General features: G+C 46.5%; 2 protein-coding genes across 2 annotated transcripts in view; both read right to left on the reverse strand.

Annotated features, from left to right (window-relative positions):
• Positions 1-12,010: 12,010 nt before the first annotated feature.
• LOC130838691 (cytochrome P450 2B11-like) lies at positions 12,011-32,960 on the reverse strand. Its single transcript, XM_057712144.1, has 9 exons — positions 32,782-32,960; positions 21,199-21,361; positions 20,910-21,059; positions 19,461-19,621; positions 17,823-17,999; positions 17,191-17,332; positions 15,597-15,784; positions 15,280-15,421; positions 12,011-12,201 (listed from the first exon to the last, which is right to left on the reverse strand). Exons 1-9 carry the CDS (start codon positions 32,950-32,952, stop codon positions 12,020-12,022), a joined length of 1,476 nt encoding a protein of 491 aa, XP_057568127.1. The 5' UTR covers positions 32,953-32,960; the 3' UTR covers positions 12,011-12,019.
• Positions 32,961-65,587: 32,627 nt separating this feature from the next.
• Positions 65,588-71,675, reverse strand: part of LOC130838626 (cytochrome P450 2B11-like) — a 21,113-nt gene continuing 15,025 nt past the window's right edge. The window contains exons 5-9 of the mRNA XM_057712009.1: positions 71,546-71,675; positions 70,914-71,055; positions 69,316-69,503; positions 68,999-69,140; positions 65,588-65,920 (exon numbers count right to left, since the gene is read on the reverse strand). The exon at positions 71,546-71,675 is cut by the window's right edge and continues 47 nt beyond it. Of these exons, the coding sequence (XP_057567992.1) occupies positions 65,739-65,920; positions 68,999-69,140; positions 69,316-69,503; positions 70,914-71,055; positions 71,546-71,675 (784 nt within the window). The 3' untranslated portion in view covers positions 65,588-65,738. The remainder of the gene's footprint in view (positions 65,921-68,998; positions 69,141-69,315; positions 69,504-70,913; positions 71,056-71,545) is intronic.

A 71,675-nucleotide genomic window follows, 5' to 3' on the forward strand; every position in this document is an offset into this window, starting at 1 on the left:
CTTTGGCCTCAATGTCTCCTGCCCCCCCCCCGCCCCCCATGGTTAAGAGTGCTGAAGGCATCTGTATTACTCAGCTCTGGCTGCCATAACACAATGCCATAGAGGTGGCTTAAACAATGGAAATTTATTTTCGCTCAGTTCTGAGATCAGGGTGTTAGCAGCTCCAGTCCTGGTGAGAGATGTCTCCAGATGGCTGCTTTCCCAGTGTCCATGCAGGATGGGGATAGAGAAGAAGCTTTCTGTGTCTCCTTTATAAGGGCACTCATCTCACTGTGGGTGCCCCACCCTCATGTCCTCACAGAACCTTACTTACCACCCAAAGGCCCCTTCTCCAAATACCACCACACTGCAGGTTAGGCATCCAATAAGTGGATTTGGGAGCAGGGGGGCAATTCAGTCCACAGCCAACCCAATCAGAATCACCCCTGCTTCCTCACAGCATCCCTTCCAGAGCAACACCTCCACTTCCGAAAGCCTCCCTCAAATCACCCAACACAAACCCAAAGCTTAGCATGCATCCTTCCTAACACCCGCTTATTGAGACTCCCACAGTTCCCCATGGTGTGAGTTTTCTCTCACTGCAACAAGGCATATAGCCAACTTATTCAAATGTATGTGTTCCTGGTGTTCTATGACTGGAAGGCATTGGCACACTGCCTTAGAGTCAAATCACACGCAAAAAAAAAAAATTCAGTGAAAAGATAGCAAGAGACTTCATGGACCCCATCTTGAGAAATAGAGCCATATCTCAGCCTGCCTTTCTCAGGCGATTCACGGCCCATTTGATGCCTCCCTCAACAAGCCTACTTACTTCCCTCTCTGTAGATCAACTGCTTTTAGAAGGTTTTTAATTTGTGAACCACAAAGTAGGCTTGAATATGTTCCTGGATCCCCTGCTATGTGACTTATTCAAGCAAAGTGACTTTGGGTTCACAGGGTAAAAGGGAAGAATGTGATGGCTCTAACCCATTCCATGTCCCCTTGCCATGCCAAGAGTATGTTGTTATTCCAAATCACTGTGGCCCAGATGGCGAGGTAGTGCAGTAATCATTATATAACTGAGTAAATATCCGTTTGGCAGGGGCTATGGGTGAAGAACCATTTCACAGTGCTCCTTGGATGAGAATTCTGTCAATCTCATCGACTGCCCATCCAACCTCTAAATGGTTGCCTTCAGATTTAGTGCTGATCTGGAAGCTTTGTCCATAGGTTCAGGGTCACGTGATGGAAATCCTGGACACTATTGCAGGGAAACCAACCAGTCCTTCTCTCAGAGGCAAACACTGGACTCTGATGGCTTCCTCTCTGGTACCATTCCCAAGCTGATTCTGGACTCTCCTCTGGGTACTGTGTACTTCAGAGCTCCTAAGACTGTTGGGAGTCACAGAAAGACCTGGATGCGGCGACCTACATTCACCTCAACATTGAACTCTGGCAGAACTCAGATTGGTGAAGCCTTAAATGAAGGTTTGAATGAGTGAGTTAAAAAATGCATGACTGTAGTGGGAGAGATACCCGAGGTAATGTAGAGGGCAGAACTGATGCATAGAGTGGACCCTTGGGAAAGAGTCAGTCTAGAGGTAAGAAGTGGTTGAAGCACTTCATGTCTTTGAGAACAGAGGATAGAAAATCGCTCTGCTATCATAAGCAGAAGAAGATGTCTTGAAAGGATGTAAATGAGTCATAGAATTAACTGCTGCTGCTGCTGCTGCTGCTGCTGCTGCTGCTGCTGCTGCTGCTGCTGCTGCTGCTGGGATAAAGCTGACCTCCAAACATTCTAACCTTCCTGGCATCAGTCACTCAAGACTCAGTCGAAGGAACAAGCACTTGATGAATACAGATTAGTTCGTGCACCTGCCCCTGGCTCTATGAGGGCTGGACAGAATAGAGCCTTACTCCCTGTGGTAGACTGATGATCTCAATGTTTCCTACTCCTGTAATAGAATTATACACCCACAGCCGTTGCCATGCAACTTTGCCATACTTCCCATTGAGGGCAGAATGTATATCCCAGCCCCATGGGTGTTAGGCTTGGCCATGTGACTTGTTTTAACCAATGGGATGCAGGCAGAGGTTTTTAAATGTGCTGTATCAAGTCTGGGAGCCTCTGCTGCTGCTTTCTTCTGCATGAGAAGACCATGCCTCAGGTCACTGCTTCCCCATCAGATTGGACTCCAGAGGGAAGGACTTCAGGCTTCACATTGGACTTTCCTGTTTCCGTGGGTAATATGCATCATCAAATCAGCTGAGGTATAAGAGCATGTTCCCTGCATTGCCTGCCACATAAAAGGTCATTTCACTCATTCCTTCCTTCATTCGTCATCTTCCTGTGTTTGTCTCTTCCTGCCAGCTCTTACCCACTCTTACTCCTTCTCCTATTCTTACCCTTCCTCTCCTTTACTCCTCCTCCTCTTCTTCCTTTTCCCCCTACACATTCCTCACATACTCTCTTTGCACCTGTGTCGGTCCTGCCATCATTTCTCTGACACCAGTTCTGTGTCCTGCAATTCAATTCCATTCGGACACTGCCCTGCAGATGGTCAGACATGGAGCATGACTGCCTGGAATCGGTTGCAGACCCCACAGGTTTAAGGGTTCCAGTGCACAAGACTGCCCCCACTTCGGATGCCACTTACAAGTTTCAGGGGTCCCCAATTGGCCACCACTTCTGCCCAGATGGCTACAAATTCAAGATTTCATACAGACCCCGCATTAATTCACTAGAACAACTCAGAGAACTAAGGAAAGTGCTATACTTAGGATTATGGCTTTATTAGAAAGGATACAACTCAAAAACACGCCAATGAGGAAGAGACACAAAGGATGGGGTAGACAGGAGATGCAGGGCCTCTCTGGTCTCCCCTTGAGGAATCTGGGAGCCCTGCCAGCACATCAACATACTCACCAACCAGGAAGCCCCAATGAGCCTCTCTGTTCTGGTTATTTTTATCAGCTTTTTATTGTCTAGGTATGATTGACTAAATTATAGCCCATAGGATTTAACTCAGTCTCCAGTTCCCTCGCATGCCCAGAAGTCGCGCTAGCCCAAAGAGCCAATCCTCTAATTCTGAGGTTGCTCTTTCTGGTTGACCAACCACAATCCCAGCTAAGAACTCACCATGAGTGATCACATCAGCATAACAAAGGCCCAGGAAGCAGGGACAAAGACCACATATATTTTTTATCATTTACACCTCATATCCCCCTATTGAAAATTTTCCATTTATTTCTCGCAGAGACATGGAATAAGTAGTGAACCAGCGTCTAATTAGTCTCCCTGATCCTGTAGGGGAAGTCAATCCCACTCCAACCCCATAAGTGTGCAGGGTGGATGTGGACTGCTCACCTCAGGAGATGGGAACAGTGGCCGAATCCTCCTCAAATAACTCCAGGTACTGGCTGATGGAGAAGATGTTTATCATCTTACAGCAGTGACGTCATGAAGGACTGAGCTCAGGCTAGAATATATCCTGGGGCTGAGAGAAAACCCTGGAAAATTACACCAAGTCTCCTTCTATAATATAGCCTGGGAGAAAACTCAGGTGTCCTTGAGTGAACAAAGGAGTTTCTCACTAAAATAAAGATGCTCATTCCAAGCTTTCTTGGCCCTAGCTGGTCTCTCTTTAGGGGGAGACCTAAACCTGGCAACTCTTGGAACAGTGAGGCACTTCATCAAGGAAGAAGTACAGGGTCTCCTGATGTCACAAGTAACACCTTCAGTTCAGATATCTTTCCTGGGTGGTCAAGTGTCGGGGGGTGAGCTGACCAATCACCTTGTAAATCTCTTCCTCTCCTTCTCCTGGATGAGGTAAGTCTTAGAAAACCTCAATGACAAAAAAAAAAAAAAAAAAAAAAAACCACCTCAGAAAGGCTGGTGAGTTGGGAATATTTGTAATCAAGAGTTGAGTCATTTCCATGCCACAGTCTCATCAGATGGATCAAAAGGCATGTCCCAGATACCCACTTTGTAGTGAGACCAACAGGTGTCATGGGAATGAAAGTCCTATGTGGACGTTCCTTGCATGTTTAATTCCAGATCATTTTTGTGAGCAAGCATTTGTGAGGGAGGGGGGAAGGCATGACGAGTCTGCATCCTGGACCCCAATTTGTGCCCATCCACTGAGCTTCTTTCAGACAGCAGCTGTGCACCTTGCTTCTTAGTCCTTAGCCTCCTAAGGTCTGAAGTGGGCTAGATAACATCTCCCAGAATCAAGACTAGTTCATGATGTTTGCTCACCTCCCAACGTTATTTTAAGAGCTAAGTGTGATGATGACTTCAAAAGTACTGTGTAAACAGGAAGGCTTATACATGGCCAACTGCCTGGGAAAGGATTTTGCAGCTCTCTGTCACAGAAAAGCTTGGCTCCAAAGAAACTTCTCACCCCCTCTTTTTCATTCCCCGTCATTGTCAGTTGTGCACTCTGTTCATAGCACTTCTCATTGGCTGCCATTGTCTTGCTTATTTATTTTCTCTCCCAGTTGGTGTCAGTTGCAGTAGGGCAGGGACATCTCCCTGGTTTACTGCCTAATCCCCAACCTCAGCACCATGTTTGTTCAAGTGCTTTAGAAATTAGGCCATCATCAAGTTGCTGTTCTATTTTGATGTGTCTGTAGGTAGAAGGGTAACAGTAAGTGGGGTCTGGCTGCTCGCCACTCAAAAACCAATAAAGAGAGACGATTGGTGGAAAGGAAAATTTGCTTTATTTTGGATGCCAACAACTGTCGGGGGGAGGGTAGAGGATGAACTCCTGTGTAAAAGCCGAATCCCCCCCATCCCACCCACCCCCACATTACTGGGAAAGAGCTGAGGATGGGGCTACATACAAAAACAGCACAGTCGGCTCTGACAGTCATCTTGAAATTGGTCATGTGGTGGTCAGCGTCATCTTGGTTGTTTAAGTACAATTAATCTTCCGTTCCAGGGTCTGTTTGTTCCCTTTTTTTGTTGTTAGTCCCATTTTCTTGAGGCCAGTTCTTGGAATCCTGGCAGCTTCTGTCATGGCTACAGTGTGGTCATCATGTAGTTAACTTCTCCCCCTGGTGGGGGTTTCAGGATCTACAAGACAGCTCACAGGATATGGCTCAGAATATTACCCATATGCCTTGAGAAGGAACTAAAGGTCCTTGACTTTGCTTACTGACTCAACTGTTATTCTCTTGTCCTCTTTGACTGCTTTTCTTTGCTTCTGCATTTTCGCACTCCTCTACTTCAACTTATGCTTTGGCTAAGGTTTTTTCAAAGGAAAAAGGCCGGGGGAAAACATGGGGGAGGAGGAGGGGAGGAGGGAGGCTCCAGAATGACCAGAGAGTCCTGCTCCCTTTTAGAAGTCAAGCCCTTGGTAAATGGCAACTTCTTTGTGAACAATACAAAAGAATTAATAAATATGTCCTTTGTAAAATGGAAAATCACTTTGCAACAATGTAGTCTCCTATGGTGTTTTGTAGATAAAAAAATGATCAGTTATGAAATGCTTTATAAACCACCCAGTGTTTATCGACATTCTATCCTGTGTACATCCTAGAATCTTTGTAAATGTTAAAGTGCTTTGTAAGTTGAAAAGGACTTCAAGAAATACAAAAAAGGTCTATAAACAACAAGGAGTTCTGTACTCTGTAATATACTCTGCAAACATCACAGAGTTTTTCGAAGGGCAAAAGGATTTTGTTTTTCTTTTGGTTCCATTGTGAAGTGATCCCTATAGGTTGAATTGTTTTGTAATCACCATGTGCTCTTAAAACTGTAAAATACTTTATAATTGGAAAGATAGAAGTTGCTGTATGCTTTTGAATGATCAAATTATTTCCAAGAGGCAACGTCTCTTGCACAGTGTAAAGCACTCAGCTCACTAAAAAACAAAATAATGTGTCAGCAGCAGTGTGTTTGCCAATGATAACTGGTTTTATTAGTATAGGATTTGTTCATTATAAAATTATTCAGGACTTACTGGCGGTCCAGCAGAGAAGACGCCATGCTTCCACTGCATGGCTCACGGGTTTCATACCTCGTCAGGGAACTAAGATCCTGCATACCTCATAGGTGGGTGGCCAAAATACTTCTTTACTTTTAAAAACACTGAAACGATAAAATAATTCAAAAATGGTATAGCTTTTGAAGGACATGACCACCTCAGATGATCTTGACTACTTTGACCCATTTGACAGCAAGTGCCTAGAAAATGCTTGGCACAGACCAGAGGCTCAATAAGTGTTTCTGGAATGAATGACTATTTTGTAAACTCTCAAGTATTTTGCAAACACTAGAATGATTTTAAATATTGTACCATAAATTACATAGATTAGAGATTCTTAAGTATGAGGTTTCAGTGATCAAGAGATTGATTATAGATTGTAAAGTGTTTTGATATTTTTTAATGCAGTTGGACAACCACAAGGCAGTACCTTACAGGTTGCTTTGGAAAATGCCCAAGTGCTTAGAAATTGCCATATGTTTCATCTCGAAAAACCTGAGTACACAAAGAAGTGGTTTCAAATGGCCAACTGTTGGCAATTCCCTGGTGGTCCATGGGCTAAGACTCTGGCTTCCATTGCAGCAGGCCCGGGTTTGATCCCTGGTCGGGGAGCTAAGATCCAGCTGAATGGTGCAATGAAAAAAACCAAAACCAAACCAACAACAACAAAAAGCAACAGCAAAACAACAACAACAACAACAACAACAAAATGGCAACCACGTAGTGAAATATAAAATACTCGATGTAGAGTAAACATATTTAAAACAGTGAAAGATTTATTAAATCAATTTATTGGTACAGTGATTTGTAACTGACAATGAGTGTAAACGGCTTTGTATATTTACATTTAACTTAAAACACTGAGATGCCTAACATTTTAAGATTCATGATATGCTGACAAGTATTTGGAAAAGATAAAGAAACTTGTTTTTTAAAATGCCTTCAAGATTATGAAATATTTCATACACACACAAAAATGTGATTTAAACTGCAAATTACTGCTTCCATTATCAAGCATTTTGGATCTCAACTTTTTGTAATACTGCATGATTCCATTTATATGAAACTTCCAGAATAGACACAGAAGCATACCAATAGTTCCCAGTGGCTACGGGGAGGGAAGCGTGGTGACTGATTTCTTAATGGGACAGAGTTTCCTTTGGGGGTGATTAAAATATTTTGGAAGAAGCAGAGATGATGGTTGCACAACATTGTGTTACTGAATGCCATGGAACTGTACACTTGAAAATGGTTAATGGTTAATTTTATGACAGGAATTTTACCAAAACAGCATAACCAAAAGGAAGCACAGGTAGCCATTTGGTCCAGGAATGGTAGAACTTTATTTTGATCTCACTGGTTTTGGAGGATGAAATCAGAGAGGTAAGGGAGATATTTTGGAGTCACACAGCACAGAAGTTGAGGGCTGAACGAGCCATTTCAATTCAAGGAAGGAAGCGGGCAGGGGTGTGCAGAGTAGATGAGGACAAGGAGGGAAGTAGGGCACCTGGTTCTGATGCTGCTGTTCTGGGTACGCGTGGATCTAAATCTGGCCCTCCTTTGGGGCCTCAGTTACCCTAACTGTGCTAGGGATGGTGCTATCACCAAGTTATTGCAGCTACTTCTCGACCCTGAATTATCCGCAGGCGACCGTGCAGGCCATCTGGAGGTGAGTAAGGACTACAGCAGGCTGGATGAAGGAGAGACGACAGAAGGGACTTTCCACAGGAGAGAGTGAGCAGGGACGGGTCAGGAGCCTGCACGCGGTAATTCTGGGCAGAGACAGGGGCTGCGTGGAAAGACTCGGCGGGGATCTGCTCCCCTTCTCGCCCTCCCCCTCCCCTGCGGGGCAGGAAGCTGACCTGGAACATGGGGGGTGGTCTCCCCAGCCCATGCTCCCTGGGCGTCAGGTCGATGTCTTCCGCAGCCTCAGGAGAACCCAAGGAGAAGTTCTGCAGCAAAGAGGTCAAGAAGAGAAAGAGCTCAGAGTGAGCCAAGCTTTCACGCACACAAATGCGTTTTCCTGAGAGTGTAAGGGAGGGTATGTCATGGCCTGGACCTCTGGAGGGCACGTGGTTGCCCCACCTCCACAATGCCCAGATGCTGGCCTGCTCATTTACATAGATTTACCTGCGAGGTACTTCTGATCCTCTTCTTGTCCTCAATACAAACAACACCAACACCACCAATGGGGGAAGGGGCAGCGCAGGGGAGCAGTGTGCATTTCTATCTCAATTCTATCTCAGTCCTACCTGCCTGCACTTATCCAATACCGCCGCTCCTGTGTCCCTCCTGGTACCCGGTCTTTTCCTATCTCAGATTCTCTATCTTTCTCTGTGTGTCTCTATGTATTAATTATAATCTCAACTAAGCCAATTTATGAGGAAATGTGAACACACTGGAGAAATCCCTGGCAGCATGCCCGTGGTAGGAGGACCATGAGGGAGGGGTAGAGGGGAGCTGAAAGCTCTGGCCCCTCCTGGAGTAGGCGAGCACTTGGAGCTACATTGGCTGTTTAAGCACTGACCTACTCTGATCAGTGGATGCACAGCCTTTGCTGTAAGAGTGCTCCCACTCTTCTGGTCACCTTGGCCCTCCTCCAAGTTCCCCGGTCCTGCCCACAATCAGCAACCAACAGAGTAAGCCTCCCAGACCCAACCCCCACACCCAAATCAGCCGCAGTTGTGACTGCTCACGACCACCACTCATATCTGCCTGCAGGACGGGGGCAGCTACCACACAGTGTCCATCTAGGTGGAGCCCTGAGTGTCCACGACTGACTCCCACACAGGCTGTGTCCACAGGAATAACCGAGGGAGATGCCAGCATATCCGTGGGCTGGGCCACGGTTTGCACTGCATCCCGATCACCTGCAGTCTCGGTGGGAAGGAAGAGAGCCCAGACAGCCGCCTTGTGTGTGTGGCAAAGTTCATTATGGTTCACTGCCGAGACCAGCTCGGCGACTCGAGGTGAGTGACGGGTGCCGCAAGCTTGAAGAACACACAGACACAGACTGAAGAGAAAAGTGGGACCGAGGGGCTCAAGACCTCTCCGATCAAGAGCCCTGCTGACTCATCCCAGGTTGCTTTTATTGAGTTCGTGTGCTAACATTCTCAGGTTACACTCATAAACAATCAAAGGCCTCACATGACTGAGGCAATTATCTTTGTTTACTTCCTGAGTCCGAGTTGAGCAGGTGTGGATTTGAGCTGGGGGTGGAGAGCAAAACAGCCCTGGGGGCAGGAGACCTCTCTCAAAAGGATTCAGGGTCTGTGCCCCACCCCTGTTGGCCCCTCTGCGACTGTGCCTGTCTTAGGTTGCTCCTCCCTTGAGGAATCTTACCCGTCTCTGGCTAACCAGTCATCCTCCAGGGCCAAACACGGTGATATAAGGAAGGCTCTATGCCCCACCCCTGTTGGCCCCTCTGCGGCTGTGCCTGTCTTAGGTTGTTCCTCCTCTGAGGAATCTTACCCGTCTTTGGCTAACCAGCCATCCCTCAGGACCAAACAGGGTGATATTAGTCTCCACGCCCCACACCCTCAGCTCCTCCACTGCTCAAGCAGGACATTCTGAATCCCATCGCTCGGCCCACATACTTCAACATTTTCAATGTTTCAAAAAGGTTCCAGAATGTCTTCCCACAGTTCACAAGTATTCATAGCACATCTCTGGGTGCATCAGCATCTCTGCCACATTGAACTGGGATGGGACTTGCTTTGTCCAATGAAGTGAGGGCTAAGTGGAGGCATGTCGCGCTGTTTTCCCTGTTTCTACATGTGTGAGGAGAGAGTCCTCATTAACTGCCGTTTCTGTGCTGGCCTGGGATGGGCACATTGCATGAGTAGGAAAAGGACCTTTTGGCTTGAAGTTGCTGAGATGTTCAGGGTGTTTATCACAGCTTAGCCCTGCCCCAACCTACATAGACCGACATAGACCGTGACTTCCTACAGAGCCTTGGGCGAGCCCTCAGCACTCCGGGGCCTCTCTTATTCCGCTTCCACAAGAGAGAGAATGATTCAACACCAAGCTATCTATGATTTCTGTAAAAGGTCGAAGGAGGAAAACAATCTGATCATTTGCCAGGAGCTAAAACAATTATTGCGACTCCTCACTATACCATCCTGGTTAAATTTTTAAAAAGAAGAACACTTGTAAACTAGGGAGAAGAAAGATTTTTCCTCATTTGATTTACATTTGAGAAAAATATATGGTAGAATAGCCATAAAATATCTGGAATAGGTCATATGTGCTATGTTTTGGGGAGGGTGTGCCAGGCATCTGCCTTGGCAGAGGTGCTGCTAAGTCTCCAGGGACAAGAGGGAGCCGAGAGGCAGCAGGAGCTGCAGACGCGAGGACGTTCGTCATCTCAGCTGGATCCCACGCCAGCTTCCGCACAGGCCCCTGCGTGGCTGGAGGTATCTCGGTGGGCAATGTCCTTGAAGAGGGAGCACATCCCTCACAGAAGGGAGGTGTCGTCGGCTGGAGGAACGTGTGCAGGCTGGGTCTGGGGTGGTTGCACTGCAGGTTTGTCAGTGAGTGGCATGGCCTCTTGAGGGAATGAGGTGAGCCGGCCAGCAGAGCTGGGGCACCCTGTGCCCGCTGGGGACGGGGACGTGGCTGACCTTCTGTGGAGAAGGAGGTAGGCGGGAGGAGGCGTGGTCTGATGGGGGGACCTAACGAACTCCATGGTGTCTGGATGGGGGGTTTGCTGATTCATTCATTTGTCCCTCAGCACGTATTTTGCGTACCTGTCCCGTGTCACACACTGCGCCAGGTGCTCAGATTACAGTGTTGAGCAAGACAACAGGTTCTCCCTCAAGGAACAGGCATTGAGGTGAAGGAGTTCTCACCTTCTGGAAAGATCCCTAGTGACCTGACAAAAAATGGTCATGCTACCTGGCAGGGACCACCCTCTGAGCCAGGGATGTCAGGCTTCAGATGTTTCTTTGCATCTCAGGGCATAGAGATTGGGGACTATCAAGGAATCCAAAAGAGCCAAACAGCTCAGGGGGCAGTGGGATGATGGGTCCCTTCAGAGCGGGAAGGCGTAGGGTGAGGCAGGAAGATGAGGATGAGGGAGGACCATGCCAGGTACAACTATGGTCTACAACACGGATGTACCTCGAAAGCATCGCACTAAGTGAAAAAAGCCAGACACTGAAGACCACACATCGTATGATGCATTTATAAGAAATATGCAGAATAGGTAAATCCATGGAGACAGCAAGCATTTGGTGTTGCCAGGGGCTGAGGGGAAGGGGAAATGGGGAATGACCACTAAAGGGAAAGGCGTTTGCTTCTGGGGTGATGAAAATGTTTGGAACTAGATAGTGGTGGTGACTGCATGCATTGGGAATGAACTAAATACACTTGAAACTGTTCAGTTACACATGATGTGGACTTCCTCTTAATGTTACACTCTATGTTGGGGGCAGAAGGGAGCTGTGGGAAGGGTTTGAGCTCAAGAGCCAGGGAGACAGAGTGTGAAACTTGCGTCTCCACTCACTAGCCAGCTGACCTGGGACAGCTCTGGCCATCGCCTGGCCTTTGTTTCCTCAACTTGAAAAGGGACGTGGTCAAATGCACCCATCACATGGGGCTACTGGAAGGAGGACTCAAGTGAGCTCATGTCCGCACAGATCATGGAGCCCTGGGGGTTGAGGAAAGGAGGCTCTGGTTGTTCTGAGGAAGGGAGAAGTCACTCAGGGTGAGCTGTGGCCTTAGAGGCAGAACTGCAGAGAGGTCCTTATTGGAAAGGCAAGTTTCCCATTTTAGGCCCGTTCCCTATATATACACCACTTCTGGAATTCTCTTAACAGGGGAAAGAAAGGATGTCATTGAGTTTTAGAAGAGCTGCAGAAGGATAGAAGCAGGTGAGACTGTGGATGCAACTTTCCCATGGAGGTGGCAACCCAGGATGGGAAGGACACTGGTTCACAGCACAGCATCCTCAGAGGTGGGAAGACGGGGAGAGAGTCAAGGTGCCATTCTCTGCAGAAGTGGGGACACACGTGACCCTGGCATCCTTGCACCCTCTTCCCTCATCCTCTTCAACGGGGCAGGAACTGGATCTGGTACGATGGGGGCAATTTGCCCACCCCGCTCTCCCGGGGAGTGAGGTCAATGTCCTCAGGGGCCACAGGGCTGGCCACGGAGAAGTTCTGGAGGATGGTGGTGAAGAAGAGGAATAATTCGGTGCGGGCGATGCCTTCGCCAAGACAAATACGCTTCCCTGTGGGCACAGAGGTTCACAATGTGGGCACGGGGCAGATGCACAGTCTTTGCCCTGTCACACCCCAAAGCCCAGACACCTGTGTCCATTGCATCAATTTGCATGGGATTCGCCTTTAACATGCAATTCACGCTAGACTCACAGGATTCCCAAACCCTCTGAGAGCAGGTGCAAATCGTTCAGTGGATGTACCTTGCTCATTTCTCCAGGACAGAGTTTGTAGCTCCTGTGCGATTTCCAAAGAGTTCAGAGTTCCGTGGCCCCACAGAAGGTAAGGAGTCACTTCCGCTTGGGTGGGTGTTTGTGTCTGTGTGTGTGTGCACGCGCGCGTGCGAGCGCACACCAGCTCAAATCTGCCTCCACATGTAGGTATGTGCATATTTCTGACTTAACATTTTTCTTGTCTGTTAGGTCTAATATGGGAAGAATAGTACCTATCCTGTAGGGCTACTGTGAAGATAAAGAAGTTAGTGTTTGTTATAATTTGTAGCATAACACCTGGCCAGTAGTAAGGGTCCTGCAAGTGTAGTTAGTACCTTGTGTTTGTTTCTGGGTGTGTGTGGAGGGGAGTTTGCATGAGAGGTGTTTGTCTGGCACTGTGTGTGTGTATACATTTCTGGGTTTCTTCTTATCTCCACCTGTGAGCCATGGGCTTCAGGAATTCCAGAAACAACCATAGCGTACATAACAATCTGTATACGACAGATGGACATAAGATGGGAGTGGAAGGCTTCGCTTTCATCAGAGTCTCAGAGGCATAAGGATCCCCCACAACACTTATAAACCATGGACTTGGAGAGAAGTGAGGACAAAGGGTGCCAGGAAAAAGGCAGAAACCCTGATATACTCTCCTTTACTTAGTATTTCTTAATCTGCAAGACAACAACCTTAGTAAGGTCATTTCAAGGGAAGGTTTGCAGGCATTTCCTAAGCCTTCCAAGGTTTTCTTTTTTTCATTCATTTTTACATTATTTTATTTTATTTTACTTTATTTTATTTTATTCTGATTTTGGCCACGCCACCTGGCTTGCCAGATCTAAGTTCCCCAAGCAGGTATCGAACTCACAACCCCCGCAGAGGAATCACTGAGTCTTAGCCACTGGACCGCCAGGGAATTCCCCCTAAGCCTTCCAAGTTGTTAGACGTTGTGCCTGTTGGAGGCATCTGGGGTAGGATCCACATCTTCTAGGCACATTTAGAAGTTAGGACGCACGAGCTTAGCAATACTCACAGCCTAGCTCCCAGCTGCTTCTTGTCCTGGAACTGGCTCTACAACCAGGCCCATCCCACGACAGCCTCACTTCTCCCTCCCATATTGCCCTCCCCATCCCTGGGGTTGTGCAACTGGACACCCTTTGTCTCAACACCTTTTTGGTTCCGTCTTTCTCCCTGCCCGTGGCCATTTGCGTCCATCTTTTTCTCTGTCTGTACCTCCAGCCAGGCACTGTTTCTCTGCCTTTCTTCTCTTTAGCTCTTCTTCTTCCGCCTTCTTCCATCGTCTTTAACTCCCTATCTCTGTCCAGTCAGGTCTGATTCTTGTCCACAATGCTCTCTCATTTTTCTTGCTTGGTTTCTGTTTCTTTGTTTGGTTTTTGGGTTTGGTTTGGGGTTTTTTTTGGCTGCCATGCATGGATTGTGGGATCCTATTTCCCTAACCAGGGATCAAACCCGCACGCTAAGCTCAGAGCCCCAACTACTGGACCACAAGGGAATTCCCTCTCTCCTGTGTCAGTCTCCCTGTACAGTTCCCTTTTCTCTCCTTCAGGGTTTCTTCTTCACTACTTACGTCACTCTCTCTTTTTCTCTCTCTGTCTTACTCTGTTTCTCTCCTTCTTCTTCCTCCTCGTCCACCTCCTCCATCTCACATTCACTCAGTCTCTTTCTGCCATTGTCTCTCCTGTCTTTCTCTTGGTCCCTTTCTCTTTCTCACTCACTCTATCCTTATCTATCTGTCTCTGTCTTTATTTGCCACATCTCTGCCACTCTCGGAACTTAGGACACGACTATTGAAAAGAGAAATTGACGATCAGCCCCTGAGCCCACATGTCCCGGGAATTTCACTGAAAATGAAATGAGGAAGGAAGCTGTTGCACTGGGCGGAGCTAGGGGCCCTGGGTCACTGAAGTCACCAGTGCAATTCAAGCCTAGGGACTTGATGCTGGGGTTCACCTTTCTCCCCAAGGATGAGGACCTTGGGCTTTGGGATTTTCCCTGGATGGGGCCAAAGAGTGGAGAATGGGAAGAGAGAGAGGTCAGGGCAGCTCAGGACCCTCCCCGGCTCCCCAGTGCTGGCAGGATACATCCAGACTCCCCCCAGATTCCCAGGCCTTGCCCAGCTGAACCCTTCACCCTTACCTCCTGGAATCCATACCCCAGTCTTCCTGAGTTCTAGTGTCTCAAGGGAGTGATGCTGTCTCCACCTGCAGGCTCTGCCCTTGCTTTTCCCTCTGATGGAACACTATTTCCAGTGGCTGATTCATACCCTCCCACAATGGCTTAGCTTAGAAGTGACTGCTTCAGGGAAGCTTTGCCTCACCAACCCACCATAAGTCATCAGCACTTCCTACTTTATGTTCTCAAAGCCCCCTTTAGAGCACTTATCATAATTGTGATTAATTCTATGAGGAAGAGTTGCCCCTTACTTTAGCCAAGCAGTTCTAAGCACACTGCAAGCATTCATTCATTTCATTATACATTATTTTGGACCATATGATTCCTGTCCGTCTCTCCTGCTGGACTGTAAATTTCTGAGGGCAGGAACTGTGTCTCTGTGTGACTTGTGTGAAGTGTTATCTTCAGCCCCAAAGAAAACACTGGGCTTAGCATAGTGCTAACAGATATTTTATACCAGCGTGCAGAGAGGAGGTTAAAAATAATCCCCCACCATCCAGCTTACCAAGATGTGCCTTTCGGAAGTGATTTCACTTCTCATGGCCCCTCCAGGGTTGCAATGAAGGTGAGACGGCTAACAGGGGTAAAGCACCCGGTGTGTGCTAACTGCTCAATGAACAGGCACCTCTCTTTGATTGTCGCAAGGAGGGGATGGCACCTGCACTCTGGAATGCAGGTCCAGCTTACCTGTGGAGAAGGGCATGAAAGCTTCATTTTTCTTCAGTGCCCCATTGGCATCCAGAAAGTGGTCCGGGTTGAAGGCATCTGGTTTTTCAAAGTAATGCGGGTCATGGAGAGCAGAGCTCAGGATGGGATATACTTCCGTGCCCTGAGGGAGGGTCACAAGATTAGAAGATATTACCATTCCTTCCCCACACCACCCCAAAAGCATGAAACAAGAGTGAGTGGTCAAACCCAAAAGAGGTCAATTTGGAGATGAAGAGAACCCAGGGATGCAGGATGCCCACACACGGGAGAGTCAGGAGCTCAGTGGGGTGATGTACCTTGGGGAGGATGTACCCTCGGAAGTGAGTGTCTTTAGTGACCACGTGGGGCGCACCAATGGGGATGAGGTCCCCAAATCTCTGAATCTCATGGATGACTGCATCAGTGTACGGCATTTTGGCTCTGTCATCCAGGGCTGGAGGGCGATTCGAGCCAATCACCTGGTCAATCTCCTTGTGGATTCTCTCTGCACAGAAGAGTGGGACGAGTGACCCTCACTGAAAGAGGCATTTCAGCAGGGACACTGCTTGCTATGGGCCAATGGGCCAGGAAAACCCTCTCAGAAAAAGTTAGATCCTTGATACCCCTCAGAGTAACCAGCCTGGGGTGTGGGGAGAAGGGGGTTAACGACAAGAATTCTCACCCATTGATATCTAACGAATGTTATCATTCTCTCCCAACATGCACAGGTAACACACACACACACACACACACACACAGACACGTGCACCACAATTTTGCATAGAATTTCAGAGTAAGAACTCAAGGCTACGAACCTGTCAAAATTCCTCCTCTAAGATGAGTAGAAAATGAACTAATATATAGTATGTGTGTTACAGATGAGGCACTGTACTAGGTCCTCAGGAATATAAGAGTAAAACAGATCAATAGATGAACCTATGAACAACTGGATCAATAAATGAATACATCAACCAATCAATCAATGAATTAGTGGGTCAGTTCATGAATGGGTAGACTGATGAATGGAGGAACGTTAATGAATGCATGTATTCTTTACTGATCAAAGACTAATTAATCATTAATTACTAAAGGGTCCATAGGCAAATACATAAATGAACCTGATTAACCAGTGAATCCCATGATGGTTGGAAATTTATGGAAGAATAAGTGAAAGAATAAATTTAAAGGAATAGGCAAATAGAGGAATAGACGGATGGATGGATGGGTTGAATGCTCGGTGTATAAATCAAGGGGGAGTAAATGAGTGAATTATTAAAAGATAACTGAAATCATAAATGGATGAAGGATGAATTGACAAACTGGCTGATGGAAGGATTAAGGTACACAAGCTAGTTTTAGAAAAACAGATGGGTGCATGAATGAGTAAAGGAGCCAAGGAAACAATGACAAATAGTTCCTTCCATGAATCACTCAAAGGATCGACAGATGAATCCATTCATCCAAATAAAGAATGGAAGTGTATGTCCTTAGATGAATCACAGATGACAGAATCAGAGTACACAGGTTAATGAATGAATGAAAGACAGATGGGTCAATGGGTGGGTTGATCTTTAAGAGATCGGGGAAACAGTGGGAAAAATAAGATTGACAGATTGCTTTTTTAGTCTGCACTGTGAAGCTTGTGGGATCTTAGCGCCCTGACCAGGGATGGAACCTGGGGACATGGCAGTGAAAGCGCCAACTCCTAACCACTGGACCTCCAGGTTGACAGATTCTTCATTCAGCCATCCACCAACAGGGCTGGCTTAGTGGGGCTCATTCAAAATTTAGGCTATTGCTGATAAGAGGGGAACGCTGCCTCCATCATTCACAGAGGACCCATAGCCCCATTGCTGCAGCACCCATAGAGGTCAGAAGACCCCCCTGAGTGGCTGTCCCCAGCCTGCCCACCTGCGACATGGGGGTATTTCAGCATGAGCAGGAATCCATAGCGGAGAGTGGTGCTGGTGGTCTCGGTGCCGGCAAAGAAGAGCGACAGGACACTGATGATGAGGTTTTGCTCGTGGAACTCGCTCTTGGGGTTGGACTTCTCCTGGGTCCAGAGGGGCAGGGTTCATGTCAGGGGAGGCTGGGGCCCTGCTGCACACACATCTCTTGGGGTCCCTCCACCTGTTTACGGGTCTCACACCACCTGGCCCATTTCCCTTTTCTCTGTGCTCCGCAAGCCCAACCATATCTCTCTGTGTCTGTCTCAGTCTCTCTTTGCTCTGCCTTGTCTGTTTCAATCCATCTCTCCATCTCCTTAGGACGTTTTTCCCCCTTCCTCTCCCAGCCGCTTTCTGCCTCTGGGGGTCTTTTCACCTGTCACTGTATTTCTCCCCCATGTCCAGAATTTCCTCTCTTTCCCTCTCCTGCCTACCATTGCCCCCTTTCCTCTCCGCCTCTGTTCCCTTCCGAATCCCCCCTCTCATCCTCTGTTCCTCCCTCCCCCCTTCCCCACTCTTCTCCTTTCCCCTCCCTTCTGCTCACCCCGAGTCTTTTTCTCTCCCCTTCCACTCCCATTGCCCTCTCCCAAATCCCACTTTGTCCATGCGGAGTAGGTAGGTGTCGATATAGTCCCGGGGTTCGCTGGGGTCCAGGGTTTCACGGTGCTTCTCCACACTGCGGACGATGAAGGCCTTGACTTCCTGCAGGTTTTTGTAGATTTGCCTGTGTGTGCCAGGAAAGTACTTCAAGAAGCTGGAGTAGAGTTCGAACACCTGCAGGGGAGGAGGGCTGTGAGGTCCTCCTGGGGCTGACCTAGCTGCTCCCAGGGAGGGGCAGTCCTCCTGGGCCCCAGTACCTCGGAAAGGGATCTCTGTCTCTCTCTGTCTCTATCTCTCTGTCCATCTCTCTCTGTCTCTCTGGGTGTCTCTGTCTCCCTGTGGCTCTTGATCTCTCTCTCTGTATCTGAGTCCTTCACTCACTGATTCTAGGTCTCCTCTGATCTCTGATTCTCACATTTTTGTCTTTCTGCATCTTTCCCTCCTCATCCTCATGTCTTTTTCTTGGTCTCTACACACACACACACACACCCATCAATGTCTCTCTCCTTTCCACCCTCTTTATCTCCATGTGTCTCCTTCTCATCCTCCCTCTGGGCTTCCGCTGCCTACCCCAGCCAGTTTGTCTGTTTGGCTCAGACCTCTCTTGGACTCTTTCCACATCTCAGATGTTGTGAATGTGGTATGTCAGACGTTGAGAATGTGGTGCTTACACAGGATGAGGCTGCTGACCGCTTAGGACTATTTATTTACTTGTAGCATATCTCTATGGCTTTTCCTGATGACGCATGTAATACCTAACTTGTTGCAAACAATTTCAAAAAGTGCAGAATGCTATAAAGTATACTGTCATATTCCTCCTTAATCTCCTTCTAGATATAACCATTGTTAGCTCTTTGGCAGACCTCCTTCCAGACTTTCCTTTCTCTGGGGGTCTCTGTGGGAGGAGAAATTTGAAATCATCTGTTGGGCTTGTTCAAATGCTCGCCTTGGACCCCATTCCAGATTTGCTGGGTCTCACTCTCCACTAGGAGGTCACGGGAATTTGTATTTGTGACCGTCGCACATGTGAGTCTGACACACACTCCTGGTTGAGGATGGTAGCTAGGCAGAGGGCTCCACAGTTTAACTTTTTAACTTAATCCACAATACGGGTATTTCCAGGTGAGTTAAGAAAGAGAAATATCATTATTTTCTTTTAAAAGAAGAGCATGTTACTTTATAATCTGGGAGAACATTTTTGAAAAGAAAGAAAGCAGGAGGAGAGATGGGAGAGATGAAGATATATCCTTCTTTCTTTTTAGGTATCCTTGGATTTCTTCAAGTGAGGGGCTTTGCCATAGGTGAAGGTACAGAGGAATCAGGAACAGAGGTGTAGAGCAGAAGACTAGAGAGCCTGAAAGCTTGATTGATTCCTTCTCTTGCTCTCTCTCTCTTTCTCTGTGTGTGTGTGTCTTTGATTCTCTTTCCATTTCCACCTTCTCCATCACTCCCCTCTCTTCCTCTGAGTCTCTCTGTCACGGTTTCACCATCTCTCTCACCATGCAGGTCTCTCTGTCCCTGTCTCTCTCTGTTGTCCTTGCCCCTCTTCCAGTGCGCGGCTGCATTGCCAGTCCCCCAAAGCAGATCAGCCCTCTCCCCTGCCTGGATGTCCACCTCTGCCCCACCCTCTCTGACCTGGCTGGACAAAGAGCTGAGGAGCGCGAAGGACTGGTAGAACATGTCCAGCAGCCGCAGGAACTCGGCATCCCTGTAGGCGAAGCGTTTTCCAAAGACAATGGAGCTGATGATGTTGGCGGTGATGGAATGGAAGAAGAAGGTGGGGTCCTGGAGGGCTCCTAAGGGAGGAGGCGTGGGGCATAGGGCATGGACTCAAATGCCTGAGGAGCCTGTGGCTGCTGCCCATCTTTGTGGCACTCTCCTCCATCACTCAGCCACGATAAGGAAAACAGGAATCATAACAGCTAACACTCGCTAGGCTGTGTCATGTGCCAGGCCCTAGTCTGAGCACCTCACCTATTAGTGTCTTTCCTTCTCATCTCAGCCCTGTGAAAGAGGTGCAGAGCAAGTGTTCAGTCAATTGCATGTGCAATTTCAAGTCTGTTCTCCCAGTCCCTTAACTCTCACCCCACCCCCACCTGTTTTCTCCACCTCTGCGATTCTCTGCTCTTCAGGGAACTGTTCTGCACTTGTTAGCTGATGTCTAGATATGCCAGGCTCACCCCAGGTGGAGGGAGGGTGGGCTGTGCACCCAGGAACATCAGGTCAGTGCAGCCTCTCTCCCTGGGTCTCACCTGTCCATCTTCTTTTGTTCCCTTGTAGACCCTTTCCTCAGCCTGTCTGTCTCGAATTTTCTGTGCCTCGATTTCTCTCTGCTGTTGTTTCTCTCTGCCTCTCTGAGTCTCTTCCCTCTTTGCCTTGGTCCCTCCATCTCTGTCTCTTTCTTCTTCTCTGTCTCTGTGTCAGAATCCCTCTGTCTCCTCCTGCCTTTCTCCTCAGTCCCTCTGTCTATATTCCTCTAGAGCTCCCTGTGACTCTGCTTCTGCCTCTCCCTCCCAGCTTCTACATTTATGCCTCATACTCTCTGAATAAAGGACCCTGTCACCTCTATGTCTCAAACACAGGTGTTTGAGGAATCCAAACCAACCGGAAGTGTCTATCCAGCTTCCCAAGGGCAGAAAAGCTGGACTGTCCCCCTGGCTCAGTGTCAGCTACACACCCAAAGAAAGGAAAACACAGTTTGTGCTTTTCAACATGTCTGTCATTTTCCATTTTCTCTCTTGACTTCGTTTTAGAAGTCCGTTTTTGGCCTTTGACAGATACAATCAAACCATGAATGGGTTTCCTTGAATACCAGTAATAACGTGCTACTCTCTGAGTTTATGTCTTTGAGTTGCTCTTCACACTACACTCCCTGCATCTCTCCTGCCCCCTGTGTTTCTCTCCTACCCACCCCTGCCCATCTCTGTGCCGCTCTCCCTCTGCCTGCTTCTCTGTCTGATGATCTCTTGAGCTCTGCCTCTCTCTGTTCCTGCGTCTCTCTGCCCACGTACACCCCTCTGTCTTTCCGCTGATTTGCACCCACAGCTGCACCATCTTTGTCTCCTTCCCGTCCCCCGGGCTCACCCTGGGATTTCCGCAGCTCCTCCACCAGACACTGGGCCTCCTCCTGAATGCGCTCCTCCACGCTCCTCTTTCCCATCCCGAAGTCTCTCATGGTGGCCAGAGAAAATCGCCGAAGAACCTTCCAACGTTCCCCGTTGGAAAAGATCACGCCTGGGAGGCAAGGATTGCAGAGGAAGTTGAAAGGAGACTCTGGGTCCCTCTCTACCCCTCATCCTCCCTTCTCAGACTCACCTTCCCCAATCCTCCTCCTCCATCCCCAGTGCCCTCCCGGTGACCCTGAGGCCCTTACCGTATCCCTGGAAGACTGCTTCAACGACAGCGATTTTCCCCCGGCCAGAGAAGGCTTCAGCCTGGTCCACCAGGGCCTCTCGAATGGCCTCTGTCCCACATAACATGACCACTGGCCGTGGCCCCAGGTACACCGTGAAGACATCCCCGTATTTCCCTCGGAGCTGCCAAGCACACCCACAACCAAGGTTGCTATTAGTCCACATGCAGCTCTGTGGCCATTTCCACTGTTGAGCCATTAAAACACATATAGGGACTTCCCTGGTGGTGCAGTGCTTAAATCTGCCTGCCACTGCAGGGCACACGGGGTCAATCCCTGGGCCAGGAAGATCCCACAAGCCACGAAGCAACTACTCCCTTATGCCACAGCTACGGAGCCCGGGTGCTACAGCTACTGAAGCTGGGGCACCTAGAGCCCATGCTCCTCAACAGGAGAAGCCACCACAATGAGAAGCCCACACACAGCAACGGAGACCCTACACAGCCAACAAACAAACACACAAACAAACACAAAACATATACATTGGTAATTAAACACTTACATATAGATTGATAATGACTGCTGGCCCATGACCTTCCACCCCACTCTGCCTTTCTGCATCCCAGGACCCACCAACTAAAGGATGAACCCATGACCCAGCCCAATCCACATTGGTTGGATTGGTTGGTGCCCTAAGCAGTACGGATGGTTAATATTCCTAATATCACCCTTTCCCACATGATATTTGTTGAGCCTGGCCAGATGGCTCTGGCATCTCAACTATAGCATCATCGTTCTTGTGACCCAACTTCAACCTCTGTCTGCCTCCTGGCAATTTCCCCGGTGAACCACCCTGACCCACCCACCCACTTGGGGGACATGACAGGAAAGTGATGGCCTTCTGAGGGTGTTCCTGAAATTTGAAAACTCATAACGTCAATACAACCACTTGGGAAACTGCTCAACAGTATTTATGGAACCTGGACACACACGCACACACACAAAAGAAGATTCATAGATGCCTTACAATAAAATGCTAGCAACATAGGTACAGAATAAACAGCTACTGATGTATTCATACCATGGACTACTCTAGAGCCATGAGGAAGAACAAACCACTGCTACAGCCAACAACAGGAATGAAATTCACAGGCATATTGTTGAGTGAAAGCAACTAGACCCAAAAGAGTCCATACATCTTAATTCTATTTTTTTTTTCTTTTATGATCCCCAAAGTTTCATTTCATTTATGTGAAGTTCAAAAACAGATAACAGGATCCGATGGTGTCAGAATAATGGGAATGTAATGTTTGGAAGGGGGACTTATGGAGGGTTTCTGGGGACAAGCCAAGGTGTTAATTGTCTGTATGTCAGCTACATGAGTATGTTCATTTGTGAGAATTCACTGGGCTGAGCTTAGGCTTTGTGCACTTTTACCCTAAATGTTAAACTTCAATTAAATGTTGACTTACAGAAAGAGAACGACACATACCATATGATACCACTTACATGTGGAATCCAAAATAGGACACAAACGAACCTACCTACGAAACAGAAACTGAATCCAGAAATAGAGAACAGACCAGTAATTGCCCAGGGGGTGGGGGGTGGGGGGAGGGGTGGAGTGGGAAGTCAGGGTTAGCAGATGTAAGCTCATATATGGAATGGATAAATAACAAGGTCTTACTGTATAGCACAGGGAGCTATAGTCCATATTCTGACAGAAACCATAATGGGAAAGAACATTAAAATAAAGAATGTGTAAGTGCTTGGAAAAAGATGGCGGCGAAATAGAGGGACGTGGAATGCATCCCTCTCCACAGATGCATTGGGAATGCACCAAAAGATGCAATAATTCCCACAGAGAACCAGCTGAACACTAGCAGACGACCTCGGACACCAGAAAGGACCGCAAGGAGCCTGTAATAACCAGTAGGGAGGCATCTAGGATGGCTCAAAGAGGGTGAAGCGGCGGAGCTGTGGCAGACAGGAGGGAGTGAGAAGTATATGGAGGGTCCGCACCCTCAGCGTTCCTGGACTGAGACGTCGATTCACAGCTGAACAGAGGTCCGGGAGCGGGAGCGTGGGAACCGGAAAGCTGGTTCAGGGTGAGAAACATTGTTGCCAGTAAGGTGATGGACCGAGAGGACAGGAGGGAAGAGGTCCGCAGCGAGGAGTGCCCGCCCCTGAGAGCTGCCCGGCCATGATGGCGGCTGGATGCTGCAGGCTCCCGGGTGGGGTGGAGGAGCCGCGGGTGTAGCCTCTCTCTCTTTCGGCGCCTCTGCAACAGGCAGTGGAGAGACGCCCTGTGGGCCACCTATGGTGCTCAGGGATAACAAGTACCTTCAGGCACTCGGGCGGGGCTGGATTAAAACCCCTTGGAACACTGGCAGCAGGGAGGCTGCAGAGAAAAAAAAAACCCGAGAGAGGCCCAACTCTGAGACTTTCTGTTTACACCTGAGCCACCGGAGTCCCTCTGCAACAGGCACCTCCAAGCCCGACAGAAACCACAGTGCACCAATGCTCACTCACTCCCAGGGAAAAGAGCCACTGTTGTACCCTCTCGCTCCGCACACACTGACGCTTACAGACAAACAATAAAGGAAGCTCTGCTGGCCACAGAATAATGCAAAAAAACCCAAGGCGAGTAGAAGGACACTTACAGCTGAGACTCAAAGGAAACAGAAATATTAACATTAGTCTGAGGCTTGGACAGTCTTCTATAAACACCTCTAATGCCAGGACAAGCAACCCCAAAAGTCTGGACAGCCATGAAGAAACAACGGAACACCATGCAGGCAAAGGAGCAGGAAAAAGACCCACAAGACCAAATAAATGAGGAGGAAATAGGGAAAATGCCTGAAAAAGAATTCAGAGTAATGATAGCAAAAATGATACAAAATGTCGATAACAAAATAGAGAAAGTACAAGAAACAATTTCTAAGAACTCAGAAAAATAAACAGTAATGGATAACAAAATAACTGAAATTAAAACTACTCTAGATGCTATAACCAGCAGAATGACTGAGGCAGAAGAACGAATAAGTGAGTTGGAAGATAGAATGGGGGAAATAAACGCCACAGAGCAGGAAAAAGAAAAAAGAATAAAAAGAATAGAAGACAGTCTCAGAGACCTCAGTGATAACATTAAGTGCACCAACATTCGAATTATAGGCATCCCAGAAGAAGAAGAAAAAAAGAAAGGGTCTGAAAAAATATTTGAAGAGGTTCTAGTGGAAAACTTCCCCAACATGGGAAAGGAAATAATGAACCAAGTCCAAGAAGCACAGAGAGTCCCATACAGAATAAACCCAAGGAGAAATACACCAAGGCACATATTAATCAAACTAATGACAATTAAACACAAAGAAAAAATATTAAAAGCAGCAAGAGAAAAGCAACAAATAACATATAAGGGAAAACCCATCAGGATAACAGCTGACCTTTCTACAGAAACTCTGCAGGACAGAAGGGAATGGCAGGATATACTGAAAGTCCTGAAAGAGAGAAACCTACAGCCAAGAATACTCTACCCAGCAAGAATCTCATTCAGACTTGAGGGAGAAATCAAAAGCTTTCCAGACAAGCAAAAGTTAAGAGAATTCAGCACCACCAAACCAGCCTTACAACAAGTGCTAAAGGAACTTCTCTAAGTAGGAAACACAAGAAAAGGAAAACACCTACAAATACAAACCCAAAACAATTCAGAAAATGGTAATTGGAACACACATGTCAATAATCACCTTAACTGTAAATGGATTAAATGCTCCAACCAAAAGACACAGACTGGCTGAATGGATACAAAAACAAGACCCTTCTATATGCTGCCTACAAGAAACCCACTTCAGACCAAGGGATACATATAAACTGAAAGTAAAGGGATGGGAAAAGATATTCCATGCAAATGGAAGTCAAAAGAAAGCTGGAGTAGCAATACTCATATCAGACAAATTAGACTTGAAAGTAAAGACTATTAAAAGAGACAAGGAAGGATACTACCTAATGATCAAGGGATCCATTCAAGAAGAACATATCACAATGGTAAATATCTATGCCCCCAACATAGGAGCACCTCAATACATAAGGCAAATGCTAACAGCTATAAAAGGGGACATCGACAGTAACACAATAATAGTGGGAGACTTGAACACCCCACTTATATCAATGGACAGATCATCCAAACAGAAAATAAATAAAGACACACAAGCTTTAAATGACACATTAGATTATCTTGACTTAATTGATATTTATAGGATATTCCATCCAAAAACGACAGACTACACTTTCTTCTCAAGTGCACACAGAATATTTTCCAGGATAGATCACATCTTGGGTCACAAATCAAACCTCGGCAAATTCAAGAAAACTGAAATCATATCAAGCATCTTCTCAGACCACAACGCCATGAGACTAGATATCAATTACAGGAAAAAAACTGCAAAAAATACAAACACATGGAGACTAAACAATTCACTATTAAACAACCAAGAAATCACTAAAGAAATGAAGGAGGAAATCAAAAAATATCTAGAAACAAATGACAACGAAAACACAACAACCCAAAACCTATGGGACACAGCAAAAGCAGTTCTAAGAGGGAAGTTTATAGCATTACAGTCCTACCTTAAGAAACAAGAAAATTATCGAATAAACAACCTAAACTTACACCTAAAACAATTAGAAAAAGAAGAACAAAGAAACCCCAATGTGAGCAGAAGGAAAGAAATCATAAAGATCAGAGCAGAAATAAATGAAAAAGAAAGGAAGGAAGCAATAGCAAAAATTAATAAAACTAAAAGCTGGTTCTTTGAGAAGATTAACAAAATTGATAAACCATTAGCCAGACTCATCAAGAAAAAAAGGGAGAAGATGCAAATCAACAGAATTAGAAATGAAAAAGGAGAAGTCACAACAGACACCTCAGAAATACAAAACATCATGAGAGACTACTACAAGCAACTATATGCCAATCAATTGGATAACCTGGAAGAAATGGATACATTCTTATAAAAATACAATCTTCCAAGACTGAACCAGGAAGAAATAGAAACCATGAACAGACCAATCACAAGTACGGAAATTGAGGCAGTGATTAAAAATCTCCCAACACACAAAAGCCCAGGACCAGACGAATTCAAGGGTGAATTCTATCAAACATTTTGAGAGAGCTAACACCTATCCTTCTCAAACTCTTCCAAAATATTGCAGAAGGCGAAACACTCCCAAACTCATTCTATGAGGCCACCATCACGCTGATACCAAAACCAGGCAAAGATGTCACAAAAAAAGAAAATTACAGACCAATATCACTGATGAATATAGATGCAAAAATCCTCAACAAAACACTAGCTAACAGAATCCAACAGCACATTAAACAAATCATACACCATGATCAAGTGGGGTTTATCCCTGGGATGCAAGGATTCTTCAACATACGCAAATCAATCAACGTGATACATCATATCAACAAATTGAAGGATAAAAACCATATGATCATCTCAATAGATGCAGGAAAAGCTTTTGACAAAGTTCAACATCCATTTATGATCAAAGCTCTCCAGAAAATGGGCATAGAAGGAAATTACCTCAACATAATAAAAGCCATATATGAGAAACCAAAAGCCAACATCGTTCTCAATGGGGAAAAACTGAAAGAATTCCCTCTAAGAACAGGAACAAGACAAGGGTGTCCACCCTCACCATTATTATTCAACATAGTTTTGGAAGTTTTAGCCACAGCAATCAGAGAAGAAAAAGAAATCAAAGGAATCCAAATTGGAAAAGAAGAAGTAAAATTGTCACTCTTTGCAGATGACATGATATTATATATAGAAAACCCTAAAGACTCTACCAGAAAACTGCTAGCACTCATTGATGAGTTTAGTCAAGTAGCAGGATACAAAATGAATGCACAGAAATCTCTTGCATTCCTATACACTAACAACAGAAGAGCAGAAAGAGAAATTAAGGAAACTCTCCCATTTACCATTTCAACAAAAAGAATAAAATACCTAGGAATACACCTGCCTAAGGAGGCAAAAGACCTGTATGCAGAAAACTTTAAGACACGGATGAAAGAAATCAAAGACAACACAAACAGATGGAGCGATATACCATGTTCCTGGATTGGAAGAACCAACATTGTGAAAATGACTGTACTACCCAAAGCAGTTTACAGATTCAATGCAATCCCGATCAAATTACCAATGGTATTTTTCACAGAACTAGAGCAAGAAATCTTATAATTTGTATGGAAACGCAAAAGACCCCGAATAGCCAAAGCAATCTTGAGAAGGAAAAATGGAGTTGGTGGAATCAGGCTTCCTGACTTCAAACTATACTACAAGGCCATAGTGATCAAGACAGTATGGTACTGGCACAAAAATAGAAAGGAAGATCAATGGAATAGAATAGAGAACTCAGAAGTAAGCCCAAACACATATGGGCACCTTATCTTTGACAAAGGAGGCACGAATATACAATGGAAAAAAGACAGCCTCTTCAATAAGTGGTGCTGGGAAAATTGGACAGCTACATGTAAAAGAATGAAATTAGAACACTTCCTAACACCATACACAAAAATAAACTCCAAATGGATTAAAGGCCTACATGTAAGGCCAGACACTATCAAACTCCTAGAGGAAAACATAGGCAGAACACTCTATGACATACATCAAAGCAAGATCCTTTTTGACCCACCTGCTAGAATCATGGAAATAAAATCAAGAATAAACAAATGGGACCTCATGAAACTTAGAAGCTTTGCACAGTGAAAGAAACCATGAACAAGATTAGAAGTCAACCCTCAGAATGGGAAAAAAAATAGTTGCCTACGAAACAACGGACAAAGGATTAACTTCCAAAATATACAAGCAGCGCATGAAGCTTAATACCAAAAAAGCAAATAACTGAAACCACAAATGGGCGGAAGACCTAAATAGACATTTCTGCAAAGAATACATACAGATGGTCAACAAACACATGAAAAGATGCTCAACATCACTACTCATCAGAGAAATGCAAGTCAAAGCCACAGTGAGGTATCACCTCACACCGATCAGAATGCCATCATCACAAAATCTGGAAACCACAAATGTTGGAGAGGGTGTGGAGAAAAGGGAACTCTCCTGCACTGTTGGTGGGAATGTAAGTTGGTACAGCCACTATGAAAAACAGTTTGGAGGTTCCTTAAAAAACTACAAATGGAACTACCATATGATCCAGTAATCCCACTCCTGGGCATATACCCAAAGAAAACCATAATCCCAAAAGAAACTTGTATCATAATGTTTATTGCATTACTATTTACAATAGCCAGGACATGGAAGCAACCTAAATGCCCATCAACAAATGAATGGATAAAGAAGATGTGGCATATATACACCATGGAATATTACTCAGCTATAAAAAGGGATGAGATGGAGCTATATGTAATGAGGTGGATAGACCTACAGTCTGTCATACAGAGTGAAGTAAGTCAGAAAGAGAATGACAAATATTGACTGGGGACCTCGAGGTTTGGGAGGGGGCGTGGGGTGAAGGGGAAGCTGAGACGAAGCGAGAGAGTAGCACAGACATATATATACTACCAACTGTAAAATAGATAGTCAGTGGGAAGTTGTTGTATAACAAAGGGAGTCCAATTCGAGGATGGAAGATGCCTTAGAGGACTGGGACGGGGAGGGTGTGGGAGACTCGAGGTGGGGGAGTCAAGGGAGGGAGGGAATACGGGGATATGTGTATAAAAACAGATGATTGAACCTGGTGTACCCCCAAAAAAATAAAAAAATAAAAATATAAAAAGATTTAAAAAAAAGAAAATAAAAACAAAAAAAACAAAAAACACAAAAACAAACAAACAAACAAAAAACAAATGAATGGATAAAGAAGATGTGATATATATATACAATGGAATATTACTCAGCTATAAAAAGGTATGAGATGGAGCTACATGTAATGAGGTGAAAAGACCTAGAGTCTGTCATACAGAGTGAAGTAAATCAGAAAGAGAAAGACAAATATTGTATGCTAACTCACATATACGGAATCTAAAAATGGTACTGATGAACCCAGTGACAGGACAAGAATAAGGACGCAGATGCAGAGAATGGACTGCAGAATTCGAGGTTTGGGGGGGCGGGGGGTGAAGGGGAAGCTGAGACGAAGTGAGAGAGTAGCACAGACATATATATACTACCAACTGTAAAATAGATAGCCAGTGGGAAGTTGTTGTATAACAAAGGGAGTTCAACTCGAGGATGGAAGATGCCTTAGAGGACTGGGACGGGGAGAGTGGGGGGGAGTGGAAGGAGGGAGGGAATATGGGGATATGTGTATAAAAACAGATGATTGAACTTGGTGTACCCCCCAAAAAATAATAAATTTAAAAAAAAGAATGCATATGTATATATAACTGAATCACTTTGCCATATAGCAGAAATTAATACAACATTGTAAATCAACTCTACTTCAATTTAAAAATTTGATTTAAACATTGACTTAAAATTATAAAAAGGTGAAATTCACTCAAAATTCTCTCACGTTGATCTCTGAAAAGCCTCCTTGCTGGTCTCCCTACTTCCATTCCTGTGCCGCCTGCAATCCTTTCACCACCCACTCCACCACACAGTGAAGCCAGAGCCGTCCCATTAAAACGTAAATTAATATCTTGAACCTGCTCCAAACTCTCCAGTGCTCCTGCTGCCCTGAGAATAGGACCCGCAGTCTCCACTGTATTTGACACGGTCTACGCGGCATTGTCCCATCACCCCTCTCACTTCTTCTCCAATTCACCCCTTGGCTCACACACATCCGGCCTCCCTGCGGTCCCCAAACATGTTAAGCTTGCTCCTTCAGGGTTCTTGGATCTGTCTCTCTCTGGTATCTTCCACCTGCATCTTTCACAGTGTCTGTTCAGAAACAAGGCAAGACAGAGCCTTTCCCTCACCACTCAGTCGAAAGTAGCCCCCACCACTTTCAAAGGTATCACCCTGCTTTATTTGAATCACAGCTCTTATTGACCTAATATTTCCTTCTTCATTTATTTTGTGGGCCGTGTCCAATGCCACATCATCAATGCCTAGACTACTCCCCGGCACACAGAAGATGCCCAGTAAATTACCACTGAAGGAGTGAATAAGTGAATGAGTGGTGGTTACTTGAGTGTCCTCCATGTAAGGAGCACTTACTATACACCAGGCTCCACACACTAGGTAGTCCTCACAAAGATCTCATAAGGCAGGCTTTCTTACATCACCAACGCATTTTACCAAAGAGAAGTGAAGGTTCAGTAAGAGTGTTACTATATACTCAACTACCTAGAACACAAACCCACGTCTGTCTGACTCCCGAAGGATCTGGAAGCAAATCATGACACTCACAAGCCCATGCCCTCTTTTTCCCTCCTTCCCTCAATCTCCCTCATCTTCTCTCCCATGTCTCTCTCCAAGGATGCAATGATAATGGAGGATCATGGGTGGTCCACTGGTAGTCCAAGCTTTCACTGCAGGGATCCTGGGATCAATCCCTGATAGGGGAATTAAAATCCCTCAAGCTGTGAGGTGCAGGAAAAAAAAAGAATGGAGGAAAATGGACACATAGAGGATCTCCTTGCAAGGTCTATAGAAGAGATGTAGGGGGTCTGAAACGTGCAAAGTTTTCTGCAGAATACATGTGAGTATTTCTAGGGGAGGGAACCCACAGCCTTCATTAAATTCCCAGAGTATTTAGAGATCCCCTAATTATTAGCCAGCTCCGTCTATGGAGGACAGGAAGGGGCCTCCACGCTGGATCCCAGCTTCCCTCTGTGAAGTCCTCAGCAATGTGGCTGTGGACCAGGGCCTTCCCTGCGCTGAATCTCACTGTCCATTCCTCTAAGATGAGGATAACACATCTCCTAGCCCACAAGGTTGTTGTAACTGACACCTGAGGAATTCCCACAAAAATACAGATAAATCCTAGCCACATAATTCTGAGGGAAGAAACTAAGTCTAGGCATTTCCAGGAAAGCATGGTGTATAGCCTAGTGATACACTGAAGACAATGAAAACCAAATACTATGCACTTGGGGGCCTCCACATCTATGAGAAAACACTCTCTGTTAAAACCAAACGGGTGTCAAGCCCAAGATTCAGGAGTGTGGTCCCCACGGGGCATGGCGGAGGTATGGGGAAGGGGACAGAAGAGCCAGGGGTTTATGGAAGTTATAGTCGTGTTCCCGCTCTCCAGCTGGGGAGTGGGCTCATGGATGTGGGTTTCCTTATTAATACATAAATAGATAATCACACATGAAATCCTGCCTGGAAAGCAGTGATCTACAGCCTGGTAAACACTCCACAGTGTCAGCTACTCTTATAGCGCATTAATGTTCATTATTGGTAAGCACTCTGTACCGGACCTTGTGTCCTGCTCTTCCTCCCCCTTCCCTGTTGTCCCAGTGCTGACATGGGCCAGTCTTGCCGTCTTTTGGTTGCCGAGGAAGAACCTGTTTGACTGGTGCTGAGGTAGGAGATAGATGGGCCCCTGGGCTAGACAGCTGGTGTTTGTCAAGCAGAGTAAAATTGAAACTTTGTTCTCACCCACACACTCCAAGGACAAACTAGTGGCAGAAGCTGAGCTCTGCTGAAGGAAAGAGATAAGATGAGCACGCTGAGGTCATGGAAGACGTTCCTGACTGCACAAGTGCAAGAGGGCATCTTGGGGGTCGAAAAGGGAAGAGGCTGCACCCCATAATACGTGTGGACATACACCCCACAATACGTGTGGACATCTGCGCAGTGGGATCCATCTGAGCAAAAAGTTACACACACATTTGGAGGAGGGTCCCTAGAACAGATCAGGTGTGGAAAAAGAAACAAGATAATTGGCCAAGGTAAACAAAGACTGGAAGGCTGACTTATACAAGTACTTAAATCGCCTCGTTCCTGCATTCCTCATTCAGGACGCCCGCACTCCTCTCCAGGTGTGTCCTTCTGACTTGTTTCTGTCTTCAAGAAACAAACTCCTCCTCTGTGTACTCTCCCGTACCTTATGCGGTGCCTCTAACAATCAACGTTGTACCTGTTTATACAGTTTTTTCCTCCTTGAAACATTCTTGCTTTCAAATGGGGGAAAGAGGCAGGGCCACGTGGCTTCTAGCCTCTAGCCCCTGGTGGTCCAGTGGTTAGGACTGCTGGGTTTCATTCAGGCTAGCCAGGCTCCATTCCTGGGCAAGGAACTACGATCTCTCCTCAGGACTGCTCACGGCTCTCTCTTCGAAATCAGTGCTCCCGCCCCTTTTTCCTCTTTCGTCCCATAGCAGGCAGGCACGCAGAGACTTGGCAGAAGGGAACAGAGGATCCTGGATGTCTGTACCCGTGTTGTACACCCAGACACCACTGCGTGGCTCCCTGCCCGCCCCCAGGGACAGTGCCCACACACTTCCAACCGAGTGAGGGACACCTCTATCTGACCGCCATCCACCAGGCTTCAGTCCCATGCCCCTTACGCACCAACCTGCGCGCACCCCACTCCTGAGCCTGGAAGCCTGCCTCCCTCCTCCTGTTGAGGGATCCCCCAGTACGGGAGCAGGGAGCCACCCTCAGATCCCCACCGCCGGCATCTCACCCTCAGGAAGGATTTGAGCAGGCCTCTTCTGTCCATCTGCAGAAGGTTCCCCAGGAAGGGCAGAGGATGGGGGCCTGGCGGGAGGCGGCCATGGGCCTTTGGGCGGCCTCTGGCCAGGAGAAGCAAGAGTCCCGAGAGCAGAGCAAGAAAGAGGAGCAGGCTGAGCTCCATGGCCCCGCTCTGACTGCCTTCCAACCCACTGCGGCCTCTGGCTGAGCCTTTTATCCTGAGCCCCACCCAGTTGTGTAACTTCATCCATTCCCTGGCGTCGTCCAAGAGTGTGAACTTAAAAGAGAAGTGCAGGGGAACCCATACTCCCTGCTCCACCAGCCATGTGACCTGCTCACGCCCTAGCTGCACTCCCTCCCTAGACCTTGGCAGAGATACCATGGTAGAGATACCAAGGTCCACATGAGTGTGTGTGTGTGTGTGTGTGTGTGTGTGTGTGTGTGTTGGAGGAGCATGCGCTGTCTCCTCTTTGGGCTGTGTTTGTGGGTCTGTGCGTGCACATGTTGGTCCGTGTGTGCTTGCATGATTCTTACACATGGAAGAGGGTTTGTATTTCTGTGAACACTCTGATGTGTGTTTCTGTGCATGAGTCTGCATGCGCTTATGGGTGTATTTTGGCTGTGTGAGGACTTCTATGTATGTATATGCTTTCATACCTGAAGGTGTGTTTGCATTTTTGTGGTGTGGGTGGGGGTGTGTGTGTCTCTGTGTGTGTGGGCGTCAGCCAGTCTCTGTCCTTAGAGGGCCTGCAGATGTTCAGCATCTCTCTCTGCAGTCCCCCGTCTTTTGCCCTCCCTTCTGTGACAGCCACACATGGAAGTGATAGGAGAAACAGATCAAGGACAGGGGGAGGCAGAGAACTGCTGAGACTTGGAGGTGGAGAGAGACAGAGAGACTGAGAACTGGCAGGTGGCTCAGTCGGGTCTTTGGATTTCTGATTGCTCTGAGTTCTCTCCCTGCCTCCTGCTCTGTCTTCACAGTTGTGGGACTTTTCTCTGACCCTCACCAACACTCTGTGTGTGTCTCTCCCTCCTGCTACCTCTCTCTGTCTCAGTGTCTCTTTTCCATCTTTAGACGCTGAGCTCCAGGAGCACAGAGACTGCGTGCAGTTGGATTGCTGTCCACTGGGTTTCTGTCTGTCCCTAGCATCCCCCTGAGCCCACCCACCCAGCCTCTGGCAAGCTCAATCTCTATTGACTGAATATATATGAATGATTCTGCCCGTGTCCACCTGTCGTGGCCTGCTCCTCGCTTTCCTCCTCTCTCTGACTCTCTCCTTTAGAAGGGGGTAGCGGTATCTGTCTTGCAATGTTAGGCAAACCTCTTGTGGACCCAGGACTCTGACCCCAGCAGTTGAGTCATATTCCTCTGACCCAGGGTCTCTTGATTTCTTGAAGCTGTGGAACCTGCACTTTCCTGACCTTGGAGAGATGCCACCATGGACTTTCCTGAACCCAGGTCCTGGCTCCTGCTGTGCTGTGTGACCTGGCACTGAGCTTGGCTCCTCATTCTAGGCACAGGAATCACTGATGGGGAGGCATGAAGTCCTTTACACAGAGGAACTCACTTAATCCTCACTGTATAGGTAGAGTGAAGGACAGAGAGGTTAAGATCTTGTCCAAGGTCACACAGCCATCTAGAGGTACAAACAGGAATCAAACCCGGACAGTCTAGTTCCAGAGCCTGTTATTTCAGCCACTTAACTCTGCTGCCTTTCTCAGAGAAATACACAGACACACAGAGAGATAGCAGACAAGGAGAAGCAGAAGGAAAAAGAGATAGAAAGGGTGAGAGGCAGACGAGGACAGCAAGTTCGGGGGGAAAGAGTCCTATGGGTAAATAAGCAAGGGAGAGTCTGAGTTAAACAAAGGTAGAGTGCTTTCTTTCCTGCAGGACTTCTCAGGGCCTTTACATTGCTAATGGGCGCTGTCAATAACTCACCAAGAGGGGAGGGGAACTGACAGCAGCTCCCAGTTTCCTTGGAGGATACATCACCATCTCCTGGGCAAGCGTCGGCTGCTCTTTGAGCCTCAGATTTTCTCATGGGAAAAATATGAGTACCTACCCTACAGGCTCGTTGTGAGAATAGAAACGAGACCCAATATGCAGGGAGCCTGTAAGTGCTCTGTGAATGCATCATGGCTGAGAGAGAGACACACAGAGACTCAGAGACTAAGGCTGAGGGAGGTAGAGGGACAGACCCAGAAAGAGACCTTCATGACATGATCAAGACAGAAAGAGAGGGAGTGACCCAAGATAAGATGATGATGAGACCTGCAAGGACACAACGAGCCTTGATTCACTCACTCACTCATTCATTCATTGATTCTATAAACAATTCTTTTGAGTTGTGTAGCCCCTTAGCAACTAAAAGAGAAAGTATCTGCTTTACAAGAAGGATCATAAGTAACTATAACTGGAGATTTTTATATTCGAATACACATCACCTATAAATGCAATTTCTTTGTTAAAAAGCTTCCACCCTTTTTGTTTGTTTGTGTTCAATTTGCAAAATTATTCTGAAATAAAGTGGAGTATGTGTGCACAAGTCTGCAAAGAGTGCCGATTTAGATTATGGTAAACGCTTTACAAGTTACGTTCAAGAAACTGACTGCCAGAACTTCAGTAAACAATTGGTGGGTAACTACTGTGTGCCAGGCCCTATTCTAGTCACTGGGGGTGCAGCAGTGAATGGAACAGGTAAACCACGGAGCTAACATTCTAGCTACCACTTCATTGACAATGAAACAAGCGATAAATACACGAATTCCCATAGTGACAAGGTCATATTCAGGCATCAAGCCCTGCATTGTCCTTCCTCATTGTTTCATCACAAGCGGGCATTTTGTTTGATTAGCATCCATGTGTACTGAGTATAAGGTAGTGTTTTTGGTTTTTGTTTTGTTTTGTTTTGTTAATTATTTTAATTGGAGTATAATTGTTTTACAATGTTGTGTTAATTTCTGCTGTACAAGTGAATCACCTGTATGTGTACATATATCCCCTCCCTGTTGGACCTCCTTTCCACTCCGCCCCCTCATCCCCCCCATCCAGGTCATCACAGAGCACTGACCTGAGCTCCCTGTGCTATACAGCAGGTTCCCACTAGCTATCTATTCTACACATGGTGGTGTATGTATGTCAGTCCTAGTCTCGCCATTCATTCCACGCTCCCCTTCCCACCCTGTGTTCACATGTCCGTTCTCTATGTCTGCAGCTCTATTCCTGCCCTACAAATACTTCCATCTGTACCATTTTTCTAGATTCCACTTATATATGTTAATATACAATATTTGTTTTTCTCTTTCTGCCTTACTTCACTCTGTATGACAAACTCTAGGTCCATCCACATTTCTACAAATGACCCAATTTCATTCCTTTTTATTGCTGAACAATATTCCATCATATATATGTACCACATCTTCTTTATCCGTTCATCTCTCAGTGGACATTTAGCGTGTTTCCATGTCCTGGCCATTGCGAATAGCGCTGCAATGATCGTTTCGGTACATGCGTCTTTTTGAATGATGGCTTTCTCAGGGTATATGCCCAGTCTTGGGATTGCTGGGTCCTATGGTAGTTCTATTTTTAATTTTTTAGTGAATGTCCACACTGTACTCCATAGAGGTTGTATCAAGTTACATTCCCACCAACAGTGCAAAAAGAATGGTTGCCTTTCTCCACACCCACTGCAGATTTTTTGATGATGGCCATTCTGACCCGTGTGAGGTGATACCTCAGTGTAGTTTTGATTTTCATTTCTCTGATAATTAGCAATGTTGAGTATCTTTCCACATGCCTCTTGGCCATCTCTATGTCTTCTGTGTAGAAATGTCTATTTAGGTCTTCAGCCCATTTTGGGGTTGGGCTGTTTTGTTTCTAGATATTGAGTTGCATGAGCTCTCTCTATAATTTAGAGATTAATCCTTTCTCCATTGCTTCATTTGCATATATTTTCTCCCATTCTGAGGGTTGTTGTTTCATCTTCTTTATGGTTTCCTTTGCTCTGCAAAAGCTTTTAAGTTTAATCCGGCCCTATATTTTTATTTTTGCTTTTATTTTCATTACACTAGAAAATGTGTCTAAAAAGACCTTGCTCTAATATATGTCAAAGAATGTTTTTCCTATGTTTTCCTCTAAGAGGTTGAGAGTGTCCAGTCTTACATTTAGATCTTTAATCCATTTTAGGTTTATTTTTGTGTGTAGTGTTAGAGAGTGTTCTAAGTTCATTCTTTTTCATGTAGCTGTCCAGTTTTCCCAGCACCACGTATTAAAAAAACTGTCCTTCCTCCATTGTATATTCTTGCCTCCTTTGTCATAGATTACATGTCCATAGGTGTGTGGGTTTCTCTCTGGGCTTTCTATCCTTTTCCATTGATCTGTATTTCTGGTTTTGTGCCAGTACCATATTGTATTGATTACTGTTGCTTTGTAGTATAGTCTGAAGGCAGGGAGCTTCATTCCTTCAGCTCCGTTTTTCTCTCTCAAGATTGCTTTGGCTATTCAGGGTCCTTTGTGTTTCCATACAAATTGTAAAGTTTTTTCTTCTCATTTTGTAAAATACGCCATTGGTAATTTCATAGGGATTGCATGGAATCTGTAGATTGCTTTGGGTCTTATAGTCATTTTCACAATATTGATTCCTCTAATCCAAGAATATGGCATATCTCTCAATCTGTTTGTCTCATCTTTCATTTCTTTCATCCATGTCTTATAGATGTCTGAGTACAGGACCTTAAGTTGGTTTATTCCTAGGTGTTTTCTTCTTTTTGTTGCAAAGGCAGATCGGACTGTTTCCTTAATTTCTCTTTCTGATCTTTTGTTGTTCGTGTATAGGAATGCAAGAGATTTCTGTGCATTAATTTTGTATCCTGCAACATTATCGAATTCATTGATGAGCTTTAGTAGTTTTCTGGTGGCATCTTTAGGATTTTCTATGTATAGCATCATGGCATTTGCAAACAGGGACAGTTTTACTTCTTTCTCAATTTGGATTCCATTTATTTCTTTTTTTTCTCTGATTGCCACGTCTAGGATTTCCAAAACTATGTTGGATAATAGACGCAAGAGTGGACATCCTTGTCTTGTTCCGGATCTTGGAGGAAATGCTTTCCGTTTTTCACCTTTAAGAATGAAGCTTGCGGTGTGTTTATCAGACATGGCTTTCATTATGTTGAGGTAGGTTTTCTCTATGCCCACGTTCTGGAGAGTTATCTGTCAAAAACGGGGGTTGAATTTTATCAGAAGCTTTTTCTGCATCTATTGAGATGATCATATGGTTTTTATGCTTTAATTTGTTAATATGGTGTATCACAAGGATTGATTTGTGTATATTGAAGTAGTCTTGCATGCCTGGGATACATCCCACTTGATCATGGTGTATGCTCCTTTTCATGTATTTTTGGATTCTCTTTGCTAGAACTTTGTTGAGGACTTTTGCATCTATATTCGTCAGTGATATTGGTGTGTAATTTTCTATTTTTGTGTGATATTTTTATCTGCTTTTGGTATCAGGGTGATGGTGGCCTCGAAGAGTTTGGGAGTGTATCTCCTGCAATTTTTTGGCAGAGTTTGAGAAGGACAGGTGTTAGCTAAACAGGTTTTTGATGCAATTCGCCTGTGAAGCCATTTGGTCTGAGACTTTTATTTTCTGTAAGATTTGCAATTCTACTTTCCATTTCATTACCTATGATTGGTCTGTTTATATTGTCTAATTCTTCCTGGTTCAGTCTGGGGAAGTTGGACCTTTCTATGAATGTGTCCATTTCTTCCAGGTTGTCCATTTTATTGGCATATAGTTGCTTCTCGTAGTCTCTTATGATCCTTCGTCGTTCTGCAGTGTCCGATGTAATTTCTCTTTTTTCGTTTCCAATTTTATAGATTTGAATCCTCTCCCTTGTTTTCTTCATGAGTCTGGCTACAGGTTGATCAATTTTGTTTATCTTCTCAAAGAACCAGCCTTTACTTTTCTTGGTCTTTGCTATTGTTGGCTTTGTTTCTATTTCATTTATTTCTGCTCTGATCTTTATGATTTCTTTTCTTCTACTAACTTTGGGGGGTTTTGGTTCTTCTTTCTCTAGTTTAGGTGTAAGGTTACATTGTTTATTTGAGATTTTTGTTGTTTCCCAAAGTCACATTGAATTGCTATAAACGTCCCCCTTAGAACTGCTTTTGCTGTGTCCCATAGGGTCTGGGTTGTCGTGATTTTGTTCTCATTTCTTTCTAGGTATTTTTTTAATTTCCTCTTTGATTTCTTTAGTACTCTCTAGTTATTTAGTAGCATCTTGTTTAGCCTCCATGTGTTTGTGTTTTTTACAGTTTTTTCCCTGTAACTGATAATGAATCTCCTAGCATTGTGTTCAGAAAAGATGATCGATATGATTTCCATTTTCTTAAATTTTCTGAGGCTTGATTTGTGACTCAAGATGTGATCTGTCCTGGAGACTATTCTGTATGCCCTTGAGAAGAAAGTGTATTCTGCCACTTTTGGGTGGAATGTCCTATCAGTATCAACTAAATCTACATGGTCTATTGTGTCATGTAAGGCTTGTGTTTCCTTATTTATTTTCTGTCTGCATGATGTGTCCATTGGTGGAAGTAGGGTGTTAAAATCCCCCACTCTTGTGTTACTGTCAATTTCCCCTTGTGTGACTGTTAGCATTTGCCTTATGTACTGAGGTACTCCTATGGTGGGCACATAAATATTTACAATTGTGATGTCTTCTTCTTAGATGGATCCCTTGATCCTTATGTAGTGTCCTTCCTTATCTCTTGTAGCAGTCTTTCTTTTAAAGTCTATTTTATCTGATATGAGTGTGGCTACTCGAGCTTTCTTTTGCTTTCCATTTGCATGGTAAATCTTTCTCCACCCCGTCACTTTCAGTCTGTATGTGTCCCTAGCTCTGAAGTGGGTCTCTTATAGACAGCATATATATGGGTCTTGTTTTTTAATCCATTCAGCCTGTATCTTTTGGTTGGAGAATTTAACGATTTACATAACAGGTAATTATTGATATGTATGTTCCTATTACCATTTTCTTAATTGTTTTGTGGGTCTTTTCCTTCCCCTGTATTCCTGTGCTAGAGAAGTTCCTTTAGCATTTGCTGTAAAGCTGCTTTGGTGGTGCTGAATTCCCTGAGCTTTTGCTTGTCTCTAAAGCTTTTGACTTCACTGTCAAACCTGAATGAGATCCTTACTGGGTAGAGTAATCTCATTTGTAGGTTTTTCCCTTCATGGCTTTAAATATAACTTGCCACTCCCTCTGGCCTCAACGTTTTTGCTAAAAGATTAGCTGTTAACCTTATGGGGATTTTCCTGTATGTTATTCATTGCTTTTCCCCTGGGGCTTTCAACTATTTTGTCTTTGAATTTAATTTTGGTTAGTTTGTTTAATATGTGTCTTTGTGTGTTTCCCCTTGGGTTTATCCTGTGTCAGACTCTCTGCACTTCCTGGACTTGGGTGGTTATTTACTTTCTATGTTAGGGAAGTTTTTGACTATAATCTCTTCAAATCTTCTCTTAGACCCTTTCTTTTCACTTCTTCTGGGACCCCCATAATTGGTATGTTGGTTTGTTTAATGTTGTCTTAGAGGTCTCTGAGACTGTCCTCATTTCTTCGCATTCTTTTTCTTTATTCTGCTCCTTGGTAGTTATGTCCACCATTCTATCTTGCAGCTCACTTATTCGTTCTTTGGCTTCAGTTATTCTGCTATTGATTCATTCTACTGTAGTTTTCATTTCAGTTATGGTGTTGTGCATCACCGTTCGTTCTTTAGTTCTTCTGGGTCCTTATTAAACATTTCCTGTCTTGTCTCAATCCATGCCTCCATTCTATTTCTGAGATTTTGGATCATCTTTACTATCATTACTCTGAATTCTTTTTCAGGTAGGTTGCCTATTTCCTCCTCATTTATTTGCTCTTGTAGTTTTTTACCTTTTCCTTCATCTGAAACATGTTTTGTCACCTTCATGTTTTTTTAACATTGTGGCTGTGTTCATCTCTTACTGGTTGTTTGGCCTGAGGTGTCCAGCACTGGAGTTTGCAGGCAGTTGGGTAAAGGCAGGTCTTGGTGCTCAGATGAGGACCTCCAGGAGACCTCACCTAATTAATGTTCCCTGGTGTCAGAGGTTCTCTAATAGTCCAGTGGCTTGGACTCAGCAATCCCACCAAAGGAACACAGGCCCAACTCCCAGGCTAGGAATCAATATCCTGCCAGCCCTGTGGCACGGCAAAAAGAAAGAAAAGCAAAAAGGAAACAAAAGAACAATAACAAAGAATTAAAAATAAAATTTTAAATGAAAATACATTAGAAAAATAAAAGTATACATGAAAAAACAATGAGAAAGCAAAACAGAACCACAACTGCAAAAGGGGAAAAAAAGGGTAAGAAAAAGCCTGGAAGGGCGTGATTTAGGTGGGGGCAGGTTTTAGGCAGGGCAGAGCTTAATTGGGCGCAGGGCTTAGGTGGGTGGGGCTTGATGCTTTACCTGGGACAAGGTTCAGGTCCCAAGTGGTCAAACATGTTCCTGCGGGTTGCGGAGGGGTGTTTAAACTCAGCACAGATGAAGCAGACCCCAGAAAGCTGAGGCTTAGTCCCAGGACCCCAGCAGGCTCACTGGGGCCTGAGCATGCAGAGCAGACACTTGCCACATTCCCCTCTGGTCACCCAGTCCCCTGAAGGTCTCTCGCCATCTCCACTGATCTCCACTCTGTCGATAGGCCCCTCCGATTTGGGGACTCCCTCCCCTCTCCAAGTTGCCCCACAGGGGTGCCAATTCCTTCTGCCTTCTCTTTTCCTCCCCTTTTCTTTTCCCTCTGCATCCTAACCCCTTGTGTGGGGATTCCTCTCATTCCTTTAGGTGTCCAAGGTTCCCCACCAGCACCTGGAAGGTATTCTAGTTGTAAGGAGATGCAAACTCCATGTCTCCCTACTCTGCCATCTTGACTCCTCTGGTCTAAAGTCATTTTGAGGCAGGAGATCGATGGGCCTCAGGCTGGGCAGCTGGAGTTGTGCCCTGTGGACAGATACTCCAAAATAGCAAGAGCAATAGAAAAGTTGAATCCTGCCCGCATAAAAGCTAGACACCACATAGTCCTCATTCTCAAGGTCAGGGAGACTTTCCTGACTACACATGCACAGCACAGCTCCTTGGAGGTCACAAGGGAGAGGGCGTCATCTCACAGTAAGTGATATCAACCTACCCATAGGCTGGAACCCATCTTGGCTAAGAGATGCAGCACACACACAGGAGGACCCTGAGTTATACCAAATCCAGACTCAAAACCAGGCAAAGCATGATGATTGGCCGAACGAAACCCAGAAGAAATGACCCAAATTAGTGATACCAACCACCACAAGGGTGCACCTGTCTCTCCAAGCCCTCCCATGTATCTACCCACACCTACTCTTTTCCATCCTAAAAAACACTTTACTTGTTTCACTACTTTCTGTCTCAATGTGGAAATTCATATCTACACAGCTGACGGGCCAGGGTCTTGTTACTGGTCACTGGTCCCTGGTGGTCTAGAGGCCAGGATTCAGGGCTCTCGCTGCTGTGGCCTGACCTCAGTCTCTGGCTGGGTGACCGAAATCCTGCTTCAAGCTGCTGCAGGCCAAAGCCACCCAGATCAGTGTGATAATCACCCTTGGAGGGTGACACATTTTACGTTCAGAGAATGAGGCACAAAGATCGACATGGGGATGCTAGAGGCTGTGAGAGGATAGGCTGGCAGAAAGGCAGGTGGAGAGGTAATGAGAGATGGTGAGAGAAACACAGAACTCCAGAGACTGAAGGACAGACAGACATGAACAGAAGAGAAATGAAGGCACACTGAGAGACAATCAAGGACAGATGTAGATGCTAAGAGAGCTAAGGAGAAGTCCAGGGAGCTGGTGAGGTGCTGAGGGAAATGGTCAGGGGCTAAGGGAGCAGCCAAATGGCTGAGGGAGCTGCCAAGGGGTTGAGGGAGATGGTCAGGACTGAGGGAGCTGCCCAGAGGTTGAGGGAGAAGGTCAGGGTTGAGGCAGCTTCTGAGAGGCTGAGAAACATGGTCAGTGGCTGAGCGAGCTGCCAAGGGGTTGAGGGAGCAGGCAAGGGGATGAGGGAGCGGCCGAGGGGCTGAGGGAGCTGCTGAGGGGCTGAGGAAGCTGCCATGGGGTTGAAGGAGCTGCTCAGGGCTAAGAGAGCTTTCCAAGGGGTGAGAGAGATGGTAAGGGGCTGAGAGAGCTTCCAAGGGGTTGAGTGAGATGGTCAGGGACTGAGCGAGCTGTGGAGGGACTGAGGGAGCTGGTTAGGGGCTGAGGGCGCAAAAGAGGGCAACGCTGTGCAATGGAGACACGGGGCAGCCGCAGCAACAACCTCCTGCCCAGAGACCACAGATGGATAGTCAGATGGGGGGTGGCCCGTCGGGGCTCATGGCCACACCCATGGCACCGCAGCAGAGGGCCTGCAATGGGCCGATGTTCATGGTGCACCAGGCCCCATGCCTGTGGTCATGCTGTGTGGCTTCGAGGCGCTGTGCAAGGCTCTCCTGGAGCAGGCAGATGCCTTTGGAGGGCGCCAGGACATGGCCGTCACACAGAGGACCAACAGGGTCTATGTTGAACCCAGCCAGCAGTGGGGCGGGGGGCACCTGGCTCAGGGGTCACTTCACACCTAACAGGTCCCCTGCGAGACACAGCTCTGCCTAGTCTTAAGTGTCCAGGCCGTGGTTCAAATCCCTGCCACACCAGCACTATCTGTATGCTGGCTGGTTCTCGAACCTCTCTGTGTCTCTCTTTCCTCACCTGTGAAATGGGAATAATGTCCACTCCTCACCCCCAAGGATGCTGTGAGACTTCAGTCAGATAACACACATAAAGCACTTAGACAGACCCTGGCGCGTAATACCCAGTATACATTTGTACTTCTGCTAAAGTCAATTGGTACAACGAGGTAGCTACAAATCGCCTTTGGCCCACCCACATGTGGCAATGCACTATGGTCTCAGAATATTGCTTTTAACAGCATAAAATTAAATGCATTAAAGAAGCCAGGCCACAAAGTCACATATTCCATTGATATGAAATATCCAGAATCGGCAATTCCATGGACACAGAAAGCAGAGGAGTGGTGGACAGGGACTGGGGGAAGGGAGCGTGGGGAGTGACTGCCTAATGTATACAGGGTTTTCCTTTGGGTTAATGAGAAGGTTCTGGAACTAGAGAGGGGTATGGTTTTCAACATTGTGTGTGTACTTAATGCACAGACTTGTACATTTTAAAATAGTTAGCGAGGGGCTTCCTAGGTGGCGCGGTGGTTAAGAATCCACCTGCCAATGCAGAGGTCATGAGTTCGATCCCAGCTCCAGGAAGATCCCACATGCCGTGGAGCAACTAAGCCCGTGTGCCAAAAAAAAAAAAAAAATTAGTAAGCAACTTCCCTGGGGATCCAGTGCTTAACATTCCACTTCCACTGTGGGGGGCACTGGTTACATCCCAGGTTGAGGAACTAAGATGCCACATGCCTGTGCTGTACAGCCTAAGGAAAGAAAGAAAAATAAAATAGCTAAAATGGTAAGTCTTATGTACATTTGACCACATTAAAACTTTAATTCATACGGTTGCCATAAAAATCGACTTTATGAAAACAATTATCAGATTGTTAAAAACAAGCCAACTGTGTAGTATGCAGTAAATTCTTCTCATAAACGTGTTACATATCAAGGACTAGTAGCAGTGTTACTCAGTCTGCTTGCCACATGACAGCCCAATAAAACAGAGGCGAGGTGTTGAGGCAAGGATACGACTGTATTCAGAAAGCTGGCAGACCAATAAAATGGCAGATTAGTGTTTCTAAATAACCATCTTCTTGGGGTTTGTTTGCCAGTTTCTTTTGTAGCACAGAGTGGGGAAGGAGAGAAGGAAGTAATGTAAAAAGGCCATACGTGTTTTGCAAATATCCCCGGAGATGGCCAGCCTCAGGGAGGGGATGTGTTCATTTCTTCTTTCTTGCAGCCATCCACAGGTGGACAGGGTCTGGATGTTTCCCTGAACAAAGGCACTTTGGTTTAACATTCAGGCAGCGGGGCCGGGTTCCCTAAGGAAGGCCATTATGTATAGACAGTACAAAAACAATGGGAAGCAAAGGTTAAAGTAAGAGAAACAGATCCTACATGGAGTCAGATTTGGCTCTTCCCTGTGACAGCAGGGCCAGAAGCACCATCATTTTAGAGTGGTGAGGGGTCTAAATGATATTCCCAGAGCTGCAATTGTAATGTCTATGGAATTATCTGTGGTTTCCAGGGAATTCTCTGGTGGTCCAGTGGTTAGGACTCCACACTTCCACTGCAAGGGGCTCGGGTTCTATCCCTGGTCAGGGAACTAAGATCCCACATGTCAAGTGGCGTGGCTGAAAAAAAAGAGAGAAAATATCTGTGGTGCCCATCAGTGACAAAGCCACCATTACTGCGGACATGACTACAGCCTGCCCTCATAATTGGAGGAAAGGCTACATTTCAGATCTGGGTGAGTGAAAAACAGGCAATTTTGTTTTCTATCCAAGTTCATGGGGACCCTGAATTCTCAGGGTGCCTGGGCCCCAGTTGAAGACTTCCTGGTCTAGATCTAGGCTTCAAACCTAAGCCCTAGAATCCTGTAAGCCTGGATTGAAAAGTTGTCTCTGCCATATGTAAGTTTTGACAAGTGGCTGTCCTCCCTGGGCCTCCATTTCTTCATCTATAAATTGAGGACTGTTAAATGTTTCCCAAATTGTTATAAACAGTAAACAAGAATGTAGATATTGAATGAATCACCCAGGTCATGCAGCACAGCAGGAGCCAGGACCTGAGGCCAGGAAAGTCCACTGTGGCATCTCTCCAAGGTCAGGTTCCACCCCTGTGATGAAATGCACCATAAAATGAACAACAATAAATAAACGTCAGGAGGCAGAAAAATTTTAGATGTGTAAATCCCAGTACCCATAGGGCACACATCGAATCTTTTTGCTCTTTCAGCACCCAGTTAGGTGTTTGGCCCATGGTAGGGGCTCAGAAGAATATCGTGGCATGAATGGCTATATTCTGGGGTTTAACTGTGTCATCCAAAGACGTGATATGTTGAGATCTTAACCCCCAGCATCTCAAAATATGACCTTATTTGGAGATGGGGTCATCATTGATGTCATCATCATTGCAAAGGTACTCAAGTTAAACTGAGGTCATAGGGTGAGCCCCAATCTGATATGACTGCTGTCCTTATGAAAGAGGGAAATTTGGACACAGACACACACCCAGGGAGATTGCCATGTGACGATGAAGGCAGAGATCAGGATGATGCTTCTAGAACCCAAGGAACGTTGAAGAGGGCCAGTAAACCACCAGAAGCAAGGAGAGAGGCCTGCAGCACCTCCTCCATCACAGCTCTCAGAAAAAATCCACTCTGCCAACACCTTGACCCTGGACGGCTAGCCTCCACAGCTGTGAGACCATAAATTGTTGTTGTTTAAGCCACCCAGTTTGTGATGTTTTGTTACAGCAGACCTAGCAAACTAATACAGTCTGGGACGGGAAGTCACATGATAGATTAGTTTTCCATGGCTGAGGTAACAAATGATCACAAAGTCAGTGGCTTCAAACAACATGAATATATTACCTTACAGTTCTGGAGGTCACAGTCTGCAATGTGCCTGCAGGGCTGGGCTCCTTCTGGAAACTCCAGGGGGGAATCCATTTCCTAGCTTTTCAGCTTCTGGAAGCTGCATTCTTTGACTCATGGCCTCTTCCTCTATCTTCAAATTCAGCAGCATAGCACCTTCGCTCCTCTCTGACCTCTGCCTCTGCACTTAAATCTTCTGTCCCTAATTTCGATCTTTCTGACTCTTTCTTTTCTCTCTCTCTTTTTTTTTGTTTGTTTTTCTGTTTCTTTGTCTGTTTTCTTAGCCATGCCACCCACATGGCATGCAGGATCTTAGTTCCCTGATCAGAGATCAAACCCGTGCCCCATCCAGTGGAAGCATGAAGTCTTAACCATTGGACTGCCAGGTAATTCCTTCTGCCTCCCTCTTATACATATAAAAACATTTATTGTCACATGGGGCACATTCAGATCATTCAGGATCATCTCTCCACTTCAATATCCTTAACTTCATCACATCTGCAAAGCCCCCTATGCCATCAAAGAAAACATAGTCTCAGGTTATAAAGATTATGACATGGAGATCTCTGTGGCAGGGTCGAGGGGGCTACCACACATGACTTTGAAGTCTGGGTCCATAGGAAGTGACTCTGAGATGGACATTCGTGCATAAGACCCCTAATAGGTCTCATGGGTTGCCACCTGGGGACGAGAAGGGAGGGAAGCAGGACTGGGTAGAGGGAGATGTCAAACCGTGATGCAGTCTCCTACCCGGAGTTCTGGAGATGGAACTGGGCGACATATCTGGGCCTTTCTATCCCTGTGTGGAGCACTCATGGGTAGGGGCTGGCTGGGAAGGGGCCGTCAGCTGAGGGCAGCCCAGCAGCAAGCGATTTAAGTCCTTTATTCCCGAGGAGGGATCTGGGTAGTGCATCACAGTGTCCACTCCAAGATTTAGGAGAACTCAGGGGCCAATTCCTGAAATGTAAATTTCTTTAATATAATAAGAATTGGCTAACACATCCTGGAAATGCTTGCTCAAAAGGAGGTAGATTGGAAAGACATGGCCCTGACTGTCTAAAAAGCACACCCAACCATGTCCCTCCTTTTCCTAAATTCCTTCCATGCTCCCCCACTGCCCTCAGGACACACTCCTGGCTCTCCAGATCTTCAAGGTGACCACGGCTGACCCATGGCCCCACTTCCCATCCCCTAACAGTGCGAGCTCAAGGCCCAATGAGCCTCAGGGCCTTCAGGGCTCAGTGCCCACAGACCCTTCACCCCCCCACCCTCACTGTACTTCCCAGTAAGTGGTGAACCCAGATGGAACATTCTACCTGCTCTCTGACCTCAGGCCTCTCCCTGCAGGCATTGCCTTCAGCCAGGCTGAGCGCTGGAGATCTATGAGGAGATTTGCCCAGACCCCTCTCTGGAGCCTGAGCATGGGCAGGCGAAGCCTGGAAGAGAGGATCCAGGAGGAAGTGGGCTACCTGGAGGAGGAGTTGAAGAAGATGTGTGGTGAGAGCTGGGGTCAAGGGAGTGTCGTGTCTGTGTGTGTGTGTGTGTGTGTGTGTGTGTGTGTGTGTCTGTGTGTGTGTGTGTGTGTGTGTGTGTGTGTGTGTGTCTGCGCATGTGGAGGCTACTAGTCCAAGCCCAGCTCTTCCCACCACGTGATCTTAGACGACTCCCTCCTCCTTCTGAGACTTTATTTCCTCTTTACCATCAGGGCAGCTAACCTCAATCCAGCCCTCCCAGGAGCTCTAGAAAGTGTCCCGGGGGCTCCTCTCCTTAAAGACCGTGTAGCAGGGAAGAGCTGTATCGAACTCCATGTCCCATCCTTTTCTTTAACTTTCACCTTTGCGCTGCCTTTGTTAGGACAGTCATGCATAATGGGCTGCCTCGGGGAACCCTCCCCACCTGCGGATGGCTGTAAGGAAGAAGAAATTAACACACCCCCTCCCCAAGGCTGGCCATTCCAGGAGATGTTTTGCAAGACTGATGGCCCTTTTTCCTTTACTTCCTCCCCATCTCTCCCTTTCTATTTTGCCTTTTGACTTTACTTCCCTCTCGGATTCTCTAAAACAAACTGGTATCCAGCCTCCAATAAGATGGTTTTGTGGAGACACTAGTCTGCCAGCTTTCCAAATAAAGGCCTGTTGCTTGTCTCAACACCTCATCTCCCATTCATTGCAGTGAGCAGAGTGAGCCTAGGACTGGGTAACAACTCCCCTGCTCAAAATCCTCCCACCGCTCCCTCATGCCCTCAAGACAGAGTTCAGGCTCTTAACATGAATAAAAGGACCTCACATTGTCTGGCCCCACCTCATCACTCCTCCAGAAACATGGAACTTTTCCCAGTTTCTCCAAAACACGGAATTCTCTCACATCTCGATCTTTGCCCATTCCCTTTCTTTTCCTTTGTCCCCTGAAACTAACTTCTACTCACCTTCAAGATCTGAGACCAGAGTATGAGCAGGACTAGTACTCAGCCAAACTAAACAAGAGGAAGCACATTCCAGGTAAGAGTTCAGCCAAGGTGAAGGCCCTGCGGACTTACATCAGGAAGGCGGCACAGACTGCACACTGTACAAAGATGCAGCATCTAAGTAGCTTCAATGACATTACAGGCACCTGGACTTATCTATCGATTATGACAAGTCTCTGGCAGATGGTAGTCAGGTGTCTTGAGAAAGGGGCACCTTCCCAGAGGGCACCATATGGCCCAGCAATAATCCTGCCCTCAGGGGCAAAGGCCAATAGTATTAGTACTGAGTCCAAGCATGGGTCAGGAGAGCCCATGACGACAGTTGCTATTGGACTCAGTCCAGGGATTTCTTTTGTTCTGTGTCCCAGACAGGCAGCTCCACACCTGTGACAGGGCAACAGTCGTCTGAAGGCTTGACTGGCCATGAAGGATCCATCCACTTCTGAGTTCACTTAAGCAACCGTCAGCTAGAGGCCTCTGTTCCTCAACTTTGTGAGGGCCTTTGATCACACCATGGCAGCTGGTGATTCAGGAGACAGAGAGCAAGACACAGTCACATTGTCCTTTGTGAACTTATGATACACCATCAGCACTGCCCATTCTCCCAGTCACACGCCAACTGTGAGGCAATGTGGGAGGGAATGACACAAGCGAGTGAATACCAGGAGGCGGGATCACTGAGGTCACCTTGGAGTCTGGCTATCACAGCACCTTTTGCCCATCAGCCATGGCCCTGCACCTGGCCTGCAGTGTGGAGATGGTGGCCAGACCCCCAGACGTCATCTTGAGTCTTGAAATGACTTAAGAATCGTATCAGAGCTTGGCTTCAGTGGTGCAGGCCTGTCAAAAAGTAGAATGTTTCATGTTCCCCAAGGAAAGAATTATGTGCTGTTTGAAGTGTATTTGCTCTCTCTTATCATTGAGAATGGAATCTTCTTGAACACAAAGTCTATGCCTTCTTGAAGCACGGACGACATTGCACTGCCCAAAGTGAGGGGAGAGGAAATTCTTGTGGTGTAGTTTATTATAATTAATGGTATGGCAAATATCCTCAGACATCGAAGAAGAAGAAGGAGAAGGAGAGGGAGAGGAGGAAGAAGGTGGAGAAGCAGGAGGAGAAGGGAGAGGGGGAGGAGGAGGTGGCGGACGGGGAGGGGAGGGGAGAGGGGAGGAGGAGGAGGAGGAGGAGAACTGTACCAGAGTTCAATCATGGAACGTAACTCCATGAGGATTCTGGAAGGAGGAATTTAGCACAGGGGTTCGATCTTACACAATGGTGGGAAGGGATAGGAAAATAAAGATTTGAACAGGGAATCAAAGAATCAGAGAAAGGGCACTACCCAGCCCTGGCAGGGAGGAGGGAGTCAGAGTCTGCAGAAATCTGGACGCTAGGCACATCTCCTGTTAGAGAAAGACCATGAAGGGGCTGAGGAGGGATTTCTCTGGAAGGCTGCGGGCCTTGGGGGTTACCACCTCTGTGAGTTCACCAGGAAGTATCTAACAGGGGGCTTGGGGCCACTTTTGATCAGCAGGACCAGCAGTCTAGAAGGACCGATGGACACAGAAAAATGAGGTCGGGGACAAATTAGAAGCCATCAACGGCTCTGCGGCTCGCTCCCACTGCCTCTAACTTATGTCAACCTTCAAAGACGAGTGGCTGCTAGCTTCACTCTTCATTCTAACTTTGAACCATGTAGGAAAGTGAAACCAGGTGGATAAAGGCGCAATGTAGGAATAGAAGCCAGTTGATAAATGTGGTAGTGCACAGAGCCACTATACTCCAAAATTTAAAACTAAAAGTAAATGGAAAAAAAAAAAAGGTAGAGCAGACAGACAAAAGGCACTTAAGTCCTTGAAGGTTTCAGGGTACTGTCCTCGTAACCCTGGATTATCGACCCCAGACATCCTTTGCATGGGAGAGAAATAAACTTTTACCCTGTTCAAGTCATTATTGTTTTGAGATTTTTTGTTCATACAGCTGAGCTTAATGCTAATGGATACACCCAGTATCTTTCTAATATGTTTTTCCTGCTATGTCAGCTCAATTTGGCCTTTTATCACTTTCTTCAAATTTGGCTTTCAGACTTCCCTGGTGGCACAGTGCTTAAGAATCTGTCTGCCAATGCAAGGGACACGGGTTCGATCCTTGCTCCAAGAAGATCCCACATGCCACAGAGCACCTAAGCCCGTGCGCCACAGCTACTGAGCCTGCGCTCTAGAGACTGGGAGCCTCAACTACTGAAGCTCACGTGCCCGAGAGCCCAAGCACCCAAATATTGATCCCACATGCCGCAACTACTGAAACCCATGCCCTCTAGGGCCCATGTGTCACGACTACACAGCCCGTGTGCTTCAACTACTGAGGTCTGTGAGCCTAGAGCCTGTGCTCCTCAACAAGGGAAGCCACCACAATGAGAAGCTGACACACTGCAAAAAGAGTAGCCCACACTCACTGCAACTAGAGGAAGCCCGAGCGGAGCAACCAAAACATAAAATGCAGCCAAAAAATAAGTAAAACATGTTTTAAAATATTTTTTAAGAATTTCTTTGAAATCTAAACACTGTTAACCAATACAGCCATAAACCATGGTGACAAGACTTAAAATCAGCAAAAGTTCTGTCCTAAGTACTATGTGTCTACTTTCCATTTAATTGTCAACATAACTGTGTGAAGTACCTTGTATTTTTATCTGTATCTCACAGAGTGGGAAATAAGGCACAGAGAGGTCCAGTAACTTGCCCAAAGTCACAGAGCTAGGAAGGCAAAAAACGAAGATTTAACCCTAGGTAGCCACTCCAAAGGTTTTGTTTTTGATTTTGATTCAGGTGAAATTCGTCAGACAGAAAATAACCATTTTAGAGGGAGCCATTCATTGGCATTTAGTATATTCACAACGTTGTGCAACCACCACCTCTATCTACTTCCCAAACATTTTCATCGCCCCAAAAGGAAACCCCATACTTATGAAGGGGTTACCTGTGGATCCCCTCTTCCTCCTGGTCCTGGCAGCCACCAATTCACCAGCAATAAAGGTCTTGTGTCACATTCTACGATTTTATTTTTCTCTCTAATTCTCTTTCTTGTATTCCACCTCTCTCTCCCTCTGGCTCTCTCCTGACTCTGTCTTTTTATATCCTTCCTTTTCTGAGCCCCTGAGGAATTTCTTCAGCGGCTTACTGAGGTACTCCGCTTGTCCATTCAAAAGTCCCTCAGGATAGACAAGCGTATCGTAGAAGAATCATCTAGATTTGTTTTGAGTGGTGATGGAGCTCCTTGGGTGGGGAAAGGAGGTAAGGAAGGAAGGTGAGAGACAGAGACAGTGCTTTGCTTTGCTTCGCATGATTAAGTCATCACCTTCTTCTGCCGGTGCCTCCTGCATAATTTGAGCAAACAAGTTCCTCCTTGTCCATCCTGATTCCTCTGCCTGCCATGCCAGTGGGAAAGGGAGGGACTCGGAGACCCAGAACAAACTTCCTGCATGACTTTGGGAAAGTCCGTCAACTATAAATTGGCATTTGCCATGGGCACTTGCCATCTATCTCTACTACAAGGGTTAAATCTCACGTGCTGCTGCAGCTGCTGACCTTCCACATCCGCTGAAGGGAATTCAGGGTGGAGGCCAGCAATGAGGCCCTCTGTGCTTTGGAAAATGGGCTGAACAGGTCTTCAGATAGTTAGATGTTTTCAAGAGCTGATTTTATGAGCCCAACCCTTGCATCTCTTCATATCTAGAGAAGCACTAAATCCCTACATGGTGACGTCTGCTCCTCGTGACTAGCAGAAAGCCCCTACAAAAAATGTATTTCATTGCATGTACTCCTCCTTTACCGAGAATACATATATACCAATCTTCCCCCCTGCCTCTTTGGAACAGTTTCTCAGAGTTACCTGGGATGCTGCCGCCTGGGCTACAGTCCTAATATAGCCCCAAATAAACTCAACTCACAACTCTCACATTGTGCAATTTTTTTAAGTCAACAAGTCTCTTCCCTGATATCTGGGCTCTCAGGGTTCCTGCCATCTCAACAGCTTTTGTACATTTGTTTCTCACTCGGTCTGGGCGTCCTTCCCTCTCTCTCCTAAAGACTCTTTCCTGCATCAGATTCTTGAGAGAGTTTGCTGGAAGTCCCCTTTACTCCAGGGCTGGGAAGAGGCCGCACAGGAGAAAGGAAATGACTTTTTACACCAAGAACAGCAGCCCACAGTCCTTTCTTTCCTCCCAAAGGGTTTCAACCAGGTGGTGGATTCAGATGCACCCACAAATTCCTTGGCACTTCTCCAGTCCAGAGCTGGGGTCTAATGGCTCTTTGTTTGAATATGGCTGGGGTTACCAACTTGCTTCAATTTCAGTCTGGTGACTAAGTGTCTAATTGTAATGGTCATTAAGGGAGGCCCATCCAGGAAAATGTCTCCTTTGATGTCTCCCAAAGTCACCTGATTAGGGACCTCAGGAACATCTGCAAACTCACTCTGCTTTTGCTCTGTTCTAATGACTAGAAGCAAGTTATGGTTCTCACCCTCACTCTGTCCAGAAAGAAAAGAAAGTTTCCCCTGTTATCGAGGCACTGACCTGGCCATCAATCACAACAAGGTCATGATGTTCTCCATTATACATATACAATTTCATAAAACATCAGCCTCAAATAAGGCCATTTTTGGACCATCATGGGTCAGGATGAAATCAAGGCTACTCCATAATCACACCTGAACACAGGCGAACATACACATTGTGCAAGCCACAAAATGTTAAATATCCCCCTCTCCCAGTTCGTGTGAGGAGCTGCTGCCTCCTGAGCTGCTACAGCTTTGGCCTCAATGTCGCCTGCCCCCCCTCCCCCTCCCCGAGCCCCATGGTTAAGAGTGCTGAAGGCATCTGTATTACTCAGCTCTGGCTGCCATAACACAATGCCATAGAGGTGGCTTAAACAATGGAAATTTATTTTCGCTCAGTTCTGAGATCAGGGTGTTAGCAGCTCCAGTCCTGGTGAGAGAAGTCCCCTTGGCTTGCTTTCCCAGTGTCCAGTCCTGGTGAGAGATGTCTCCAGATGGCTGCTTTCCCAGTGTCCATGCAGGATGGGAATAGAGAAGAAGCTTTCTGTGTCTCCTTTATAAGGGCACTCATCTCACTGTGGGTGCCCCACCCTCATGTCCTCACAGAACCTTACTTACCACCCAAAGGCCCCTTCTCCAAATACCACCACACTGCAGGTTAGGCATCCAATAAGTGCATTTGGGAGCAGGGGGGCAATTCAGTCCACAGCCAACCCAATCAGAATCACCCCTGCTTCCTCACAGCATCCCTTCCAGAGCAACACCTCCACTTCCGAAAGCCTCCCTCAAATCACCCAACACAAACCCAAAGCTTAGCATGCATCCTTCCTAACACCCGCTTATTGAGACTCCCACAGTTCCCCATGGTGTGAGTTTTCTCTCACTGCAACAAGGCATATAGCCAACTTATTCAAATGTATGTGTTCCTGGTGTTCTATGACTGGAAGGCATTGGCACACTGCCTTAGAGTCAAATCACACGCAAAAAAAAAAATTCAGTGAAAAGATAGCAAGAGACTTCATGGACCCCATCTTGAGAAATAGAGCCATATCTCAGCCTGCCTTTCTCAGGCGATTCATGGCCCATTTGATGCCTCCCTCAACAAGCCTACTTACTTCCCTCTCTGTAGATCAACTGCTTTTAGAAGGTTTTTAATTTGTGAACCACAAAGTAGGCTTGAATATGTTCCTGGATCCCCTGCTATGTGACTTATTCAAGCAAAGTGACTTTGGGTTCACAGGGTAAAAGGGAAGAATGTGATGGCTCTAACCCATTCCATGTCCCCTTGCCATGCCAAGAGTATGTTGTTATTCCAAATCACTGTGGCCCAGATGGCGAGGTAATGCAGTAATCATTATATAACTGAGTAAATATCCCTTTGGCAGGGGCTATGGGTGAAGAACCATTTCACAGTGCTCCTTGGATGAGAATTCTGTCAATCTCATCAACTGCCCATCCAACCTCTAAATGGTTGCCTTCAGATTTAGTGCTGATCTGGAAGCTTTGTCCATAGGTTCAGGGTCACATGATGGAAATCCTGGACACTATTGCAGGGAAACCAACCGGTCCTTCTCTCAGAGGCAAACACTGGACTCTGATGGCTTCCTCTCTGGTACCATTCCCAAGCTGATTCTGGACTCTTCTCTGGGTACTGTGTACTTCAGAGCTCCTAAGACTGTTGGGAGTCACAGAAAGACCTGGATGCGGTGACCTACATTCACCTCAACATTGAACTCTGGCAGAACTCAGATTGGTGAAGCCTTAAATGAAGGTTTGAATGAGTGAGTTAAAAAATGCATGACTCTAGTGGGAGAGATACCCGAGGTAATGTAGAGGGCAGAACGGATGCATAGAGTGGACCCTTGGGAAAGAGTCAGTCTAGAGGTAAGAAGTGGTTGAAGCACTTCATGTCTTTGAGAACAGGGGATAGAAAATCGCTCTGCTATCATAAGCAGAAGAAGATGTCTTGAAAGGATGTAAATGAGTCATAGAATTAACTGCTGCTGCTGCTGCTGCAGCTGCTGCTGCTGCTGCTGGGATAAAGCTGCCCTCCAAACATTCTAACCTTCCTGGCATCAGTCACTCAAGACTCAGTCGAAGGAACAAGCACTTGATGAATACAGATTAGTTCGTGTACCTGCCCCTGGCTCTATGAGGGCTGGACAGAATACAGCCTTACTCCCTGTGGTAGACTGATGATTTCAAAGTTTCCTACTCCTGTAATAGAATTATACACCCACAGCCGTTGCCATGCAACTTTGCCATACTTCCCATTGAGGGCAGAATGTATATCCCAGCCCCATGGGTGTTAGGCTTGGCCATGTGACTTGTTTTAACCAATGGGATGCAGGCAGAGGTTTTTAAATGTGCTGTATCAAGTCTGGGAGCCTCTGCTGCTGCTTTCTTCTGCATGAGAAGACCATGCCTCAGGTCACTGCTTCCCCATCAGATTGGACTCCAGAGGGAAGGACTTCAGGCTTTACATTGGACTTTTCTGTTTCCATGGGTAATACACATCATCAAATCAGCTGAGGTATAAGAGCATGTTCCCTGCATTGCCTGCCACATAAAAGGTCATTTCACTCATTCCTTCCTTCATTCGTCATCTTCCTGTGTTTGTCTCTTCCTGCCAGCTCTTACCCACTCTTACTTCTTCTTCTATTCTTACCCTTCCTCTCCTTTACTCCTCCTCCTCTTCTTCCTTTTCCCCCTACACGTTCCTCACATACTCTCTTTGCACCTGTGTCGGTCCTGCCATCATTTCTCTGACACCAGTTCTGTGTCCTGCAATTCAATTCCATTCGGACACTGCCCTGCAGATGGTCAGACATGGAGCATGACTGCCTGGAATCGGTTGCAGACCCCACAGGTTTAAGGGTTCCAGTGCACAAGACTGCCCCCACTTCGGATGCCACTTACAAGTTTCAGGGGTCCCCAATTGGCCACCACTTCTGCCCAGATGGCTACAAATTCAAGATTTCATACAGACCCCGCATTAATTCACTAGAACAACTCAGAGAACTAAGGAAAGTGCTATACTTAGGATTATGGCTTTATTATAAAGGATACAACTCAAAAACACGCCAATGAGGAAGAGACACAAAGGATGGGGTAGACAGGAGATGCAGGGCCTCTCTGGTCTCCCCTTGAGGAATCTGGGAGCCCTGCCAGCACATCAACATACTCACCAACCAGGAAGCCCCAATGAGCCTCTCTGTTCTGGTTATTTTTATCAGCTTTTTATTGTCTAGGTATGATTGACTAAATTATAGCCCATAGGATTTAACTCAGTCTCCAGTTCCCTCGCATGCCCAGAAGTCGCGCTAGCCCAAAGAGCCAATCCTCTAATTCTGAGGTTGCTCTTTCTGGTTGACCAACCACAATCCCAGCTAAGAACTCACCATGAGTGATCACATCAGCATAACAAAGTCCCAGGAAGCAGGGACAAAGACCACATATATTTTTTATCATTTACACCTCATATCCCCCTATTGAAAATTTTCCATTTATTTCCCGTAGAGACATGGAATAAGTAGTGAACCAGCGTCTAATTAGTCTCCCTGATCCTGTAGGGGAAGTCAATCCCACTCCAACCCCATAAGTGTGCAGGGTGGATGTGGACTGCTCACCTCAGGAGATGGGAACAGTGGCCGAATCCTCCTCAAATAACTCCAGGTACTGGCTGATGGAGAAGATGTTTATCATCTTACAGCAGTGACGTCATGAAGGACTGAGCTCAGGCTAGAATATATCCTGGGGCTGAGAGAAAACCCTGGAAAATTACACCAAGTCTCCTTCTATAATATAGCCTGGGAGAAAACTCAGGTGTCCTTGAGTGAACAAAGGAGTTTCTCACTAAAATAAAGATGCTCATTCCAAGCTTTCTTGGCCCTAGCTGGTCTCTCTTTACGGGGAGACCTAAAACTGGCAACTCTTGGAACAGTGAGGCACTTCATCAAGGAAGAAGTACAGGGTCTCCTGATGTCACAAGTAACACCTTCAGTTCAGATATCTTTCCTGGGTGGTCAAGTGTCTGGGGGTGAGCTGACCAATCACCTTGTAAATCTCTTCCTCTCCTTCTCCTGGATGAGGTAAGTCTTAGAAAACCTCAATGACAAAAAAAAAAAAAAAAAAAAAAAAACACCTCAGAAAGGCTGGTGAGTTGGGAATATTTGTAATCAAGAGTTGAGTCATTTCCATGCCACAGTCTCATCAAATGGATCAAAAGGCATGTCCCAGATACCCACTATGTAGTGAGACCACCAGGTGTCATGGGAATGAAAGTCCTATGTGGACGTTCCTTGCATGTTTAATTCCAGATCATTTTTGTGAGCAAGCATTTGTGAGGGAGGGGGGAAGGCATGACGAGTCTGCATCCTGGACCCCAATTTGTGCCCATCCACTGAGCTTCTTTCAGACAGCAGCTGTACACCTTGCCTCTTAGTCCTTAGCCTCCTAAGGTCTGAAGTGGGCTAGATAACATCTCCCAGAATCAAGACTAGTTCATGATGTTTGCTCACCTCCCAACGTTATTTTAAGAGCTAAGTGTGATGATGACTTCAAAAGTACTGTGTAAACAGGAAGGCTTATACATGACCAACTGCTTGGGAAAGGATTTTGCAGCTCTCTGTCACAGAAAAGCTTGGCTCCAAATAAACTTCTCACCCCCTTCTTTTTCATTCCCCGTCATTGTCAGTTGTGCACTCTGTTCATAGCACTTCTCATTGGCTGCCATTGTCTTGCTTATTTATTTTCTCTCCCAGTTGGTGTCAGTTGCAGTAGGGCAGGGACATCTCCCTGGTTTACTGCCTAATCCCCAACCTCAGCACCATGTTTGTTCAAGTGCTTTAGAAATTAAGCCATCATCAAGTTGCTGTTCTATTTTGATGTGTCTGTAGGTAGAAGGGTAACAGTAAGTGGGGTCTGGCTGCTCGCCACTCAAAAACCAATAAAGAGAGACGATTGGTGGAAAGGAAAATTTGCTGTATTTTGGATGCCAACAACTGTCGGGGGGAGGGTAGAGGATGAACTCCTGTGTAAAAGCCGAATCCCCCCCATCCCACCCACCCCCCCATTACTGGGAAAGAGCTGAGGATGGGGCTACATACAAAAACAGCAGAGTCGGCTCTGACAGTCATCTTGAAATTGGTCATGTGGTGGTCAGCGTCATCTTGGTTGTTTAAGTACAATTAATCTTCCGTTCCAGGGTCTGTTTGTTCCCTTTTTTTGTTGTTAGTCCCATTTTCTTGAGGCCAGTTCTTGGAATCCTGGCAGCTTCTGTCATGGCTACAGTGTGGTCATCATGTAGTTAACTTCTCCCCCTGGTGGGGGTTTCAGGATCTACAAGACAGCTCACAGGATATGGCTCAGAATATTACCCATATGCCTTGAGAAGGAACTAAAGGTCCTTGACTTTGCTTACTGACTCAACTGTTATTCTCTTGTCCTCTTTGACTGCTTTTCTTTGCTTCTGCATTTTCGCACTCCTCTACTTCAACTTATGCTTTGGCTAAGGTGTTTTCAAAGGAAAAAGGCCGGGGGAGGACATGGGGGAGGAGGAGGGGAGGAGGGAGGCTCGGGAATGACCAGAGAGTCCTGCTCCCTTTTAGAAGTCAAGCCCTTGGTAAATGGCAACTTCTTTGTGAACAATACAAAAGAATTAATAAATATGTCCTTTGTAAAATGGAAAATCACTTTGCAACAATGTAGTCTCCTATGGTGTTTTGTAGATAAAAAACGATCAGTTATGAAATGCTTTATAAACCACCCAGTGTTTATTGACATTCTATCCTGTGTACATCCTAGAATCTTTGTAAATGTTAAAGTGCTTTGTAAGTTGAAAAGGACTTCAAGAAATACAAAAAAGGTCTATAAACAACAAGGAGTTCTGTACTCTGTAATATACTCTGCAAACATCACAGAGTTTTTCGAAGGGCAAAAGGATTTTGTTTTTCTTTTGGTTCCATTGTGAAGTGATCCCTATAGGTTGAATTGTTTTGTAATCACCATGTGCTCTTAAAACTGTAAAATACTTTATAATTGGAAAGATAGAAGTTGCTGTATGCTTTTGAATGATCAAATTATTCCCAAGAGACAACGTCTCTTGCACAGTGTAAAGCACTCAGCTCACTAAAAAACAAAATAATGTGTCAGCAGCAGTGTGTTTGCCAATGATAACTGGTTTTATTAGTATAGGATTTGTTCATTATAAAATTATTCAGGACTTACTGGCGGTCCAGCGGAGAAGACGCCATGCTTCCACTGCATGGCTCACAGGTTTCATACCTCGTCAGGGAACTAAGATCCTGCATACCTCATAGGTGGGCGGCCAAAATACTTCTTTACTTTTAAAAACACTGAAACGATAAAATAATTCAAAAATGGTATAGCTTTTGAAGGACATGACCACCTCAGATGATCTTGACTACTTTGACCCATTTGACAGCAAGTGCCTAGAAAATGCTTGGCACAGACCAGAGGCTCAATAAGTGTTTCTGGAATGAATGACTATTTTGTAAACTCTCAAGTATTTTGCAAACACTAGAATGATTTTAAATATTATACCATAAATTACATAGATTAGAGATTCTTAAGTATGGGGTTTCAGTGATCAAGAGATTGATTATAGATTGTAAAGTGTTTTGATATTTTTTAATGCAGTTGGACAACTACAAAGCAGTACCTTACAGGTTGCTTTGGAAAATGCCCAAGTGCTTAGAAATTGCCATAAGTTTCATCTTGAAAAACCTGAGTACACAAAGAAGTGGTTTCAAATGGCCAACTGTTGGCAATTCCCTGGTGGTCCATGGGCTAAGACTCTGGCTTCCATTGCAGCAGGCCTGGGTTTGATCCCTGGTCGGGGAGCTAAGATCCAGCTGAATGGTGCAATCAAAAAAACCAAAACCAAACCAACAACAACAAAAAGCAACAGCAAAACAACAACAACAACAACAATAAAATGGCAACCACGTAGTGAAATATAAAATACTCGATGTAGAGTAAACATATTTAAAACAGTGAAAGATTTATTAAATCAATTTATTGGTACAGTGATTTGTAACTGACAATGAGTGTAAACGGCTTTGTATATTTACATTTAACTTAAAACACTGAGATGCCTAACATTTTAAGATTCATGACATGCTGACAAGTATTTGGAAAAGATAAAGAAACTTGTTTTTTAAAATGCCTTCAAGATTATGAAATATTTCATACACACACAAAAATGTGATTTAAACTGCAAATTACTGCTTCCATTATCAAGCATTTTGGATCTCAACTTTTTGTAATACTGCATGATTCCATTTATATGAAACTTCCAGAATAGACACAGAAGCATACCAATAGTTCCCAGTGGCTACGGGGAGGGAAGCGTGGTGACTGATTTCTTAATGGGACAGAGTTTCCTTTGGGGGTGATTAAAATATTTTGGAAGAAGCAGAGATGATGGTTGCACAACATTGTGTTACTGAATGCCATGGAACTGTACACTTGAAAATGGTTAATGGTTAATTTTATGACATGAAATTTACCAAAACAGCATAACCAAAAGGAAGCACAGGTAGCCATTTGGTCCAGGAATGGTAGAACTTTATTTTGATCTCACTGGTTTTGGAGGATGAAATCAGAGAGGTAAGGGAGATATTTTGGAGTCACACAGCACAGAAGTTGAGGGCTGAACGAGCCATTTCAATTCAAGGAAGGAAGCGGGCAGGGGTGTGCAGAGTAGATGAGGACAAGGAGGGAGGTAGGGCACCTGGTTCTGGTGCTGCTGTTCTGGGTACGCGTGGATCTAAATCTGGCCCTCCTTTGGGGCCTCAGTTACCCTAACTGTGCTAGGGGTGGTGCTATCACCAAGTTATTGCAGCTACTTCTCGACCCTGAATTATCCGCAGGCGACCGTGCAGGCTATCTGGAGGTGAGTAAGGACTACAGCAGGCTGGATGAAGGAGAGACGACAGAAGGGACTTTCCACAGGAGAGAGTGAGCAGGGACGGGTCAGGAGGCTGCACGCGGTAATTCTGGGCAGAGACAGGGGCTGCGTGGAAAGACTCGGCGGGGATCTGCTCCCCTTCTCGCCCTCCCCCTCCCCTGCGGGGCAGGAAGCTGACCTGGAACATGGGGGGTGGTCTCCCCAGCCCATGCTCCCTGGGCGTCAGGTCGATGTCTTCCGCTGCCTCAGGAGAACCCAAGGAGAAGTTCTGCAGCAAAGAGGTCAAGAAGAGAAAGAGCTCAGAGTGAGCCAAGCTTTCACGCACACAAATGCGTTTTCCTGAGAGTGTAAGGGAGGGTATGTCATGGCCTGGACCTCTGGAGGGCACGTGGTTGCCCCACCTCCACAATGCCCAGATGCTGGCCTGCTCATTTACATAGATTTACCTGCGAGGTACTTCTGATCCTCTTCTTGTCCTCAATACAAACACCACCAACACCACCAATGGGGGAAGGGGCAGCGCAGGGGAGCAGTGTGCATTTCTGTCTCAATTCTATCTCAGTCCTACCTGCCTGCACTTATCCAATACCGCCGCTCCTGTGTCCCTCCTGGTACCCGGTCTTTTCCTATCTCAGATTCTCTATCTTTCTCTGTGTGTCTCTATGTATTAATTATAATCTCAACTAAGCCAATTTATGAGGAAATGTGAACACACTGGAGAAATCCCTGGCAGCATGCCCGTGGTAGGAGGACCATGAGGGAGGGGTAGAGGGGAGCTGAAAGCTCTGGCCCCTCCTGGAGTAGGCGAGCACTTGGAGCTACATTGGCTGTTTAAGCACTGACCTACTCTGATCAGTGGATGCACAGCCTTTGCTGTAAGAGTGCTCCCACTCTTCTGGTCACCTTGGCCCTCCTCCAAGTTCCCCGGTCCTGCCCACAATCAGCAACCAACAGAGTAAGCCTCCCAGACCCAACCCCCACACCCAAATCAGCCGCAGTTGTGACTGCTCACGACCACCACTCATATCTGCCTGCAGGACGGGGGCAGCTACCACACAGTGTCCATCTAGGTGGAGCCCTGAGTGTCCACAACTGACTCCCACACAGGCTGTGTCCACAGGAATAACCGAGGGAGATGCCAGCATATCCGTGGGCTGGGCCACGGTTTGCACTGCATCCCGATCACCTGCAGTCTCGGTGGGAAGGAAGAGAGCCCAGACAGCCGCCTTGTGTGTGTGGCAAAGTTCATTATGGTTCACTGCCGAGACCAGCTCGGCGACTCGAGGTGAGTGACGGGTGCCGCAAGCTTGAAGAACACACAGACACAGACTGAAGAGAAAAGTGGGACCGGGGGGCTCAAGACCTCTCCGATCAAGAGCCCTGCTGACTCATCCCAGGTTGCTTTTATTGAGTTCGTGGGCTAACATTCTCAGGTTACACTCATAAACAATCAAAGGCCTCACATGACTGAGGCAATTATCTTTGTTTACTTCCTGAGTCCGAGTTGAGCAGGTGTGGATTTGAGCTGGGCCCGGAGAGCAAAACAGCCCTGGGAGCAGGAGACCTCTCTCAGATATTGGGGGTCTGTGCCCCACCCCTGTTGGCCCCTCTGCGACTGTGCCTGTCTTAGGTTGTTCCTCCCTTGAGGAATCTTACCCGTCTCTGGCTAACCAGTCATCCTCCAGGGCCAAACACGGTGATATAAGGAAGGCTCTATGCCCCACCCCTGTTGGCCCCTCTGCGGCTGTGCCTGTCTTAGGTTGTTCCTCCTCTGAGGAATCTTACCCGTCTTTGGCTAACCAGCCATCCCTCAGGACCAAACAGGGTGATATTAGTCTCCACGCCCCGCACCCTCAGCTCCTCCACTGCTCAAGCAGGACATTCTGAATCCCATTGCTCGGCCCACATACTTCAACATTTTCAATGTTTCAAAAAGGTTCCAGAATGTCTTCCCACAGTTCACAAGTATTCATAGCACATCTCTGGGTGCATCAGCATCTCTGCCACATTGAACTGGGATGGGACTTGCTTTGTCCAATGAAGTGAGGGCTAAGTGGAGGCATGTCGCGCTGTTTTCCCTGTTTCTACACGTGTGAGGAGAGAGTCCTCATTAACTGCCGTTTCTGTGCTGGCCTGGGATGGGCACATTGCATGAGTAGGAAAAGGACCTTTTGGCTTGAAGTTGCTGAGATGTTCAGGGTGTTTATCACAGCTTAGCCCTGCCCCAACCTACATAGACCGACATAGACCGTGACTTCCTACAGAGCCTTGGGCGAGCCCTCAGCACTCCGGGGCCTCTCTTATTCCGCTTCCACAAGAGAGAGAATGATTCAACACCAAGCTATCTATGATTTCTGTAAAAGGTCGAAGGAGGAAAACAATCTGATCATTTGCCAGGAGCTAAAACAATTATTGCGACTCCTCACTATACCATCCTGGTTAAATTTTTAAAAAGAAGAACACTTGTAAACTAGGGAGAAAAAAGATTTTTCCTAATTTGATTTACATTTGAGAAAAATATATGGTAGAATAGCCATAAAATATCTGGAATAGGTCATATGTGCTATGTTTTGGGGAGGGTGTGCCAGGCATCTGCCTTGGCAGAGGTGCTGCTAAGTCTCCAGGGACAAGAGGGAGCCGAGAGGCAGCAGGAGCTGCAGACGCGAGGACGTTCGTCATCTCAGCTGGATCCCACGCCAGCTTTCGCACAGGCCCCTGCGTGGCTGGAGGTATCTCGGTGGGCAATGTCCTTGAAGAGGGAGCACATCCCTCACAGAAGGGAGGTGTCGTCGGCTGGAGGAACGTGTGCAGGCTGGGTCTGGGGTGGTTGCACTGCAGGTTTGTCAGTGAGTGGCATGGCCTCTTGAGGGAATGAGGTGAGCCGGCCAGCAGAGCTGGGGCACCCTGTGCCCGCTGGGGACGGGGACGTGGCTGACCTTCTGTGGAGAAGGAGGTAGGCGGGAGGAGGCGTGGTCTGATGGGGGGACCTAACGAACTCCATGGTGTCTGGATGGGGGGTTTGCTGATTCATTCATTTGTCCCTCAGCACGTATTTTGCGTACCTGTCCCGTGTCACACACTGCGCCAGGTGCTCAGATTACAGTGTTGAGCAAGACAACAGGTTCTCCCTCAAGGAACAGGCATTGAGGTGAAGGAGTTCTCACCTTCTAGAAAGATCCCTAGTGACCTGACAAAAAATGGTCATGCTACCTGGCAGGGACCACCCTCTGAGCCAGGGATGTCAGGCTTCAGATGTTTCTTTGCATCTCAGGGCATAGAGACTGGGGACTATCAAGGAATCCAAAAGAGCCAAACAGCTCAGGGGGCAGTGGGATGATGGGTCCCTTCAGAGCGCGAAGGCGTAGGGTGAGGCAGCAAGATGAGGATGAGGGAGGACCATGCCAGGTACAACTATGGTCTACAACACGGATGTACCTCGAAAGCATCGCACTAAGTGAAAAAAGCCAGACACTGAAGACCACACATCGTATGATGCATTTATAAGAAATATGCAGAATAGGTAAATCCATGGAGACAGCAAGCATTTGGTGTTGCCAGGGGCTGAGGGGAAGGGGAAATGGGGAATGACCACTAAAGGGAAAGGCGTTTGCTTCTGGGGTGATGAAAATGTTTGGAACTAGATAGTGGTGGTGACTGCATGCATTGGGAATGAACTAAATACACTTGAAACTGTTCAGTTACACATGATGTGGACTTCCTCTTAATGTTACACTCTATGTTGGGGGCAGAAGGGAGCTGTGGGAAGGGTTTGAGCTCAAGAGCCAGGGAGACAGAGTGTGAAACTTGCGTCTCCACTCACTAGCCAGCTGACCTGGGACAGCTCTGGCCATCGCCTGGCCTTTGTTTCCTCAACTTGAAAAGGGACGTGGTCAAGTGCACCCATCACATGGGGCTACTGGAAGGAGGAGTCAAGTGAGCTCATGTCCGCACAGATCATGGAGCCCTGGGGGTTGAGGAAAGGAGGCTCTGGTTGTTCTGAGGAAGGGAGAAGTCACTCAGGGTGAGCTGTGGCCTTAGAGGCAGAACTGCAGAGAGGTCCTTATTGGAAAGGCAAGTTTCCCATTTTAGGCCCGTTCCCTATATATACACCACTTCTGGAATTCTCTTAACAGGGGAAAGAAAGGATGTCATTGAGTTTTAGAAGAGCTGCAGAAGGATAGAAGCAGGTGAGACTGTGGATGCAACTTTCCCATGGAGGTGGCAACCCAGGATGGGAAGGACACTGGTTCACAGCACAGCATCCTCAGAGGTGGGAAGACGGGGAGAGAGTCAAGGTGCCATTCTCTGCAGAAGTGGGGACACACGTGACCCTGGCATCCTTGCACCCCCTTCCCTCATCCTCTTCAACGGGGCAGGAACTGGATCTGGTACGATGGGGGCAATTTGCCCACCCCGCTCTCCCGGGGAGTGAGGTCAATGTCCTCAGGGGCCACAGGGCTGGCCACGGAGAAGTTCTGGAGGATGGTGGTGAAGAAGAGGAATAATTCGGTGCGGGCGATGCCTTCGCCAAGACAAATACGCTTCCCTGTGGGCACAGAGGTTCACAATGTGGGCACGGGGCAGATGCACAGTCTTTGCCCTGTCACACCCCAAAGCCCAGACACCTGTGTCCATTGCATCAATTTGCATGGGATTCGCCTTTAACATGCAATTCACGCTAGACTCACAGGATTCCCAAACCCTCTGAGAGCAGGTGCAAATCGTTCAGTGGATGTACCTTGCTCATTTCTCCAGGACAGAGTTTGTAGCTCCTGTGCGATTTCCAAAGAGTTCAGAGTTCCGTGGCCCCACAGAAGGTAAGGAGTCACTTCCGCTTGGGTGGGTGTTTGTGTCTGTGTGTGTGTGCACGCGCGCGTGCGAGCGCACACCAGCTCAAATCTGCCTCCACATGTAGGTATGTGCATATTTCTGACTTAACATTTTTCTTGTCTGTTAGGTCTAATATGGGAAGAATAGTACCTATCCTGTAGGGCTACTGTGAAGATAAAGAAGTTAGTGTTTGTTATAATTTGTAGCATAACACCTGGCCAGTAGTAAGGGTCCTGCAAGTGTAGTTAGTACCTTGTGTTTGTTTCTGGGTGTGTGTGGAGGGGAGTTTGCATGAGAGGTGTTTGTCTGGCACTGTGTGTGTGTATACATTTCTGGGTTTCTTCTTATCTCCACCTGTGAGCCATGGGCTTCAGGAATTCCAGAAACAACCATAGCGTACATAACAATCTGTATACGACAGATGGACATAAGATGGGAGTGGAAGGCTTCGCTTTCATCAGAGTCTCAGAGGCATAAGGATCCCCCACAACACTTATAAACCATGGACTTGGAGAGAAGTGAGGACAAAGGGTGCCAGGAAAAAGGCAGAAACCCTGATATACTCTCCTTTACTTAGTATTTCTTAATCTGCAAGACAACAACCTTAGTAAGGTCATTTCAAGGGAAGGTTTGCAGGCATTTCCTAAGCCTTCCAAGGTTTTCTTTTTTTCATTCATTTTTACATTATTTTATTTTATTTTACTTTATTTTATTTTATTCTGATTTTGGCCACGCCACCTGGCTTGCCAGATCTAAGTTCCCCAAGCAGGTATCGAACTCACAACCCCCGCAGAGGAATCACTGAGTCTTAGCCACTGGACCGCCAGGGAATTCCCCCTAAGCCTTCCAAGTTGTTAGACGTTGTGCCTGTTGGAGGCATCTGGGGTAGGATCCACATCTTCTAGGCACATTTAGAAGTTAGGACGCACGAGCTTAGCAATACTCACAGCCTAGCTCCCAGCTGCTTCTTGTCCTGGAACTGGCTCTACAACCAGGCCCATCCCACGACAGCCTCACTTCTCCCTCCCATATTGCCCTCCCCATCCCTGGGGTTGTGCAACTGGACACCCTTTGTCTCAACACCTTTTTGGTTCCGTCTTTCTCCCTGCCCGTGGCCATTTGCGTCCGTCTTTTTCTCTGTCTGTACCTCCAGCCAGGCACTGTTTCTCTGCCTTTCTTCTCTTTAGCTCTTCTTCTTCCGCCTTCTTCCATCGTCTTTAACTCCCTATCTCTGTCCAGTCAGGTCTGATTCTTGTCCACAATGCTCTCTCATTTTTCTTGCTTGGTTTCTGTTTCTTTGTTTGGTTTTTGGGTTTGGTTTGGGGTTTTTTTTGGCTGCCATGCATGGATTGTGGGATCCTATTTCCCTAACCAGGGATCAAACCCGCACGCTAAGCTCAGAGCCCCAACTACTGGACCACAAGGGAATTCCCTCTCTCCTGTGTCAGTCTCCCTGTACAGTTCCCTTTTCTCTCCTTCAGGGTTTCTTCTTCACTACTTACGTCACTCTCTCTTTTTCTCTCTCTGTCTTACTCTGTTTCTCTCCTTCTTCTTCCTCCTCGTCCACCTCCTCCATCTCACATTCACTCAGTCTCTTTCTGCCATTGTCTCTCCTGTCTTTCTCTTGGTCCCTTTCTCTTTCTCACTCACTCTATCCTTATCTATCTGTCTCTGTCTTTATTTGCCACATCTCTGCCACTCTCGGAACTTAGGACACGACTATTGAAAAGAGAAATTGACGATCAGCCCCTGAGCCCACATGTCCCGGGAATTTCACTGAAAATGAAATGAGGAAGGAAGCTGTTGCACTGGGCGGAGCTAGGGGCCCTGGGTCACTGAAGTCACCAGTGCAATTCAAGCCTAGGGACTTGATGCTGGGGTTCACCTTTCTCCCCAAGGATGAGGACCTTGGGCTTTGGGATTTTCCCTGGATGGGGCCAAAGAGTGGAGAATGGGAAGAGAGAGAGGTCAGGGCAGCTCAGGACCCTCCCCGGCTCCCCAGTGCTGGCAGGATACATCCAGACTCCCCCCAGATTCCCAGGCCTTGCCCAGCTGAACCCTTCACCCTTACCTCCTGGAATCCATACCCCAGTCTTCCTGAGTTCTAGTGTCTCAAGGGAGTGATGCTGTCTCCACCTGCAGGCTCTGCCCTTGCTTTTCCCTCTGATGGAACACTATTTCCAGTGGCTGATTCATACCCTCCCACAATGGCTTAGCTTAGAAGTGACTGCTTCAGGGAAGCTTTGCCTCACCAACCCACCATAAGTCATCAGCACTTCCTACTTTATGTTCTCAAAGCCCCCTTTAGAGCACTTATCATAATTGTGATTAATTCTATGAGGAAGAGTTGCCCCTTACTTTAGCCAAGCAGTTCTAAGCACACTGCAAGCATTCATTCATTTCATTATACATTATTTTGGACCATATGATTCCTGTCCGTCTCTCCTGCTGGACTGTAAATTTCTGAGGGCAGGAACTGTGTCTCTGTGTGACTTGTGTGAAGTGTTATCTTCAGCCCCAAAGAAAACACTGGGCTTAGCATAGTGCTAACAGATATTTTATACCAGCGTGCAGAGAGGAGGTTAAAAATAATCCCCCACCATCCAGCTTACCAAGATGTGCCTTTCGGAAGTGATTTCACTTCTCATGGCCCCTCCAGGGTTGCAATGAAGGTGAGACGGCTAACAGGGGTAAAGCACCCGGTGTGTGCTAACTGCTCAATGAACAGGCACCTCTCTTTGATTGTCGCAAGGAGGGGATGGCACCTGCACTCTGGAATGCAGGTCCAGCTTACCTGTGGAGAAGGGCATGAAAGCTTCATTTTTCTTCAGTGCCCCATTGGCATCCAGAAAGTGGTCCGGGTTGAAGGCATCTGGTTTTTCAAAGTAATGCGGGTCATGGAGAGCAGAGCTCAGGATGGGATATACTTCCGTGCCCTGAGGGAGGGTCACAAGATTAGAAGATATTACCATTCCTTCCCCACACCACCCCAAAAGCATGAAACAAGAGTGAGTGGTCAAACCCAAAAGAGGTCAATTTGGAGATGAAGAGAACCCAGGGATGCAGGATGCCCACACACGGGAGAGTCAGGAGCTCAGTGGGGTGATGTACCTTGGGGAGGATGTACCCTCGGAAGTGAGTGTCTTTAGTGACCACGTGGGGCGCACCAATGGGGATGAGGTCCCCAAATCTCTGAATCTCATGGATGACTGCGTCAGTGTACGGCATTTTGGCTCTGTCATCCAGGGCTGGAGGGCGATTCGAGCCAATCACCTGGTCAATCTCCTTGTGGATTCTCTCTGCACAGAAGAGTGGGACGAGTGACCCTCACTGAAAGAGGCATTTCAGCAGGGACACTGCTTGCTATGGGCCAATGGGCCAGGAAAACCCTCTCAGAAAAAGTTAGATCCTTGATACCCCTCAGAGTAACCAGCCTGGGGTGTGGGGAGAAGGGGGTTAACGACAAGAATTCTCACCCATTGATATCTAACGAATGTTATCATTCTCTCCCAACATGCACAGGTAACACACACACACACACACACACACACACACAGACACGTGCACCACAATTTTGCATAGAATTTCAGAGTAAGAACTCAAGGCTACGAACCTGTCAAAATTCCTCCTCTAAGATGAGTAGAAAATGAACTAATATATAGTATGTGTGTTACAGATGAGGCACTGTACTAGGTCCTCAGGAATATAAGAGTAAAACAGATCAATAGATGAACCTATGAACAACTGGATCAATAAATGAATACATCAACTAATCAATCAATGAATTAGTGGGTCAGTTCATGAATGGGTAGACTGATGAATGGAGGAACGTTAATGAATGCATGTATTCTTTACTGATCAAAGACTAATTAATCATTAATTACTAAAGGGTCCATAGGCAAATACATAAATGAACCTGATTAACCAGTGAATCCCATGATGGTTGGAAATTTATGGAAGAATAAGTGAAAGAATAAATTTAAAGGAATAGGCAAATAGAGGAATAGACGGATGGATGGATGGGTTGAATGCTCGGTGTATAAATCAAGGGGGAGTAAATGAGTGAATTATTAAAAGATAACTGAAATCATAAATGGATGAAGGATGAATTGACAAACTGGCTGATGGAAGGATTAAGGTACACAAGCTAGTTTTAGAAAAACAGATGGGTGCATGAATGAGTAAAGGAGCCAAGGAAACAATGACAAATAGTTCCTTCCATGAATCACTCAAAGGATCGACAGATGAATCCATTCATCCAAATAAAGAATGGAAGTGTATGTCCTTAGATGAATCACAGATGACAGAATCAGAGTACACAGGTTAATGAATGAATGAAAGACAGATGGGTCAATGGGTGGGTTGATCTTTAAGAGATCGGGGAAACAGTGGGAAAAATAAGATTGACAGATTGCTTTTTTAGTCTGCACTGTGAAGCTTGTGGGATCTTAGCGCCCTGACCAGGGATGGAACCTGGGGACATGGCAGTGAAAGCGCCAACTCCTAACCACTGGACCTCCAGGTTGACAGATTCTTCATTCAGCCATCCACCAACAGGGCTGGCTTAGTGGGGCTCATTCAAAATTTAGGCTATTGCTGATAAGAGGGGAACGCTGCCTCCATCATTCACAGAGGACCCATAGCCCCATTGCTGCAGCACCCATAGAGGTCAGAAGACCCCCCTGAGTGGCTGTCCCCAGCCTGCCCACCTGCGACATGGGGGTATTTCAGCATGAGCAGGAATCCATAGCGGAGAGTGGTGCTGGTGGTCTCGGTGCCGGCAAAGAAGAGCGACAGGACACTGATGATGAGGTTTTGCTCGTGGAACTCGCTCTTGGGGTTGGACTTCTCCTGGGTCCAGAGGGGCAGGGTTCATGTCAGGGGAGGCTGGGGCCCTGCTGCACACACATCTCTTGGGGTCCCTCCACCTGTTTACGGGTCTCACACCACCTGGCCCATTTCCCTTTTCTCTGTGCTCCGCAAGCCCAACCATATCTCTCTGTGTCTGTCTCAGTCTCTCTTTGCTCTGCCTTGTCTGTTTCAATCCATCTCTCCATCTCCTTAGGACGTTTTTCCCCCTTCCTCTCCCAGCCGCTTTCTGCCTCTGGGGGTCTTTTCACCTGTCACTGTATTTCTCCCCCATGTCCAGAATTTCCTCTCTTTCCCTCTCCTGCCTACCATTGCCCCCTTTCCTCTCCGCCTCTGTTCCCTTCCGAATCCCCCCTCTCATCCTCTGTTCCTCCCTCCCCCCTTCCCCACTCTTCTCCTTTCTCCTCCCTTCTGCTCACCCCGAGTCTTTTTCTCTCCCCTTCCACTCCCATTGCCCTCTCCCAAATCCCACTTTGTCCATGCGGAGTAGGTAGGTGTCGATATAGTCCCGGGGTTCGCTGGGGTCCAGGGTTTCACGGTGCTTCTCCACACTGCGGACGATGAAGGCCTTGACTTCCTGCAGGTTTTTGTAGATTTGCCTG

The sequence above is a fragment of the Hippopotamus amphibius genome, chromosome 16 (genome assembly GCF_030028045.1).
Source record: "Hippopotamus amphibius kiboko isolate mHipAmp2 chromosome 16, mHipAmp2.hap2, whole genome shotgun sequence".
Taxonomy (NCBI): domain Eukaryota; kingdom Metazoa; phylum Chordata; class Mammalia; order Artiodactyla; family Hippopotamidae; genus Hippopotamus; species Hippopotamus amphibius.

Coding starts and splice junctions, on each gene's coding strand:
- LOC130838691 (XM_057712144.1), bottom strand. CDS start 32,952: ATGGAGCTCAGCCTGCTCCTCTTTCTTGCTCTGCTCTCGGGACTCTTG. Junction 17,333..17,822: donor ACCTACTCCGCATGGACAAA/GTGGGATTTGGG, acceptor CTCTGGACCCAG/GAGAAGTCCAACCCCAAGAG. Junction 15,785..17,190: donor GAAATACCCCCATGTCGCAG/GTGGGCAGGCTG, acceptor TCTTCTGTGCAG/AGAGAATCCACAAGGAGATT.